This window comes from Moschus berezovskii, chromosome 16, assembly GCF_049115385.1.
Source record: "Moschus berezovskii isolate FMDL1 chromosome 16, NW_MosBer_1.0, whole genome shotgun sequence".
Lineage (NCBI taxonomy): Eukaryota > Metazoa > Chordata > Mammalia > Artiodactyla > Moschidae > Moschus > Moschus berezovskii.
The window spans coordinates 67,151,546-67,223,634 of NC_142475.1; the positions used below are offsets into that span (position 1 = coordinate 67,151,546).

The 72,089-nt window shown below is 42.4% G+C and overlaps 1 protein-coding gene, 1 long non-coding RNA gene and 1 pseudogene across 4 annotated transcripts in view; 1 reads left to right on the forward strand and 2 right to left on the reverse strand.

Annotated features, from left to right (window-relative positions):
* Window positions 1–7,267: 7,267 nt before the first annotated feature.
* LOC129557858 (cryptic protein-like) lies at window positions 7,268–21,073 on the reverse strand (annotated as a pseudogene). Its single transcript, XR_016039394.1, has 6 exons — window positions 21,042–21,073; window positions 20,703–20,752; window positions 20,409–20,615; window positions 19,296–19,410; window positions 19,034–19,143; window positions 7,268–9,234 (listed from the first exon to the last, which is right to left on the reverse strand). The product of XR_016039394.1 is annotated as a cryptic protein-like (transcript).
* Window positions 19,140–56,844, forward strand: LOC129536243 (uncharacterized). 2 transcript variants are annotated; one of them, XR_016039410.1, is made up of 6 exons: window positions 19,140–19,537; window positions 19,682–20,089; window positions 20,292–31,482; window positions 44,050–44,166; window positions 44,968–46,419; window positions 56,611–56,844. It is a non-coding gene; the product is annotated as an uncharacterized LOC129536243 (long non-coding RNA). The 2 variants fall into 2 exon arrangements; XR_016039411.1 differs by lacking the exons at window positions 44,968–46,419; window positions 56,611–56,844 and having other exon boundaries at window positions 43,988–44,538.
* Window positions 56,845–68,424: 11,580 nt separating this feature from the next.
* Window positions 68,425–72,089, reverse strand: part of LOC129555058 (A-kinase anchor protein 4-like) — a 15,542-nt gene continuing 11,877 nt past the window's right edge. Inside the window, exons 5-6 of the mRNA XM_055424241.2 lie at window positions 69,009–71,150; window positions 68,425–68,780 (exon numbers count right to left, since the gene is read on the reverse strand). Coding sequence (XP_055280216.2) covers window positions 68,625–68,780; window positions 69,009–71,150 — 2,298 coding nt within the window. The 3' untranslated portion in view covers window positions 68,425–68,624. The remainder of the gene's footprint in view (window positions 68,781–69,008; window positions 71,151–72,089) is intronic.

The following is a 72,089-nucleotide window of genomic DNA, read 5'->3' on the forward strand; positions in this document are numbered from 1 at the left end:
CCAGCTTTAGCACGCCCTGTGAGAAGCCCATAGGCCCCAGCATTTATACCAAAGTCTCCTACTACAACCAGTGGATCACTGAGAAGCAGAAAAGCTCACCCAATCCTCACCCTTCAACTGCTCCTGCTGAGGAGAAACCTCCTGCTCTGATCAACTTTAACTCTCTGGGCAATGTCCACAAGCCCAGGAACTTCCTAGTCCTTGTGGCGTCACAAACCCTCCTCCTGTTGCTGATTTTCCTCTGGACAATGGGGCTCTGACAGACACATGCGGCCCCCTGGCTCTCTTCTCAGAAGCCCATCTGCATTTTTGCCAACTGGCTGTACTTAAATGTGTTCAACTCTGAGTCCTCCCTAAATCTGACTCTGCGCTAAGCCGGATAAAATAAAAATAATGGAAGAAGTCTCTGCTCTTGTTTCTGAGTCATCAGGACCACCTCATACCCCCACCCCAAATGTGCTTTGAGCTCCTCCTTGGGCAGAGATGGGAAAAGACAGGGACACTGAATGACTGGCAGGCCATCTGGAGCTGAAGACTCCTTGGGGAGTCTACCAAAAGAGCTGGCAGGGCTCAGGGACAAAGCGTCACGCCCCAGGGCCTGCAGGGCACTGAGCCAGCAGAGCAGTCACTCTAAAGGTTTAAGATCTTCCCTGAGCTGATAGGCCACTGAGGATATGTTTGAAAGGCTTGATGTGAAGTAAGGAGCAAGAGACCTTGGCCACCAGGCTCATGTCAGCAGTCAGAGCTCTCTTCCATGGCTCAGCTCCAGCCTGTTCTCCCTGTACCCACAGCCCTGTCCTCTGATGGTCTCCAGAGGCCCAACCTCCAACCCCGCTGTGGACTTGCAGTTCCCTACAGTGGTTAAGGTTGGGCTGACCCAGGACTTACTGGCCCAGCTCCAAGCCCATAAGCCATGTCCTGAGCTGTGCCTGGTAAGCACATCTGGGTCACAGGATTTTAATCAGTTAACAGAGCTCTCAGAGGAACAACCACAGCCCCCGGCCTGGACCCTCGTTGATCAAGGAAGAACCCTATTCATTGCAAGTCCACTGTGTCCAAAGTGCCATCAGGTGGTTTGTGAAAATTCTTTTCAAACCTGTTGTCACCCAAATAGCCCTGCCCTCTTGCCAGCATGTGACAGCAGGTGAAGTCACACACAGGTGGCCACCAGAATCTTGCTTCCACTCACACAGAGATTTTGTTCCCACTTCAGAAGTGTCTGGAAGTAAGAAAGACCTCCCTGACAGTGGGCTCAGTTGTAGATAGCAGAGCAGGGCTGCTGGGCCTGAGACGCAAGTGAGGTCTTGGTCAGGTGAGATCTGCCGTCTCAATTACTCACAGTCCCACCCACGGTCCTGGGAAATGTCCCTTTCTTTCAATGCACAGAGGCCTCATGCTGGCTGTGCTGGATTTCTCAAACATGGACACTTCTGTTCTGTCCAACAGCATGTTTCTGTTTGGAGCATGGAGAGATGTGCCTGCTTCTCTATGAAGCTCCCTGGGTCCCCAATTCAGGGGATACAAAAACATTATCTGGACACTCTGGAGACCTGAAAAGTCACAGCTCCAATCCCAGCCCACCTCCCTATTACCTGGAATCAGGTTCAATGCTCAGTATTGTCAACTACAAGTGGGCACTTGCCAAGAGCCTTTGTCAACAACTGAACAACAACAACAACAGCATTTGCCATCTGCCTCTGAGGAGATTGAAACCTGTGCTGCTGCTGCTGCTGAACACCTGCTGAGGGGAATTCAGGATGGAGAGTGAGGCACTCTGTGCTCCAGGGAAACTAGTGGAACAGGTCTTCAGATAGTCGGATATTTTCAGGAACTGATTTCATGATCCTTACTCCTTGCATCTCTTCACATCTAGAAGAGCACTAAATCCCTTCATGGTGACATCATCTCCTCTTGACTAGCAGAAAACCTTTTGCAAAATAAGTGCTTGATTGCACTGAATGCCCCCTTCACCAAAACCTTATATATTTAACTTTGTCCATTGCCTCTTTGGAGTAGTCTCTCAGAGCTATCTGAGGTACTGTCTCCCAGGCTGCAGTCCTCATTTAACTTGCACCTCTCATATTGTGCATCTTTTTAGTCAACAGTATTATTTATCTAGGTTTGGTCACTTTGAGAGGGTAACAGGCAGGAAGGCTAGGGGTCTCCAAATGGAGGAAATAGGCTGCAAGTATCAGATTTTTTTTTTTCTCTCTCTATCTCTTAAGCACCAAGAGGAAACAAACTACAAGTCAGACTTTTTTCCCTTCTCTATACAAAATTAAAAGGAGGTTTCTTTTAAAATTCTTTGTTGCCATGAGGACACCTGGTTCCACTTAAACTTAACTTTTCTCAAACCTTGAGCTAACCAATGCATTTTTCTTATGGAAATGTTTTTCTTAAGCTATGTTAATGAACTATGTATTTACCTTAGACTCTGTCTTTCTTCAAGTTGGTTCTGCCTAAGACTCAGAACTGCCTTGACAAACCAGTATGTTTTACTCATGCAAACATTCTCTTAAGCTATGTTAATGAGACTATGTATTTGCTTAGAAACCTGCCTTTCTTCGTCAACATTCATGTCAATCATTTTATGGCCCGGGATGACTCACCTTATGCCAATGTTATCTCCGAATGCATGTTGTGGGTGAGGGGCCTGGTCTCTCTGAGTTTTGAGACATTTCCTTTCTCTAATTAGCAGCCCACTGGTAGGTACATAACTTCCTACTAAAGACTAGCAGGGGGGCACTCTTTCTGCCCCCTTCTGATGTCTATGTCAGAAGCTTTCTCTGTCTCTTTTATACTTTAATAAAACTTTATCACACAAAAGCTCTGCATGATCAAGCCTCATCACTGGCCCCAGATTGAAATCCTCTCCTCTGGAGGCCAAGAATCCTGGCGTCTTTCACGGCTCAGCAACAACCTTTCAACTTTTTATAGTTAAGGACACAAGGCTTAGTCTTGGTAAGTTATGTGTCTGTGGCCCTTGAGTGGTCAATAGTGGAACAGGAAGTCCAGCCCTGACATCTTGAGAGTGCTTGAAAACCTCAGTTCTGCTCTCAATGAAGGCCCCTCACAGACTCTTCAGGCCCTGACTCTCTCAGCACTGACTGTCCCAAATGTGGTTCAGAATTCCCTCTGGTCAGTGGCAAAGAACGATCCCAAATAAAACTGAGGGCAGAGTGGAAGGCAGATCTGTAAGGATAATTGAATCTGGGTCTGGGGCACAGGCCGGGAGAGGCCCCTGAGGTGGATTTCACCAGACCTGCCAGCAGGGGCTTCCCATAGGTTTCTGGCTCTCACCCCAGAATCAACCCTGGATGAACTGGGGAGGTGACAAGACAATGTAGATTTCAGAAACCAAAATCAAGAGAAACACCAGAGAAATTGGAGTGATCTGTAGCTGGCAGGGAGAAAGGAAGGAGGTGAGAGGATTGACTTGAGAGTCCATCTCTTCACATGCTCTGCTCCTACACCCCACACACACATCCTCACGATAAATGCTGCATAATCCTCCTCTGGTGCCACTGTGCTTCAGGGTGGCCATGTCAATAGGTGTGTGGGTCCCACCATCCACCTTCGAGCATTTGCCCGCCATCCCCTTACTTCTACCCCCAAAGACAGAGGCATTGCTGCTAGGGAGACTTGATCCTTCCATAGCGATTTCTTCTAAGACTTTCAGCTGAAGCCCTGACTATAGGACCTGACTAGTAGAGTCAGTACTGAGGAAAGCGTAAGTGTGACCCTTTGGTGCCTGGGGCCCTCTGCTCTGGGGACACCCTCCCTTCTCCTTAAACTCATTAGGACCTCAGTCCTTCTCCGGTGCACTGTTCCAGAGTGACAGAGTAGCTGTTAACCATGGGGAATAGCTCACGTGTTCACACAGCTACACACTGAGGGTGACTGCCACATGAGAAATACAACAGACTGCATGTTATAGGTTGCAGTAAGTCCACTACATACGAACCTTCAAGTCATGAGCTTTCAATGACGTGAATGTGTGCTTACATGTCCAATCACATAAGTTAGTTCATGTGTCTGGTGTGTGCATTCTGTACAAGTGGTTGTGCTTTTGTGTACTTTACCAGAGAAAGGATGGAGAGAGACAAAAAGAAGAGGTAACTGAAGAACTGAAGAGATCCGTGGTCCTGGAAATGGAAAGGGGGTTCTATTTATTTGAGGAGGCACCATTAGTGTGAGAGATGCAGGACCCGAATGTAGAAAGCTGCATGAAGGTTGCAGCAGCTGTTCAGAATGCAACAGAGCTTCTACCTAGATATCACTGGATCATTTTTTTCAAGAGGGTAGACAGAATTGAATCCAGCAAGGAACCAGAACCTGTGCCATCAACGTCAGGCATGAGTGAAATTGCAGCTTGCCCTCTGTTGCTGACAATCCTTCACCTCTACCATCGGCCACCTCTCCCTCCTCAGGTCAGTAACACTGCTTGCCTGTTCACTAGATGCCAACCCGTCTGCCAGCTGTTGCACTGTATATGCCACTGTACTTTTCACAGTACTGTAAGATTAAAAAAATGTTTTAAAAACATTTTGTGATTTTTAATGTACTATTTTTGTGAAAAGTATTATAAACCTGGCTTCCTTGGTGGCTCAGACAGCAAAGAATCTACCTGCAATGCGGGAGACCTTGGTTCTATCCCTGGGCTGGGAAGATCTCTTGGAGGAGGAAATGGCAACCCACTCCAGTGGAGAATTCTTGCCTGGAGAATCCCCATGGACAGAGGAGGCTGGCAGGCTACAGTTCATGGGGTCACAAAGAGTTGGACACAACTGAGCAACTAAGCACATTATAAACTTGCTACAGTTACTATATAGCCAATTGTGTCAGTTGGGTACCTAGGCTTTGTTGTACTTACAAACAAGTTGAACATGCTCTCAGAATGTAACTCATTCATACATAGGGGCATTACTGTATTTGAAATAGACTTGTTGGAAAAGATAGATCAAAAATGTTTAATAGGCATAATGAATATCCTTATGGATATAGGAAAATACTATGAACAATAAGACCCAAGACAAAGGAACCACAGAAAAGAACAAAGTCAGAATAATTTATAGGAATAACTTTTATTGTTGTTCAGTTGCTAAGTCATGTCCGAATCTTTGTGACCCCATGGACTTCTGAACACCAGGCTTCCCTGTCCTTCATTGTCACCCAGAATTTGCTCAAACTCAAGTCCATTGAGTCAGTGATGCCATCCAACCACCTCATTCTCTGTTGCCCCCTTATCCTCCTGCCCTCAATCTTTCCCAGCATCAAGGTCTTTCCAAGTCGACTCTTCCTATCAGGTGACCCAAGTATTGGGGCTTAAGCTTCAGCATCAATCCTTCCAATAAATATTCAGACTTAATTTCCTTAAGGATTTACTGGTTTGATCTCCTCGCTGCCCAAGGGACTCTCACGAGTCTTCTCCAGAACAACTCAAAAGCATCGATTCTTTAACTCTCAACCTTCTTTATGGTCCAACTCTCACATCTGTGCATAACTACTGGAAAAACCATAGCTTTGACTAAAGAGACCTTTCTTGGCAAAATGATGTCTCTGCTTTAATACACTCTTTAGGTTTGTCATTGCTTTTCAATGAGCAAGCAAAAAAACAAGGAATAATATAGTAGTTGAAGTAAAGAGCACACTAGATTGAGGGAATAAAAGGATAAACACAGATGAGAGAAAAATGTGATCATTTCCTTAAATGGACATTGCAAAGTATGGGCTTTGGAGCTGGCACACACTAAGGGAGGGTAAACTGTAGAGTGCTTATTTACAAAAGAACTAATTACCACAGTATGGTTGGGGTACAAGGAAAAGAGAAGGCGCAGTTCAGGAGCTCCCCCTAAGCAGCAGCAATAGAGACTTTGCCACCTCAAGGCCCTATGCGTCTTGATGGGGAGGTCACAGAGAAGCTGCCTTGAGAGAAGGGAAGACCTGCAGCTGAGGGACACAGCAAGCCTAGGAAGCCTCACAAGGGGGGTTTTCATAGAGTAAATGCCCTGACCATTTTATTTCCTTCCTCACATCTTCAGCTAAGGCTCCCAATTAGCTGACCTCAAGTGCAGCCAGAGGAAACAAGAGCCTGTTGACACCTTCCCAGCCCACCCCACAGACAAGAAAGAGGGTATAAGAGTTCAACTGCAGGGACACCCCACCCCAAGATCAGCGGGAGGGGTGAAAGGGCCCCTGGAGAAACAACTGCCACAGATGGTCTGTGGTGTTTGGACTGACTCTTCTGCCAAAAAGCAAAAAGGAAGAAATTAAAAGGTTGAATCAATTTATTTAAAATAAAATCTTCATCAAGAGGTAGAAAGAAAGTTGGGATCATCCAGACCAAATTCTGGAAGAAAGCCTACAATCAGAATATAATCAGAATATGTGAGATCCAAAGTTGTTTTTGCTGCAGGTCAAATCTGGGCCTCAGCAAACATCTGCAACAGGAAGTCAAGGCTCTCCAGAGAACCAGCTGCATGTTTATACATCTATATCTCTATATCTATCTATATACATAGATTAGTTTTAAGGAATTGGTTCATCATAGAGACTGAAAATCCAAAATCTGCAGGATGTGCCAGCAGTCTGGAGACTCAGAAAGAACTGATACAGCAGTTCAGGTCCATATGAATCATATTTAAATGTCCTATATTTCATTATGGTTTGACATGTTGGGAGCCCTTCCTGGCCAGGGTGAAATAATAATCAACTGAGAACATACCTTTTATTTGCAAACAACCAATCCAACCAAAACAGCTAACTTTATCCAACTCTCACACTCCAAGCCAATATATCCCCTACCCTAAACCAGTGCAGAAAACTGGAGACCACCAATATAGCCTAGAGCCCACTAACTTTATTCACATTTGCCACTGCTAAGCTATTTTCCTGCCTGCCTTGCTGTTTCCATGGAAAACACAAAGGCTCTGGCCCATGCTTTCCTTTCCTCTCACCACTGCTTCTGTCTCCTGATCAGACTGGTGCTTCATCATGTGGCCCTCTGTCGGGGTAGAGGGCACCTCCTTTTGGGAAGTGTAAGTAAAGAAAGTCTTCTCTCAGTGGTAATTGGCCTCTGTGCCATCATTTGGTTTTGCTGAAACATGCCATCACCATGCTTTGGTGAAAGTCTTAACTTTTCTTTTAGGTTCGAAGGATCCATTCATAAAAGAAACCACTTGTTATATACAAGTAAACAAGTTCAATATTTAATGAAGAGTTATCCTACTTTCAATATACAAAAAGAAATAGAAACAGTAGAATAAAAGAAAAAGCAAAATTTTTTCTTTTTTTCTTTTTAAATTTTTTTCATTTTCTTTTACAGTTATAGCTACACTTAAATATTTTGACAAAATTTTTTCAAGATCACAGAACAATAATAATTTTCCTCATTCCTTATTAAAATTGCTTTGATTGCGATTTTTATGGTCCTTCCCTAACACCCAGGCAAGACAAGGACTACCTATAGTTGAGAATAGTACCTACTTAAGGAAAAATTAATTTTGATACAACTGAGTAGTTGAATTATTTTGGAAATAATCTACATAAGTAAGTGCTGAAATACATCATTTCTTCTCCGTATTCTTTTTTTAAAAAGTTTTAATACTGTAAAGCACTCATTGCTTAGACTGTGTTTTTGGTGAAAATTTGTTCTTGGTGGCAAAAACTTTATTCTAAGTATAAGGTATGGATATACATAATATGTAAACAAATATACATTATATCTGTACTATTTAATTTAATAGAGTGTTGACTAGGATTAAAAAGACTAAAAACAGCTCCTTGCTGCTGCTGCTGCATCACCTCAGTCGTGTCCGACTCTGTGTGACCCCATAGACAGAAGCCCACCAGGCTCCCCCGTCCCTGGGATTCTCCAGGCAAGAACACTGGAGTGGGTTGCCATTTCCTTCTCCAATGTGTGAAAGGGAAAAGTGAAAGTGAAGTGGCTCAGTCGTGTCCGACCCATAGCGACCCCACGGACTGCAGCCTACCAGGCTCCTCCATCCATGGGATTTTCTAGCAAGAGTACTGAAGTGGCTTGCCATTGCCTTCTCCGATATATGCATAGCGGGCCAATTAACGTGTTTGGTCTACTCTGAATAGGCCCAGCCTCTAGTGTTTACTCCTGCACGTCTAGTCATTGACAGGAAGTCCCCTACACACAAACTTTTGTCAGGTTTCAAAGACATGAATATGTGCTCACATGTCCAGTCGTGTTCGTTAGAGGAGCTGGCATACACTGTCAATCACATGCATCCTCTGCAAGTGGCTGTGCTTTTGTATTCTTCATGCATAACATTGTATGGAGTACAGTTGAAAGTCGCTCAGTTGTGTCCGACTCTTTGCGACCCCGTGGACTATACAGTCCATGGAATTCTCCAGGCCAGAATACTGGAGTGAGTAGCCTTTCCCTTCTCCAGGGCATCTTCCCAACCCAGGGATTGAACCCAGGTCTCCCTCATTGCAGGCGGATTCTTTACCAGCTGAGCCACAAGGAAAGCCCAGGAATACTGCAGTGGGTAGCCTATCCCTTCTCCAGCGGATCTTCCTGACCCAAGAATCAAACCGGGGTCTCCTGCATTGATAGAGTACAGTAATAGAGTATTTATATTTTAAACCCAAGATGTCCAGAAGCAAGCATAAAAGCAGTGGTGATGTAGCAGTGACTATATTGTAAGATTAAAAACATTGTCTCTACTTCTTGTGTTTGTTTTTATGCATTATTTGTGTGAATAGTATTGCAAGACTATTGCAGTAGAGTACTACATAACTGATTGTATTTGCTTGGTACCTAAGCTAACTTTGCTGTGCTTACAAGCAAATTGGATTTATGAACATGCTTTTAGAAGGTTCTAAACTTGTCTGTATGTGGGAGACTTACTGTACCTTGAAATAACTAGGAAAGCAAGAAAGGCTCTCTCATGAAAAAGTTTTTTAAGCATTACAAATATTCATTTAATGTTCTGGTTTATAAGAAAGGAAACCAGTCTATTACATATAACATAGACAATGCAAGAGGACATATAATCCCTGGCTGCCCCATGCAGCACCATCTGGTTCAGCCACACTGGGAGGCCAGCAACAGTTCTGGTTCTGCTGGGTAAACTGTGGTCTGATCAGCAGGCTCCCCCTTCACTGAGGATGGATTTCAGGAGGAAGCATGATAGGAGGAGAACACTCCACGTGAGCTGTTTCTCGGTCCATTAGAGTGTGAGGTGAGAAAGTCTTTCAAGTCTGGAAAAAAAAGTCCCGAGAGAGTTATGAGACATGCTGTGACAGGCCTGCTTTAAGAGAATGAACTGGAAATGTCTGCACCTGCTCAAGGAAAGGCCCTTTTCTGCCTGGGCCTCCTTACTGGGCCTTGCCCTGTGGACTAGGCCACCTGGTGGGCAGCACAGAGCATGGATGGACACCAGCTGTAGAGAACTCAGCACAACTCAAGGGAGATGTGCTTCCCTTTAGCTTGTGCATTCCTTTCACTGCGGCTGGAAACAGAGGGATTTGTATGTAACTTGGAGAGCTGGAAGAGAATCTGCGGCTTTTAAGGCTCACAAAGAAACAGTCCTCCAGCCCTTATCATTTGCACATGAGCTAACCAAGGTGGTGAATCAGAGTACTATACCATCATTTAACAATTGAGGCAAGTGGATCTGATTTAAAATAAAATAAAACAGCTTGCATCCATCTGTTGTCATCTGTTCCCCAGATAGTCCTAACACTATTTCTTTGGCTAGGGACCACTTATTAAAGAGGAGGAAAGCACCCTTTCCTACAGCAAAGGTGGACATTCTCACAAAGGATGTAACAACAAGGCACAGCTGCAGAGCACTGGGCCCCAGTTGGAGTGCTCACCACCCCACTGAGGCAATGTGGCTTCTCCACTGCAGGTCTCACTCTGAGCCCCAAACTCAGTAGGTCTGGCTTTTTCTGTAGCTAGGACCCCACCCCAGAGGTATTGAGTGGGAATCTCTGGGGCAGTGAGACCAGATAAGGGTGTTTGCTAAACTCCCCAGTGGTGAAGGGTTACCATGTGAAACTGACAAGCCCCACAGGTATGGCTATAGGCAGGGGTACCAGCTCCACGAAGTAGTCTCCCAAGCAAATCTGGGGCTGGATGTGGGATCGGCTGGGCAGGGAAACATACAAAGGCCCAACTTACAGGGACTTTTTCCCCAGGGCTGCTTGGCAGAGGCCAACCTGCTCTTCCGTCTGACAAACCTGCCAAGCCCTGTCCTCTAGGATTCTGCCAGAAAGTGCCTCCTGAACGTCAAACCTGTGGTCAGCTTGAACCATCAAAAGCGAATGAGTAGAGATAAAGACAAGCCACTGCAGCAGAGACCTGCCCTGCCTCTTTCTGCAGGTGACTATGGTGAGCGTGGCTAGGAGGCCACACTCAGCACGAGACTGAGCGCAGGCTCACTGCAGACCTGGGCACCGTTCCCCATATCACCCCACATTTGGAGGATCGTTCCAGGGTACTAGAACCCCACAAAACAGAGAAGCCTTGATAGGAAAAATTAAAATAAGCTTTATTCACATTTACTGTTTATTGGAACCTATAAAATCAATGGTTCTGTGGCCTATCATCATTTTTGCTGAGATAAGTCGTTCAGTCATGTTCAACTCTCTTTTTGCAAACCCATGGACTGTAGCTCACCAGACTCCTTTGTCCATGGGACTCTCCAGGCAAGAGTACTGGGGTGGGGTGCCATGCCCTCCTCCAGGGGATCTTCCCAACCCAGGGATCAAACCCACATCTCCTGCATTTCCTGCATTGGTAGGCAGGTTCTTTACCACTAGCACTACCTGGAAGCCCATCATTATTTTATTTCCTACCGAAAAGGAGACTCTGCTACCAATGATGATATACTATAGCATGGGATTTTAATTATATACTTATCAGAAGTTCTCTTTTTAGACTTACACATCACAGAGATTTTTATCATTACTTTAGTCTTAAGCATGTATGAAAAGGAAGATAGAAGTGAAATCAAATTTGTGAATGCTCAGCATGTGGCACTGTTATCACCACTAAGTGCTGATTTAAAAATAGTTTGGAGACCACCTTGGGTGAGGATAAAATCACACTTCAATATGAGGCCCAGAGCTAGCATTTCCCAAATTGTCCAGTTTACAGATAATCCTGAATGCCCTTGGAAAACCAAATGGCTTTCTCTCCTGCCATGACACCCAGAGAAGCTACCCCACTGAAATGACACCTATCATGGGGGAATGTCCCAGAGGGATTTGACAAAGGGTCTGCTCTCTCCCAGTCAGCATGCCCTCGGCTGACAGCCATCTGGGGCCAGGACCTAGGAAGGCCATCCTTCCGTCAGGTCCACAGTCTGGCTCCAGCCTGCAGACATTTGCTTGCTTGTTGTTTGGTTGGTTGTCTGCTATGCAACAGAACTGCACTTTTTAAATTGGGTTTGAAGAATGAGGTGAGGCCTGACCTGACCCCAATCTGACATTTACATGACCTGTTTCTCTCTGAAGAAGTTCTAAATTTCTTCTTCACTGTGCCATTAGTTAGACTGTAAATTTTAGAACATATTGGTTTCTGATGCTAAAAAAAATGCTTAATTCTTTGGGTTATATGTAGGAAGAATCACCCTCTCAGTAAAATGAGATCATGGGTTGATTTAAGGACTGCTAGCTCCAAGGCCGGAGAAGGCAATGTCAAGCCACTCCAGTACTCTTGCCTGGAAAATCCCATGGACGGAGCAGCCTGATAGGCTGCAGTCCATGGGGTCGCTACGAGTCAGACATGACTGAGTGACTTCACTTTCACTTTTCACTTTCACACATTGGAGAAGGAAATGGCAACCCACTCCAGTGTTCTTGCCTGGAGAATCCCAGGGACGGGGGAGCCCGGTGGGCTGCCGTCTATGGGGTCACACAGAGTTGGACACGACTGAAGTGACTTAGCAGCAGCGGCAGCTCCAAGGCTTCATTCTTCTTGATTTTTTTTTTTTTAACTCTAGCAATGCTCACCAATTAATGTGTATAGCGGGTATTTTTCACAACCTAAAAAAACACATTTTGGTAAATTTGCATATAAGTGCTAGATTATGAAGCAATTTTTTCTAACATCATTGTCCTGATGTGAATACTGTTGATGGTGACAATAATGCAGCAATATATTATTTTACATATAATATAAAACAGGTATAGGGCCTTTTCGTCTTTACAAATCTATGGGGTAAATTATTTCTGCTGTGGAGACTGAAGCACAGTTCATAAAGATGGTAAACATAACAAGTCTTTCGGGGGATTTGAACAAGTATTTTGGGCATTTCCCATGCTTTTTCTATTATGCCAAATTTCCTCTTTAAACACAAAATTAACAAATGGAAATGAAGAAAATGGTAGAATGATACTTACCTGTCTAAAACATACTGTATTTATTAACAGAATACTGTAAATAGATTGTTTTAATGTAATATAATAGTAGGCAATGGCCTTGATGGTGTTTCTTCTTTGGCACTATATTTGGAACTAAAACGTCAACAGTCATCCATTTAATATTTACTTAGAATCACTATACACAAGCATTATTTTAGGTCATGGAAGAGAAAAATTACAAAACAGCTCACATCAACAGTAAGGCTGTTTTGCATAAATTTTATTCTTCAATATCTGTGTGAAAGTTCAGGGCAGATTATCCTCATTTTACATGAGGAAACTAGAGAATAAACAGTGTTCCTCTGAAACAGAATGAAAAATATGTCCTTGAAAAGATATTATATTGGGATTAAGAAAGCCTGTTGTACGTGGACCCATAGAGTGTCAAGCAAAGAGGGCACTTGGAGATTCTCTGGCCTTTGGGTGCCTAGAGGAGCCAAAGGACCCTGATTCTGTAGCATACTTTTATCTTTTGGATTGGCTAAAAAGCGTTTGGATTTTTCCATAAGATATTATTAAAAACCGAAAGGAACTTTTTGGCCAACCCAATAGTTGTGATTCCCCTATCCATATGTGTCCTTTCACATTCGAATTATATTGGAAATACAGTTTTCCATTCTATCTTCTATATACTCTTCAAAGTCATCATAAAATTCCATTAAAGGAATTAAAACATTTACTTACCTATTATTCTGCTATTGGATTTACAATGTGGTCAAATTTTCAATATTCTAAATAATACCGTCCTAAATATTCTTCAAGAGGCCCACAGTAAACCCATTAATAAACGATCAGTTAATCTATGACAAAGGAGACAAGGTTATATAGTGGAGAAAAGACAGTCTCTTCAATGAGCAGCGCTGGGAAAATTGGACAACTAAATGTAAAAGAATGAAATTAGAAAACTGCCTAACATCATACCATACACAAAAATAAACTCAAAATGGATTAAAGACTTTTGAAGAAGAATGGATACAATAAAACTCCCAGAGGAAACATATGCAGAACTCTCTTTTACATAAATCGCAGCAGTGTTTTTTGAATTTGTCTTCTAAAGCAAAGCAAGTAAAAGCACAAATAAACAAATGGGATCCAATCAAATATAAAAACTTTTGCACAGCAAAGAAAACCATCGACAAAACAAAAAGGCAACATACTGAATGGGAGAAAAATATTTGCAAATGATATGATATATAAGGGATTAATATCCAATATATATAAACAGCTCACACGACTTAGTATTAAAAAAAAACTCACAATAAACCAGATTTAAGGAATGGACAGAAAACTGAACAGACTTTTTTCCAAAGAGTAAATGTAGATGGCCAACAGGCACATGAAAAGATGCTCAACATGGCTTATCATCAGGCGAATTGCAAATCCAAACCACAATACGATGTTATCTCTAACCTATCAGAATGGGCATCATCAAAAAGAATACAGATAACAAATGCTGTTGAGAATGTGGATAAAAGGGAACCCTTCTACACAGTTGATGGGAATGTAAATTGGTATGCTGCTGCTGCTGCTGCTAAGTCGCTTCAGTCTTGTCCGACTCTGTGCGACCCCACAGACGGCAGCCCACCAGGCTCCGCCATCCCTGGGATTCTCCAGGCAAGAACACTGGAGTGGGTTGCCATTTCTTTCTCCAATGTGTGAAAGTGAAAAGTGAAAGTGAAGTCGCTCAATCGTGTCTGACTAGTAGCGACCCCATGGACTGCAGCCTACCAGGCTCCTCTGTCCATGGGATTTTCTAGGCAAGAGTACTGGAGTGGCTTGCCATTGCCTTTGGAGTGAATAAAATATTAAATAATTTTAACTATTTCTTTTTCCGACTTTTAAGAAAACTCAAGTGTTTTGTTTTAGTATAACTGTAGGTTCACTTATCTTTTTTTTTTCTCATTGTTTGAAATGACTACTAGAGATAAGTGGAACAGTACAGAGAGCATAGAAATGGAGCTCAGTCAGTTCAGTTCAGTTGCTCAGTCCTGTCCGACTCTTTGCGACCCAATGAATCACAGCACGCCAGGCCTCCCTGTCCATCACCGGAGTTCACTCAAACTCATGTCCATTGAGTCGGTGATACCATCCAGCCATCTCATTCTCTGTCGTCCCCCTCTCCTCCTGCCCCCAATCCCTCCCAGAAATGGAGCTACGTGTGTTCAAAAATGAAAGACAAAAACAATGGCATTGTATAACCAACAAGGACCTACTGTTTAACACAAGTAACTCTGCCACTGTCAAAAACATATAGAGGTTTTTTCAAAAAACTAAAATTAGAATTACCATATGACCCAGCAATTCCACTCCTGGGTATACATAGAGAAAACCCCAAAATACTAATTCAAAAAGATACATGCACTCCAATGTTCATAGGCGCATTATTCAAAATTGTCAAAGTATGGAAGCAACCTAAGTGTCTATCAACAGATGAATAAATAAAGAAGATGTGATAAGCACATACACACGAGAGAGAATACTGCTCAGCCACAAAACAAAATTTTGCCATTTCAGCAACATAAATGGATTTGGAGGGTATTATCCTTAGTCAAATGGCAGATAGAGAAAGATAAATACTGAATGGTATAATTTATATGTGGAATCTTAAAAACACAACAAACTATTGAATAAAACAAAAAAGAAGCAGACTCACTGATACAGAAAACAAACTAGTGCTTGCCAGAAGACAGAAGAAAGAGGGAAGGGGCAATATAAACACTCAAAAAATAAAAGGACTATTATGTGAAATCATGTGTGTGAGACTTCAAAAAATTTTAAAAACACTATAGAATTTAAAGAATCTTTCATTCAATTAAAAAAAAGAGACATATTTAGGGCAAATCTACTCAGTGGCTCAGAGAAAATTCAATAAAAAAGGTAGCTTTACCAATAAGAGTCCTAATTATATCCATAATAAAATTTTAGTATAAAAAATATTACTCCAAAGGATATTTCTTTTATCTGAAAATTATAGGACAAGTCTGGAAGGAAACCTTGCCATTTGCAGCGACACTGATGGACCTTGAAGGCATTATGGGAAGCAAAATAAGGGAGACAAAAACGACAAATACCATCTGATTTCACTTTTTTGTAGAATCTAAAAATTTAAAAAGAAAGAAAAGAAACTGATGTAACGTACAAGATGGTGACTACAGTTAATAATACTGCATTGCATATTTGAAAATTACTAAGAGAGTTCAGTTCAGTTCAGTTCAGTCGCTCAGTCGTGTCCGACTCTCCGCGACCCCATGAATCACAGCACGCCAGGCCTCCCTGTCCATCACCAACTCCCGGAGTTCACTCAAACTCATGTCCTAAGGGAGTAGACTGATGCTAAAGCTGCCACCTGATGTGAAGAGCCGACTCACTGGAAAAGACCCTGATGCTGGGAAAGATTGAAGGCAGGAGGAGAAGGGGACAACAGAGGATGAGATGGTTGGATGGCATCACTGTCTCCATGGACATGAGTTTGCTCAAGCTCCAGGAGCTGGCGATGGACAGGGAAGCCTGGCATGCTGCAGTCCATGGGGTCGAAAAGAGTCAGCATGACTGAGTGACTGAACTGAACTGAACTGAACTATCTCACTTTTTTTAAAAGTGTCTGACATAGTTCAGGGATGTGCTTATGTACACTGAATGGTAGAAATTTTATTCCAATTAATATTAATTGTATATTAATTATCATTATGTCAATGTTTATACCAGTATGCTATTATATGTTGATTTACATTTTAAAATAATATAAATGTTATTATAAAATATGATAGTTTATCTCTTAAGAAAAAAAAAAAAAAGAATACCTGAAGAAGTTAACCACTCTAAGCTTCAATTTCCTCAAATATAAAAAGTATAATACTTATTTCAAAGGCTGTTAAGAATGAACTGGGATTAAGTATATAAAGTCCTTGAAATAAACTGAGAGCTAATAAAGATGCTTATCATGATGACTGTCATCCTCACAACATCATAATCATCTATCAGCACTGCTGCTATCATTATCATCGTCATCCTCAGGTCATAACCACAGTCAGCACAGCCACCACCACTGTCATCTGCCCTGATGCAGTCAATGGGTCACAGAGTGCCCCTGACAGATTACTGAGAGATGACCTCACTATTTGGTTCACTTTTGATGAGCACAAGCCACATTTTCAGAGTCACTGTCATTGTCCTTGGCAGACAGCAGTCCCAGCCTTGAATGTTTTCCAGGATGTGAACAGACATCCTAGAACCTAGCTCCTGCTTTGGTGCTTAGAACCCAAGCTGGCCTTGCTTGAAAGTGAAAGTGAAAGTTGCTCAGTCGTGTCCGACCCTTTGCAGCCCCGTGCAGCCCCGTGGACTATACAGTCCATGGAATTCTCTAGGCCAGAATATTGGAGTGGGTAGCCTTTCCCTTCTCCAGGGGAACTTTCCAACCCAGGGATCAAATCCAGGTCTCCCGCATTGCAGGCAGATTTCTTACCAGCTGCGCCAAAAGGAAAGCCCTTGCTTAGAGGACTGAAAATGATCACAGCTAGGCCTCTCCCCACGTCACTGCAAGGAGTGCCAACCACAGTGGGAAAGACTTCACCTATAGGACTACACAGGTACCGTCCGCAAGTCTGAAGCTTATGCTATCATGTGTCCTCTTTTCTCTGGGTCATTCAAAGACCAGCTACTGAATCAGTGGCACAGGCCTAGCAAATGAGTCACCAGCACCCACCCACCCCTTCCCCACAGCCCCCCCACACACTGCTGGCAGCATGCAGAGCTGGCTGAGGATGGGGAGCAGAAGTGGGGCTGAAGGACTGCACCTTCACTAAGAATATCAGGTTGCAGAGGAGGAAGGAAGGAGGAAGAGGGGTCTGAGGCTGAACACTCATTATGTGTGCTCCTCCACCAGGCACCCCACCCAGGGAACCCCACCAAGAGGGTGGTTTGAAGGGCTCCACCCCCAAGAGTGCTGCTCCTCTACAGCAATCTAACAGTGGGCAAGGGGGTGTGAAGTGGGACATTAAGCACTGTAAGGGCATTAAGCACGCCCTCACACTGTGGGATTGGCCCAGGGTCAACTATAGTGCAGGAAGGAAAAAGAGAGCAGGCCTAGGGCCTTCACATGGAGCCCACCCAGAGCTAACAAAGAGGGCTGAAGAGCTCTGCCTGCATTAACCAAGTCCCTTACTGCTATCCCAGCCAGAGCTTACTGTAAAGGGGAGAATGCCATGGAAATGCTGTGCCTGCTATACCTGTGTCTCTGGTCCCTGCCTGAGATGTTGACTCCGCAGCTGAGTATTTGTCTGTTTTCTGACCTCAGAAGATTCACATTCCTTAGTTTTACAAGTAAAACATTTGCACTGAGTTGGAAACTGCTCAGAGTCATCACAGACAAGTGTTCACCCTGCATGTTGTCCACACCCCACTGACTTTAATTTATGTGGCAGGCCTGAGCTGTGGTTACCAGGCACCTTGCTTCCTGGAACATTGCCAGGTTGGCCTTGAAGGGCAGCACCTGGCCATTCAGGCCTGCTCCTGTCCTGCTCCAGGGCGCTCTCTACATTTCACAGCTGAGAAGGTGAGTATTGGCCCAGTGTAGAGAAGTCCCTAGAGATTTAGTTTGGGTACCCTGTCAAAGCTGTGGTTTTTCCAGTAGTCATGTATGGATGTGAAAGTTGGACTATAAAGAAAGCTGAGCAATGAAGAATTGACACTTTTGAACTGTGGTGTTGCAGAAGACTCTTCAGAGTCCCTTGGACTGCAAGGAGATCAACCAGTCCATCCTAAAGGAAATCAGTCCTGAATGTTCATTGGAAGGACTGATGTTGAAGCTAAAGTTCCAATACTTTGGCCACCTGATGCGAAGAACTGACTTATTTGAAAAGACCCTGATGCTGGGAAAAGTTGAAGGCAGGAGGAAAAGGGGACAACAGAGGTTGAGATGGTTGGATGGCATCACCAACTCAATGGACATGAGTTTGAGTCAACTCCGGGAGTTGGCGATGGACAGGGAGGCCTGGCATGCTGCAGTCCATGGGATTGCAAAGAGTCGGACACGACTGAGCGGCTGAACTGAACTGACCCTGTCTGCCAGGTGCGGCTCTAATTACCAGCTTTTGTGCTTCCAAAGTTCTGCTCTCTGTAAAGAACATTTAAGGACACCTTTTGGAAACCACGTTTAAATTCCGCAAGTAGTACTATTGCCTAGAAAATTCCATGGATGGAGGAGCCTGGTAGGCTGCAGTCCGTGGGGTCGCTAAGGGTCGGACACGACTGAGCCACTTCACTTTCCACTTTCCACTTTCACACATTGGAGAAGGAAATGGCAACCCACTCCAGTGTTCTTGCCTGGAGAATCCCAGGGACGGGGGAGCCTGGTGGGCTTCCGTCTATGGGGTCACACAGAGTCGGACACGACTGAAGTGACTTAGCAGCAGCAGCAGCAGGATATGGGGAACCTAGGAATAAATTTGACTATAATGATAATACGCTATGTGATTCACCACGAATATGACTTTCCCGAGTGATGAAGCCATGCAGATCGCTCATTCCTGTGTCGTCTGGCACAGGTAGATCTCTGTGGGTCGGTACGTAGAAAGGAGCAACTGCCTGGGTGTGGGCTGTGAGCACAGGACGCGGGGCGGGTTCTTCTTACCACAGCGGCCAGGTGTCTGCAGGGGGAGGCAGTGCAGTGCCGCGAAGACGCACCTGCAGAGGTGGCAGCCGCGGAAGGTCCAGGCTCCGTGCACCAGGGCGCCGCACTTGCTGAGGAAGCCGGGCCTGGCGTTAGTGCAGGGCGCGCGCACCCCCGGCCCTCGCCGCCACGTCCCGCCGCCCCCGCCGCCCCCACCCCGGCTCCCAGTCTCCTCTCCCCGCAGGCCCCGTTGTGCCCCCAGCGCGCACCGCCCCGCGCCTACCTGCGCCTCTGGTCGTGCTCACAGTAGCGGCCGGTGAAGTGAGCCGGGCACACGCAGAAGCTGCTCAGCACGCAGGTGCCGCCGTTCTTGCAGCAGCTCGGCCGCGGAGGTGCGCCTGTGGGGGCGTCGCCTGGGGTCAGCTCCGCGCGGGACCCTCTATGTCTGATCATCCCGAGACGGGCCCAGAGAGATCCCCTCCGGGAGGCAATAAAATTGGCTTCCTGCTAATAGTGTTTGCTCAGGTAAACTCTGCTTGTTAGTTTAAGGATTAAAAACAAACTACCAGGGGTGCGGGCGTGTCAGGAAGGCTCCTTAAGACATATGGGAAACCCTGCCCTCTGCAAGTAGCATTTTCTTTCTTCCTTCCTTTTATATGTTAAAATTAGGCTGTGATTTCGCAAGACAGTGATTACAGACTGGCCTCTCCGGAGAGCGGCGAGCGAGCAGGGACCACCCACGGGTGCAAAGACAGCGAAACAGTTAAAAAAAAAAATCTACCACTGGAGCCTGAGAGACTGCGATAAGCCTAGCAAAGGTCCGCTATTATCTGGGATTGGGATAGCTCTGGACCTGCAGAAAAATAACCAGTTAAAAGCCAAAGCCACGTTTTACCAATAAAATATTAAAACTTTTTTCAGAGTAAAAGAACACCTCACTAGGAAATATTTTTTACTTTATCAGTCAGTTCAGTCGCTCGTTCGTGTCCGACTCTTTGCGACCCCATGGACTGCAGCACGCCAGGCCTCCCTGTCCATCACCAACTCCCGAAGCTTGATCAAACTCCTGTCCGTCAAGTAGGTGATGCCATCCAACCATCTCATCCTCTGTCTTTATATTTTTACTTTATAGTATAAAATATATACTTCATAGTGTCTTTATCCTTTTACTTTATAGTATATATTTAAAGATAGTAAAAATGTTGTTCATTGGGTTTCTTGTTTGATTGTTAACTTATCCTAGTTTTTCTTGTTTTTTTTTTTCCGATTCTAAACTCAGGGTTCTGGCTTCCTAGTGGTAAAGAATCTGCCTGCCAAGGAAGGAGACAAAGGAGAAAGTCTGGAAGATCCCCTCTAGGTGCACACACACACACACACAAACTCAGAGTTCACTGACCGAGATGACCTTTGTCTGCAGCATTGCCACTTAGCGCTTGGAAAGTCGACGAGGAGGGGAATGAACCCTGAGGCTTCCAGCCCTCCGTGCTGTCATTCTCCTCCCTTAAATTATTCAAGGTCCAGTTGAGTGTTTTCTGCTGGAACTTCTGAGCTTTACCACTGCTGCTTTCTTCTCTACTACTTTTATATTTCCCTGTTTGATAGCCTTAAAAATTAATTGAAAATATGAGACTGATAATGATTGACAAATATGCAATAAAAATTAAGAGAATATAAACAAAATGCTTCTTACTGTTTCCCATGGGGATGATCTGTAATATCAAACTGACCACAAACAGAAGCCTAGACTATTTAAAGAAATTTAATCAGAAATTTACATATGTATAAAATATATTGCATTCATATACAAATATATGTATAAAATATATATTTAATGTACAATAGATAATTATGCAATCATTTTGTAACTCGTAGATTTTTATTAATGTTGTCATTCCTTAGAAAGATTTCAGACCAAGCATGTACCCGTCCCTTTAAGAGAAGTAACATGAAGCATGCATTGCAATTTATTCCAGGCTCTTAAACACCCCTCTTGGCTCTAAGACTTAGATGATTTTTGTTCTTACCTAACAGATGGCTCCAGGTCATTTTCCCACTGACACGTCTGGTATAAAAAAGTCTTCTCTCATGGAGACGTTGAAGATCAATTCCACGGGACTGAGTCTGAACAGTTTTTGTATTTGAAGGTGTCTTTACTGCAGGTACTGGAAGAATTGCCTCAGGACCCAAGGTGGCTAAGTACAGAAGACACAGGTGTTTCCTTCTGTCTACCTTGGCCACTAAATAACTGTGAGAAACAGCAATGAGGTCTCCTCTAGGTTCTGCTGTGCAGTTGCTTTGACAAAGGCTGTGCTGTGACGGCAGGGTCCAGCACAGAGCCTCGGGGACCGTCCCTTCACTGATGCCCTGCTAGGGCCGGGGGCGGGGCCTGTGTAGGCAGGCTGGTCCTCTTCCCTACAGTGTCTACAGTATTGATAGTAGCAGGAGGAGTCAACCCCTAATGTGAAACACTGGTGACTAGAAGGCAATAGCCTTTTCCCTTCCTGAAAAAAGAAAAGAAAAACAAAAAATTATCAATGAAACCACAACATGAACGAAAAAGTTTTCATGTGGAAATAGAGATTTTATATTGCACACTCCTTGCACTGAGGAGATGGTGAGGGGCCCAGCTAGAGAAGAGAGCTGTTGTGTGGAGAAGAACCAGCTGGCTTGATTCCAAGCCTCGGATGCGGAGCATGAATATGAAAGAGAGACATTTCCACACCTCCTTTCTGAGGACACATCAGTGTTTTTATAAACGAGGCCTTTCCTCTGTGCCTAGCATAATGATCACTGTATCATATTCATTACCCACTTAATACAAGACCCCTCGGGGAGGCACTGTTTTTACCCTCCGTATTTTGCTAAAGCATCTGAGACTTTAAGTCCCAAACCTTTGGCACTTAGATATTTGAAAAATGTGAAATGCACAGATATTATAAGAAGGCTGCAGTGTGCTGGGTGATACAGCCCACAGTGAGGCAAGCCTTCCACTGGGTATCTGAAGACCACAGAGCACAGGGGTAAGTGCCACCTGCTAGTAGAACTGTTCACCTCACTGAGACTTGAACTCATGTGCGGAAACACAAACCCAGCCAAAACCCACAGTCTTCCAGCTGAGTTCACAGACCTGGTTTCAGAACCTAATGACACTCAGATTTTTTTCTTTTTTGAATTGGTAGATAATTGCTTTACAGAATTTTGTTGTTTTCTGTCAAACATCAACATGAATCAGCCATAGGTGGACATACGTCCCCTCCCTGGAGGTTCAAGAAGCTCATGTTCTTAATATCTCATCATAGAGAGAATTCAGTGAGAGATGAAGTGATAGGTAAGAAGCAGATTTATTTAAAAAGAAACACACACCACTGACAGAGTGTGAGCTATCTCAGAAGGAGAGAGGCTGGGTAATTTCATAGGCTAGTGAGTGGGAGGATTATGCCAACTATTTTGGGGAAGGGGTGGAGAGTTCCAGAAACTGGATCACCACCCACATTTTGATCTTTGATGGTGGGCCTTCAACTGTCATGGCATCTCTGAGTGTGTCATTTACCTTGCTGATGTGTTACACTGAGCCTATACTGAGGATCAAGGCCTAGTCCAGGTTGACTAGACTTGGACCCATTGGACTCTGTTTTATGTTGGGCCCTTATTCTTTCAAAGGTTGTGCCCAGCCCTCTCTCTCATGTTTCACTAGTGTCTGATGAGGAGCCGGCTTGAACCAAGAGGGGAGTGGTTCAGGGGCTGCTTCTGGGACTTGCTAATTTTCAGTTTTTCTAATTGCCAAAATAGGGACTGGGACCCTTGCCTCACAGTACAGAGGATGCCTTGCAACTCTGATACAAACTGTCCTATGATTTTCGTATAAAAACTATTTTCTGAAACTGATATGTATCCTCCAAAGATGAGATATTCTTTGACTCTTATTTAACATTTTAAACCTTTAAATGGGAAGTTAATTAAAGATGCTGTTAAATGAACTAGTAGAAAATTGGTGAGCTTGGCTGCCATGAGTTCTCCCAAAAGCTGGGTCCATGAGCTGCCAGGACCAGAACCCACAGATCTAAGCAGGCAAAACATACAGAGGAGGTTGTCTCATGCCTTCATGAAACATCCGTTAACGAGAGTCAAGACAAATATATTTTTAGATGTAATGGTTACTTCTTATTAATTGCATAATTTAGTTATATACAGAAGTTAGATACATAATTACATTTATGACTTTAAGTCAATAGTAACTTCTTTATGAGCAACATGGATTGAACATTAAAAACCATGGATAAGCTAAAGAATATTTATTTAAATAAGTTTTAAAACTGTTCAGTTTATAGGATGAATTGAATCTAAATCTTTCTGATAATATTAAAGTTTTGTAAGTATTTTCTAACATCTACAGTTTCTTTTATTAAATTTTGTGTTCTCAAGTATACAGAAAAGCTGAGACATTGAGTCAATAAAAGTGGGTTCAGCAGCCAACCATTGCCAATCTTTCCTCCTTGTTTTTCCTCCACATTTTTTTCCCTTGGAGTTTTTTAAGGCAGATCGCAGACATCATGGTATTTCCTATGTCAAATAAGGTTTTGAAAATGTGTGTCTTACAAATGGAAACTTTAGAGAAAGGAAGGGAAATGTCTTACCAGCAATATAGGGCTGAGGCTAGATATAGGACTAATGCCCCTCTCTGGGTGTTTGCTTAAGAGTTGAAATCAGCTTTGAGAAGGGAAAGGGCTGAAAGCTGAGGGGTGATAAAAACTCTGACACTTGCTCCCATTTACTTAAGGTCTTATAAAGACTTTTGCATTTCAGTAGGAGGAGCCCAGGTTTGCTTAGTTAATAAGGCCCTGCTGAAAAGGGTTGTCTGGAAACAGCTGGAGGCCCAGTGGTTGGCAGGCAGATCCCACCACCCCCTACCAACTCCCCTAAATTGGGGAAGGTCCACTTTCTTGTTATCAGTTGTAAACAGATGAGACTGGAGCCAGCACTCCCATCAGACTTCTGATTCCTTTTGAGCTGACATAAAGTGTGTGGGAATTGGAAAACCCTGTCTGAAGACTGGAGACCACCCCACCGCTTTGTCTTCAGTACATCAAACAATCACTGAGGAAAATGTTCTATGCCAATTAGGTGTGAAAGAATTTTTGGGAGTCACTTTCCAGAGAGTCTTTGATGTGTACTACTAGGGGTTTCCTGAAAACTCTTAAAATGTGCTTAGACCACATCTCAGGCCCCTTGCTCAGAACCCCCAGGGCATCAGGATTTTTTAAACCTGCCCAGTTCAGTTCAGTCACTCAGTCGTGTTTGACTCTTTTTGACCCCATGGACTGCAGCATGCCAGGCTTCCCTGTCCATCACCAGCTCCCGGAGCTCACTCAAACTCATGTCCATAGAGTCGGTGATGCCATCCAAACATCTCATGCTCTGTCATCCCCTTCTCCTCCTACCGTCAATCCTTCCCAGCATCAGGGTCTTTTCAAATGAGTCAGCTCTTTGCATCAGGTGGCCAAAGTATTGGAGTTTCAGCTTCAACATCAGTCCTTCCAATGAATATTCAGGACTGATTTTCTTTAGGATGGACTGGTTGGATCTCCTTGCAGTCCAAGGGACTCTCAAGAGTCTTCTCCAACACCACAGCTCAAAAGCATCAGTTCTTCAGTGCTTATCTTTCCTTATAGTCCAGCTCTCATATCCATACATGACAACTGGAAAAACCATAGCCTTGACTAGATGAACCTTTGTTTGCAAAGTAATGTTTCTGCTTTTTAATATGCTATCTAGGTTGGTCATAACTTTTCTACCAAGGAGCAAGTGTTTTTTAATTTCATGGCTGCGGTCACCATCTGCAGTGATTTTGGAGTCCAATAAAGTCTCTCACTGTTTCCATTGTTTCCCCATCTATTTGCCATGAAGTGATGGGACCTGATGCCATGCATGATCTTAGTTTTCTGAATGTTGAGTTTTAAGCCAACTGATTCACTCTCCTCTTTCACTTTCGTCAAGAGCCTCTTTTGTTCCTCTGTACTTTCTGCCATAAGGGTGGTGTCATCTGCATATCTGAGGTTATTGATATTTCTCCTGGCAATCTTGATTCCAGCTTGTGCTTCATCCAGTCCAGCATTTCTCATGATGTACTCTGCATATAAGTTAAATAAGCAGGATGATAAAATATAGCCTTGATGTATTCCTTTGCCAATTTGGAACCAGTTTGTTGTTCCATGACCAGTTCTAACTGCAGCTTATTTGCCTGCATATAGATTTCTCAGGAGGCAGGGCAGGTGGTCTGGGATTCCCATCTCTTTAAGAATTTTCCACAGTTTTTTGTGATTCACACAGTCAAAGGCTTTGGCATAGTCAATAAAGCAGAAATAGATGTTTTCCTAGAACTCTCTTGCTTTTTCGATGATCCAGCAGATGTTGGCAATTTGACCTCTGCTTCCTCTCCCTTTTCTAAATCCAGCTTGGACATCTGGAAATTCATGGTTCACGTACTGTTGAAGCCTTGCTTGGAGAATTTTGAGCATTACTTTGTAGTGTGTGAGATGAGTGCAACTGACCGGTAGTTTGAGCATTCTATGGCATTGCCTTTCTTTGGGATTGGAATGAACCTGCCCAGATGGGTCCCATTTCTTTGCATTGTTCACTGAAAAAGGCTTTCTTATCCCTCCTGTCTATACTCTGGAACTCTGCATTCAGTTTATCTTTTCCTTTCTCCTTTGCCCTTCACTTCTTTTCTCAGCTATTTGTAAGGCCTCCTCAGACAACCATTTTGCCTTCTTGAGTTTCTTTTTCTTTGGGATGGTTTTGGTCACTGCCTGCTCTACAATATTATGAACCTCGGTCCATAGTTCTTCAGGCATTCTATCAGAAATAATCCTTTAAATCTCTTTGTCACATCACAAGCTGGAATCAAGATTGACAGGAGAAATATCAACAGCGTCAGTTATGCAGGTGATACCACCCTAAAGGCAGAAATCTAGGAGAAACGAGCCTCTTGATGAAGGTGAAAGAGGAGAGTAAAAAAGCTGGCTTAAAACTCAACATTCAAAAAACGAAGATCATGGCATCCAGTGCCATCACTTCATGGCAAATACAAGGGGAAAAAATGGAAATGGTGGCAGATTTTATTTTCTTGAGTTCCAAAATTACTGCGGACTGTGACTGCAGCCACAAAATTAAAAGATGCTTGCTCCTTGGAAGAATAGCTATGACAAACCTAGACAGCATATTAAGAAGCAGAGACATCACTCCGTTGACAAAGCTATGGTTTTTCCAGCAGTCATGTGTGGATTGGAGAGCTGGACCATAAAGAAGGCTGAAGGCCAAAGAATTGATGCTTTGATACTGTGGTGCTAGTGAAGACTCTTGAGAGTCCCTTGGACAGCAAGGAGATCCAACCAGTCAATCCTAAAGGGAATCAACCTTGAATATTCATTGGAAGTACTGATGCTAAAGTCTAAGCTCCAATACTTTGGCCACCCGATGCAAAGAGCTGACACATTGGAAAATACCCTGATGCTGGGAAGATTGAGGGCAAGAGGAGAAGGGGTTGACAGAGGACAAGATGGTTGAATGGAATCACCGAACTCAAACTCCAGGAGACAGCAAAGGACAGGGAAGCCTGGCATGCTGCAGTCCATGGTGTCACAAAGAGTCAGACATGACTTAGTGGCTGAACAACAACAAGGTGGGTCCCTCCTGAAGCCAAGACTGGGACGTATCCAAGTTCTACTTGGCTGTGTGCTTCCTGGAATGGGAATGCGCCCCTACCTTTTAGCACAGTGCTTGGCGCATGGCACCACACAACCATCAATGCACTGGCACACATATCCACTTTTCAGGGAGGAAAATAAGGTTTTAAAAGCTACCATCTTGGGGATAAATGACTAACAAACAGCCATGTTTGGCCTTGAACCCAAGTTCATCTGATCTAAAATCTGTGTTTGATTCAAGTTGCTTTAGAATTATTGAGTGTTTAATGTAGGTATTGGTGACTCAGATGGTAAAGAATCTGCCTGTAATGCAGAGACCAGGATTCGATCCCTAGGTCGGGAAGATCCCCTGGATAAATGAAGGGCTTACCCACTCCAGTATTCTTGCCTGGAGATTTCCATAGACAGAGGAGCCTCTTGGGCTACAGTCCATGGGGTCGCAAAGAGTTGGACATGACTGAGCAACTCACACACACACAGGTATAATATACTCACTAGTTACATAGATTGTTTTGTTCTACGGTCATCACATCCTTAATGATATAGGAAGAGGGCAGGACACACTCTTTAGACAAATGACAGTTATTGAGGTCATGACATAAACTAGTTAGAACCAAGTAGGCCCAAGATGGGGGACGATTGACTCCCATATGACCTTGAGCCTCAGCTCATTGTGATACATCAGCTAAATGACATACTCTCACAGGCCATAAAAGTTCCAAAACCAACCATAAAAGGCCAAAAAATGGGTGGTACCCCAATTCCTGGGAATCCCTGTCTCTTCCTCAAAATAGTTGAAATAATTCTCCTGCTCTTTAGCCTATGAAATTACCCTCCCCTATAGAAACTGACAATGCCGTACCCTGCCACCTCTTGCCTTCTGAGATGGTGCACACTCTGTCTATGGAATGTGTTTCTTCTTGAATAAACCTTCTTTCACTTTACTATGGCTGGCTTGTGAATTCTTTTCTGTGCAAAGCCAAGAACTCACACTCAGTGGCTGTCCCAAGGACTTACCTGAGACATGGCACGTGACCATCTTCTTGTGCCCCACTTTCTTTCCTGCAACATTATGACACATAATTTCTCCATTTCGCAGGTGAGAAAAATGAGATTTCAAGTGTTGAGGACTTGTACAGCGCTTCAGAGCAGTGACCAGCAGTCAGAGCCAAACTACTGCTCCTGATCCTTCCTGTGTGCCCAGCTGAACTGGGCTGAGGGCTTCCATGGGACACAGCGGAGAAGAGTGGATGGAGAGACACTGCCCCCTCCTCAGTAAGGGAGGGTTTTAGAGGACAGAAAGCACAGACAGAACTGGCTACAGGAAGAGGGAAGGCCCTGACTGCTGGAGGGAAGAGGACCTCAGAGGACTGACAGCAGACACAAGGGTGGAAGGGCAGGAGGAGAGGAGAGGGTATGGGTGGAGACATTTGATGCAGGTCAGATGACAGGAACCTGGATGCTTTTCCCAGAATTCATGCATACCTAAATAGGGATTAAGAGGCAGCTAAGAGAAAAGAGTAAATTGTAAACATATATTTAACAACCAGTGTCCTTTTCCTCTGATTATGAAAAATGTAATATAGTCTGATGTTAGCCAATTTGGGAAGTACAGAAAAATACAACAGAGAAGATAAAAATCACTCATATTGTCATTGGTCAGAAATGACTATTAAGGGACTTCCCTGATGATCCAGAGATTGAGAATGCACCTTGCAGTGCAGGTGATGCAGGTTCTGTCCCTGGTCAAGAAACTAAGATCCCACAAGCCTCAGGGCAACTAGGCCTGCATGTCATAACTAAGATTTGATGTATCCAAATAAATGTATAAATGTATTTTTTTTTAAATAAGAAAGAAAATGAAATGATGATTAGGTTTTTTTCAACCAAGTCATTATCATCCTGCATATAAAAATTGAGGCAAGCAAGACAGCGTTTAAGACAGATTTTTGGAAAACATGAACTGTACACATTAGGAGAAGCAGCCTGCATAGTGTGTGTGCGGTATCTGAAGACCACTGAACACAGGAGCCCCTGCCACCTGTCAATCTGTCATATTTTTAGATTAATCCGAGGTGATTTTTATATTTTTATTTCACTGTAAATGGTAGGTTTTTGTTATTTAACTTTTTGTTGCTTGTATTCAGGAATACAGGTAAGCTTTTTTTATTAATTATTTTTTTGTTTGGAGGAAAATTGCTTTGCAGTGTTGTGTTGGCTTCTGCTGTACAACAGTGTGAATCAGTCATAATTATCCATGTATCTCCTCCATCTGTCCCACCCCTCCAGGTCATCACAGAGAGCCAGGTCAGGCTCCCTGTGTTATAGAGCAGCTTCCCACTAGCTATCTATTTAACACACGATGGTGTATATATGTCAGTGCTACTCTCTCAATTCGTCCCATCCTCTCCTTCCCGCACTGTGTCCACAAGTCTGCTCTCTACATCTGTGTCTCCATTCCTTCCTTGCAAATAGGTTCGTTCATCAGTACCATTGTTCTAGATTCCATTTATATGCATTAATATACAATATGTGTTTTTCTGTTTCAGAGTGACTTACTTCACTCTGTGTAACAGTCTCTAGGTTCATCCACCTCACCTTAACTGACTCAAATTTGTTCCTTTTTATGGCTGAGTAAAATTCCATTGGATATACATACCATAACTTCTTTATCCATTTCTCTGTCAATGGACATCTAGTCTGCTTTCATGTCCTGTCTATTGTAAACAGTGCTGCAGTGAACACTGGGGTACATGTGTCTTTTAGAATTCTGGTTTTCTCAAGATATATGATCAGTATTGGGACTGCTAACTGTGGTAAAACATATATAAACACAAAAAGTCTTAGCTCAGGCTGCTGTAACAAAACAACAGACATGTATTTCTTACAGTTCTAGAGGTCGGGAAATCCAAGATCAAGGTGCTGACAGAACTGGTTCCTGGTGATAACTCTCCTCCTGGCTTGCACACAGCTGTCTTCCCACTGTGACCTCATGTGGCACAAGGGAGGGCAGAAAGTAAGCTCTCTGGTCTCTTCATATAAGCGGTCTAATCCCACCTTGAGGGTCCCTCCCTCAGTACACGATCTGAACCTCCCAAAGGCCCCATTTCCAAGTACCATTACATTGGGATTTACCACTACAAAGTATAAATTTAGGTGAGACCATAGAGTAATTTGAACTTCCCTGGTAGCTCAGCTGGTAAAGAATCCGCCTGCAATGCGGGACACCCTGATTTGATTCCTGAGTCAGGAAGATCCCCTGGAGAAGGGATAGGCTACCCACTCCAGTATTCTTGGGCTTCCCTGGTGGCTCAGATGGTAAAGAATCTGCCTGCAATTTGGGAGACCTGGGTTTGACTCCTGGAGGAGGGCATGGCAACCCACTCCAGTATTCTTGCCTGGAGAATCCCTATGGACAGAGAAGCCTGGCGAGCTACAGTCCATGGGGTCACAAAGAGTTGGACAAGTGACTAAGCACACACACGTAGTATAATTCAGTCCATAGAAAAATTTGCCATTTTACCATATATATTGCAATCATAATATTGTGCAGCCATCCCCCATAAGTATAAACATTTTCATTACCCCAAGAGAAATTGTACCTATGTAGCAATAAATCACCATTGCCTGCCTACCTGGCCACAGGTAACCTCTAATCTACTTTCTGTCTCTATGAACAATGCTAATTCTAGATATTTCACGTGAGTAGAATCATTCATTATTTGTCCTTATTCTTCTGGCTCATTTCACTCAGCATAATATAGTCAGATTCATCCATGCTGTAGCATGTATCGGCACTTTATTCCTTTTAATGGCTATTATTTCACTGTATACATATATGTGTATCAGTTCAGTTCAGTTCAGTCGCTCAGTCGTGTCTGACTCTTTGCGACCCCAGGCCTCCCTGTCCATCACCAACTCCCGGAGTTCACTCAGACTCACGTCCATCAAGTCAGTGATGCCATCCAGCCATCTCATTTTCTGTCGTCCCCGTCTCCTCCCACCCTCAATCCCTCCCAGCATCAGAGTCTTTTCCAGTGAGTCAACTTGTCGCATGAGGTGGCCAAATATATATATATATATATATACACATTTATACACACACACATACCACATTTTATTTATCCATTGTTCTGCGTTTTTGTTGTTGTTGTTGTTATTGTTGCTGGTTTTGGCTGCTTCCTGTGGCTTGCAGAATCTTAGTTCCCTAACCAAGAATGGAACCCAAGGCTCTGGCAGTGAAAGCACTGAGTCCTGACCACTGGACTGCCAGGGAATTTCCTATCCAGTCTTCTGTTGTTGAACACTTGGTTTGGTTCCACCTTTTGACTACTGGGAATAATTCTTTAATGAGCCCACATCTCTTATGTCTCCTGCATTGACAGGTGGGTTCTTTACCACTAGCACCACCTGGGAAGTCCACTTAACTGAACATTGGTGTAAAAGACCTGTTTGAGACCTTGTTTTTAATTTTTTTAATATATTCCTAGGAGTAGAATTGTTGAGACATAGGGTAATTCTATATTTAACTTTTTGAGGAACTGCCAAGCTATTTTCCACAGTAGCTGCACTATTTTACATACCGACCAGCAATGTTCTAATTTCTCTACATCTTTGCCAACATTTGTTATTTTCTTTTTTCTGATAATAACCATTCTAATGGATTTGAAGTGATTAATCATTATGGTTTTGATTTGCAGTTCCTTAATAGCTAGTGAAGTTGACCATCTTTTCAAGTACTTATTGGCATTTATATACATTCTTCAGGTAAATGTCTATTAAAGTTTTCCCTATTTTTAAATTTGAGTTGTTTTTCTTTTTGTTGTTGACTTACAGGAGTTCTTTCCAAATTCTGGCTATAAGCCTCTTATACAAAATATGATTTGGAAATATTTTCTCCTATCTTATAGATTGTCTTTTCATTTTCTTGTTAATGTACATTGATGAACAAATGTTTTAAATTTTGAAGTCTAATTTATCTAATTTTTTTAAAAATTGTGTTGCCTTTTCTTTGGGGGTCATACTTAAAAAGCCATTGTCAAATCCAAGGCCATGAAGATTTACTATGCTTTCTTCTAAAGATTTCTAGATTTAGCTCTTAACTTTGTATATTTGAATCACTTGGTTAATATTGTATCTGGTATAAGGTAAGGGCCCAAATGTTTTTCTTTTGCATGTGGATATCCAGTTTTCTTAGGGCCATTTGTTGAAGAGACTATTCTCTTGGAATGGTTTTGGCATCCTCATTAAAAATCAATTGACCATAGATTAGAGGGTTTATTTATGGGGTTTCAATTCTTTACCACTGGTCTATCTAGTCTTAGGCCAGTACCATGTGTCTTGAACACTAGCGTAGTATTGAGATGAAATTGAAAAGTGTGAGTCTTCCAATTTTGTCCTTATTTTTTTTTAAGATTGTTTTGGCTATTTGATCCCCTTTAATATTAAAATGGGTTTTACTATGTCTGCAAGAAACACTGTTAGAATTTTGATATGAATTGCTTTGAATCTGAATATCCCTTCGGGTAATATTGTCATCTTAACGATATTTAGTCTTTCAATCCATAAACATTAATGTCTTTCCATTTATTTAAGTTTTTAAAAATTTCTTTCAGCAATGTTTTATAGTTTTCAGTAGACAAGACTTACTTTCTTGGATAAACTTACTTCTTTTTTACACGACTGTCAATGGGAAGGCTTTCTTAATTTTCTTTTCGGATCATTCATTGCTAGAGTATAGAAACAAACTAATTTTTTTATTTTTTATTTTGGAGGATAATTACTCTACAATATTGTGGTGGTTTTTGCCATACATTGACATGAATCAGCCACAGGTGTACATGTGTCCCACATCTTGAAACCCCCTCCCACCTCCCTCCCCATCCCATCCCTCTGGGTTGTCCCAGTGCACCGGCTTTAAGTGCCCCATTTCATGCATTGAACTTGGACTGGTCATCTACTTCACATATGGTAATATACATCTTTCAGCGTTATTCTCTCAAGTCATCCCACCCTCGCCTTCTCCCACAAAGTCCAAAAGTCTGTCCTTTATATCTGTGTCTCTTTTGCTGTCTCACATATGGGGGCTTTGTTACCATCTTTCTGAATTCCATATATATGTGTTAGTATACAGTATTGGTGTTTTTCTTTCTGGCTTACTTCACTCTGTATAATAGGCTCCAGTTTCATCCACCTCATTAGAACTGATTCAAATATGTTCTTTTCAATGGCTGAGTAATATTCCATTGTGTATATGTATCACAGCTTTCTTATCCATTCATCTGCTGATGGGCATCTAGGTTACTTCCATGTCCCAGCTACTATAAACAGTGCTGCGATGAACATTGGGGTACACATGTCTCTTTCAATTCTGGTTTCCTCGGTGTGTATGCCCAGCAGTGGGATTCCTGGGTCATATGGCAGTTCTATTTCCAATTTTTCAAGGAGATTCCACACTGTTCTCCATAGTGGCTGTACTAGTTTGCATACCCACCAACAGTATTAGAGGGTTCCCTTTTCTCCACACCCTCTCCAGCATTTATTTGTTTTAGACTTTTGGATAGAAGCCATTCTGATTGATGTGAGATGGTACCTCACTGTGGTTTTGATTTGCATTTCTCTGAGAATGAGTGATGTTGAGCATCTTTTCATGTGTTTGTTAGCCATCTGTACATCTTCTTTGGAGAAACATCTGTTTAGTTCTTTGGCCCAATTTTTATTGGACTGTTTATTTTTCTGGTATTGAGTTGCACGAGTTGCTTGCATATTTTTGAGATTAATTCTTTGTCAGTTGCTTCATTTGCTATTATTTTCTCCCATTCTGAAGGCTGTCTTTTCACCTTGCTTATAGTTTCCTTTGCTGTGAGGAAGCTTTTCATTGTAATTAGGTCCCATTTGTTTATTTTTGCTTTTATTTCCATTACTCTGGGAGATGGGTCATAGAGGATCTTGCTGTGATTTATGTCAGAGAGTGTTTTGTCTATGTATTCCTCTATCAGTTTTATAGTTTCTGGTCTTACATTTAGATCTTTAATCCATTTTGAGTTTATTTTTGTGTATGGTGTTCTTTTTCAGGTGGTTGACCAGTTTTCCCAACACCACTTGTTAAAGAGATTGTCTTTTCTCCATTGTGTACTCTTGCCTCCTGTGTCAAAGATAAGGTGTCCATAGGTGCGTGGATTTATCTCTGGGCTTTCTGTTTTGTTCCATTGACCTATATTTCTATCTTTGTGCCAGTACCATACTGTCTTGATGACTGTAGCTTTGTAGTATAGTCTAAGTGAGGCAGGTTGCTTCCTCTAGTCCCCTTCTTCTTTCTCAAGATTGCTTTGGCTATTTGAGGTTTTTTGTATTTCCATAAAAATTGTGAAATTATTTGTTCTAGTTCTGTGAAAAATGCCATTGGCAGCTTGATAGGGATTGCATTGAATCTGTAGATTGCATTGGGTAGTACATGCATTTTCACTGTATTGATTCTTTTGATCCATGAACATAGTATATTTCTCCATCTATTTGTGTCATCTTTGATTTCTTTCATCAGTAGAAACAAACTAATTTTTTGAGTGTTGATTTTTGTATCTTGCAACTTTGTTGAATTTATCATTTGCTATAAATGCTTTTTTGTTGTTGAATCTTTTGGGTTTTCTATGTTATAAGGTCATGCAACAAACAAAAATAGTCTTATTTCTTCCTCTTCAATTAATTTCTTTTTCTTATGAGACTGCTCTGATGAGAATTTCTAGCACTATGTTGAATAGAAGTGGTAAAAGTGGGCATCCTTGTTTTGCTCCTGATCTTAAGAGAAAATCTTTTTTCTCACCATTGGTTATGATGTTAACTGTGAGTTTTTCATGTTTAGACCTTATATATTGAGATAGTTTCTTTCTATTCCTATTTTGGTGAGTTGTGTTTGTTTGTTTTAATATGAAAGTGTGTTGAATTTTGTCGAATGCTTTTTGTGCATCAGTTGAGATGATCATGTGGTTTGTTTCCTTTCGTTCTGTTAAGAGGGCATACTACATTGATTGATCTTTTGTTCACTGGAAGGACTGATGCTAAAGCTGAAACTGCAATACTTTGGCTACCTCATGCGACGAGTTGACTCACTGGAAAAGACTCTGATGCTAGGAAAGGTTGGGGGCGGGAGGAGAAGGGGACGACAGAGAATGAGATGGCTGGATGGCATCACCGACTCTGTGGACATGAGTTTGAGTGTACTCCGGGAGTTGGTGATAGACAAGGAGGCCTGGCGTGCTGTGATTCATGGGGTCGTGGAGAGTCTGACACGACTGAGCGACTGAACTGAACTGAACACTAAAGTATCCTTTCATTATAGGAATAACTCCCATGTGGTTATGGTACACTATTCTTTTATTATATTAAACAAGATGCTAGCTGTTGAATTCAGTTTGCAAGTATTTTATTGAAGATTCTGCATTAAAATTCATAAGGGATATTGGTCTATAGTTTATCCCTTTTTTAGTGTTTTTTCTGGCCTTGTATTAGGGTAACAGTTAATCTATAGGATGAATTAAGATATATTCCTTCTCTTAAATCTTTAGGGAGAGTTTGAGAAAGATTAATGATTTCTTCTTTATCAAAGTAAATATTTTCACCTATAAATTTCACTCTTAGTACTGTTTTTGATACATTCCGTGTTTTGGTACAGTTGTTTCTATTTTTGTCTCAAGATATTTTCAAAATTCCTTTGTGACTTCTTTCATCCATTAGTTGTTTTAAGAGTTTGTTGTTTACTTCCCACATATTTGTGAGTTTCTCAGTTTTCCCTTTATTGGTGATTTTTAGTTTCATTCCATTGTGATTGGAAAGGCAATTTGTACGATTTCAGTCTTTAAAATGCAGTAAGAATATTTGTGGACTAATGTATGGTCTACCTTGCAGAATGGCCCATGGTCACTTGAAAAAAATGTATCTTCTGCTGCTGTTGAATAGAGTGTTCTGTATATATCTTTTAGGTCTAATTAGTTAGTAGTTGTTCAAGTCTTCTATTTCTTCACTTGACATTTGCCTGGTGCTTCTATCCATTATTGAAAATAGGATATCACATTCTCCAACTATTATTGTAGAATTGTCTATTTCGCCCTTCAGTTCTGTCAATTTCACTTCATGGAACTTGTTCATATGTTTATGAATTGTACTATCTTCTTCATGAATTTTAACTTTGATCAATATATAATATCCTTCTTGTCTCTTGCACCTTTGTACTTAAAATATATATTGTCTGATAATACAGTCACTCCTGCTCTCTTTGGTTACTATCTGTGTGGAATATCTTTTTCCATCCTTTAAATTTCAACTTATTTTGTCTTTGTATCTATAGCGAGTGTTTCACAGGTAGACAATGTTTTTTAAATTTTAATAAATTCTTCCAGTATCTTCCTTTTTATATGTCATGTTAGTTTCAAGTACAATGCAAGGTGAATCATACACACACACACACATATTTTTCAGATTCCTTTCCATTATAGGATATTGCAAGATATTGAGTTTCCTGTGTTATACAGTAGGTTTTTGTTATTTATCTATTTTATATATAGTAGTGTGTGTATGTTAATGCCAAACTCTTAATTTATATCTCTCCCTCATCCCCTCTATCACCTTTGGTAACCAGAAAGTTTGCTTTCTGTCTCTATGAGCCTATTTCTGTTTTGAAAAATGTTCATTTTTATCACATTTTTTTACATGCCACATATAAGTAATATATTTGTCTTTCTCTGTCTGACCTAATATGATAATCTCTGCATCCATCCACATGGCTGCAAGTGACATTGTTTCATTCTTTTTCATAGCTAAGTAATATTCCATTGCATGTATTTACAACAATTTCTTTATCCATTCATCTATAATGAACATTTAGGTTACTTTTGTGTCTTGGCTATTGTAAATAGTGTTTCTATGAATATTAGTGTAAATATATCTTTTCAAATTGGAGTTTTCTCCAGATATGTGCCCAGAGGTGGGATTGTTGGATCATATGGTAACTCTATTTTTTTTTTCTGCTTTTTCTTAATTGAGATAGAGTTGGTTTACAATGTTGTGTTAATTACTTCTGTAAAACAAAGTGATTCACTGTAAACATTCTTCTTTTTCTATATTCTTTTCCATTATGGTCTATCATGCATGCATGCATGCTCAGTCACTCAGTGATGTCTGATTCTTTGAAACCCATGGACTGTAGACCACCAGGCTCCTCTCTCCACGGGATTTTCCTGGCAAGAATACTGGAGTGAGTTTCTATTTCTTCCTCCAGGAGATCTTCCTGATCCAGGGACTGAACCTGCATCTCCTGAGTCTCCTACATTGGCAGGTGGATTTGTTACCACTGAGCTTTTTTTTTCTTTTAAGGAACCTCCATACTGTTTTCCATAGTGGCTGCACTAACATTACCACCAACAGTGAACAAAGGTCCCTGTTTCTCCACATCCTCACCAGTATTTGCTACTTGTAGACTTTTTTCATGGTAGCCATTCTGACAAGTGTGAAGTGATTTCTCAGTATTTTGATTTGCATTTCCATGATGATTTTTGATGTTAAGCATATTTTCATGTGCCTATTAACCATCTGTATGTCTTCTTTGGGAAACCATTCAGGTCTTATGCTCATTTCTTAATTAGATTGTTTGGGTTTTTTATTTGAGTTATATGTTTATATCCATATATATAGAGAGAGACTATTAACCCCTTATCAGGCATATCATTGGCAAATATCGTCTCCTATTCTTAAATAATAAGAAATTAAGCAACTGACAAAGAATTAATCTCAAAAATATGCAAGCAACTCCTGCAGCTCAATTCCAGAAAAAGAAACTACTCAATCAAAAAATGGGCCAAAGAACTAAACAGATGTTTCTCCAAAGAGGACATACAGATGGCTAACAAAGACATGAAAAGATGCTCAACATCACTCATTATCAAAGAAATGCAAATCAAAACCACAATGAGGTACCATCTCATGTCAGTCAGAATGGCTGCTATCCAAAAGTCTACATGCAATAAATGCTGGAGAGGGTGTGGAGAAAAGGGAACCCTCTTATACTGTTGGTGGGTATGCAAACTAGTACAGCCACTATGGAGAACAGTGTGGAGACTCCTTAAAAAACTGGAAATAGAACTGCCATATGACCCAGCAATCCTACTGCTGGGCATACACACCAAGGAAACCAGAATTGAAAGAGACACGTGTACCCAAATGTTCATAGCAGCACTGTTTATAATAGCCAGGACATGGAAGCAACCTAGATGTCCATCAGTAGTCGAATGGATAAGAAAATTGTGGTACATAATACACAAGAGAATATTACTCAGCCATTAAAAAAAACATATTTGAATCAGTTCTAATGAGGTGGATGAAACTGGAGCCTATTATACAGAGTGAAATAAGCCAGAAAGAAAAACATCAATACAGTATACTAATGCATATATATATGGAATTTAGAAAGATGGTAATGATAACCCTGTATACGAGACAGCAAAAGAGACACAGATGTATAGAACAGTCTTTTGGACTCTGTTGAAGAGGGCGAGGGTGGGATGATTTGGGAGAATGTCATTGAAACATGTATATTATCATATGTGAAATGAATTGCCAGTCCAGGTTTGATGCACGAGACCGTGTGCTCGGGGCTGGTACACTGGGATGACCCAGAGGGATGCAATGGGAAGGGAGGTGGGAGGTGTGTTCAGTATGGGGAACACATGTACACCTGTGGCGGATTCATGTCAATGTATGGCAAAACCACTACAATATTGTAAAGTAATTAGCCTCAAATTAAATAAATTTATATTTTTTAAAAAATCAAATATCTTCTCCCATTCTGTATGCTGACCTTTGAGATTTTTTTTTTTTTTTCTTGAGGGTTTCCATAGTTGTGCAAAAGCTTTTCAGTTTAATTAGGTCACACTTGCTTATTTTGGCTTTTCTTTCCCTTGCCTGAGGAGATAGATCCAAAAAAGTTTACTAAGACTTATTTCAAAGGACATATGTTTTCTTTAGGAGTTACAGGGTGTCCAGTTATACAATCGGGTCTTTAATTCATTTTGAGTTTATTTGTATACATGGTGTGAGACGCTGTTCAAGTTTCTTTCTTTTACATGGAACTTTCCAGTTTTCACAGTATTTCCGAGAATTTCCCACATATCGAAGAGATTGTCTTTACTCCATTGTATATTCTTGCCTCATTTGTCATCAATTAATTGACCAAATGCACATGGGTTTATTTCTGGGCTTTCTATCCTGTTTCATTGATCTATATTTCTGCTTTTTCTTTTTTGGGCCAGAACAATGCTGTTTTGATTTCTGGAGATGTGTAGTATAGTCCAAGTCTGGGAGACAGTTCCCTCCAACACTGTTTTTCTTTTCAGATTGCTTTGCCTATTCAAAGTCTTTGTATTTCATACAATTTTTTTTCCTTTTAGTTCTGTGAAAAATGCCATTGGTAATTTGATAGGGATTGAATTGAATCCGCAGATTTTCTTAGGTAGTATGGTCATCTTAACATACTGTTTCTTCCAATCTAAGAACACAGAACATCTTTCCATCTGTTTGTGTTCTCTTCCATTTCTTTCATCAGTGTCTGACAGTTTTCTGAGTATAGCTCTTTTGCCTCCTTAGCTAGATTTATTCCTAGGCATTTTATTCCTTTGAGTGAGATGGTAAATGGGATTTTTTCCTTTTTTTCTGAATTTTTTTGTTAGTGTATAGAAATGCAAGAGATTTCTGTGTACTAATTTTGCATCTAGCAACTTTACCAAATTCATTGATTAGTTCTAGTAGTTTTCTGGTGGCATCTTTAGAATCTTCTGTGTATAGTACCAAGTAATCTGCAAACAGTGAAATTTTATTTCTTCTTTTCCAATTTCTATTCCTTTTCTTTCTTTTTCTACTCTTACTCCATGGCTGGGATTTCCAAACCATCCTGAATGAAAGTGGAGAGGGTCAACATCCTCTTCTAATTCCTGATCTCAGAGGAAATGTTTTCAGTTTCTCACCTTTGAGAATGAGGTTTACTGTGCATCTGTTGTATACGGCCTTTACTATGTTGAGGTGGATTCCCTCTATGCCTACTTTCTGGAGAGGTTTATTTTTTAATCATAAATTTTTGTTGAATTTTGTCAGAGGCTTTTTCTGCATCTATTGAGATGGTCATATGGTTTTTATTATTTACTTTGTTAGTATGGTGTATCACATTGATTGCTTTGCATCCCTGCTGTAACTCCCACTTGATCGTGGTGTATGATCCTTTTAACGTGCTTTTGGATTCAGTTTGCTAGTATTTTGTTGAGGCTTTTTGCATCTATGTTCATCAGTGATATTGGCTTGTTATTTTCTTTTTGTGTGTGATATCTTCATCTGGTTTTGATATCAGGGTAATAATGATGGCCTCATAGAATGAGTTTGGGAATGTTCCTTCCTCTGCAATTTTGGGGAAGAGTTTGAGAAGGGTAGGTGTTAATTCTCTAAATGTTTGACAGAATTCACCTGTGAAGCCATCTGGTCCTGGGCTTTTATTTGTTGAAAGATTTTAGATCACAGTTTCAATTTCACTACTTGTGATTGGTCTGTTCATATTTTCAACTTCTTCCTGGTTTAGTCTCAGAAGGTTGAACCTTTCTAAGAATGTGTCCTTTTCTTCTCAGTTGTCCATTTTATCGGCATATATGTGCTTGTAGGAGTCTATGATCCTTTGTATTTCCAAGGTGTCAAATGTGACTTCTCCTTTTTCGTTTCTAATTTTTTTGATTTGATTCCTCTCCCACTCTTTTTTTCTTGCTGAATCTGGCTAAAGATTTATCTTCTCAAAGAACTAGCTTTTAGCTTCACTGATCTTTGCTATTGTTTCCTTTGTCTCCATTTTATTTTCTCTGCTCTGAGCTTTAGGATTCATTTCCTTCCACTAACTTTGGATTTTGATTGTTCTTCAGTCTCTAGGCAGATTCTTTACCACTAAGCCACCAGAAGGTGAAGTGTTACAGTCCCCCATTATTACTGTATTACTGTCAGTTTCCCCTTTTAGAGCTGTTCAGCTCAGTTCAATTCAGTCGCTCAGTCGTGTCCGACTCTTTGCGACCCCATGGACTCCAGTATGCCAGGCTTCCCTGTCCATCACCAACTCCGGAGTTTACCCAAACTCGTGTCCATTAAGTCAGTGATGCCATCCAACCATCTCATCCTCTGTCGTCCCCTTCTCCTCCTGCCTTCAATCTTGCCCAGCATCCGGGTCCTTTCAAATGGGTCAGTTCTTCACATGAGCTGTTAGCATTTGCTTTATATATTGAGGGGCTCCTATTTTGGGTGCATATATATTTATAATTGGTATGTCTTGTTGGATTCATTCCTTGATGATTATGTAGTGCCTTTGAATGGTCTTTACTTTGAAGTCTGTTTTTTGTTTATTTTTTAACTTATTTTTTAATTGAAAGATAATTCCTTTACAGAATTTTGTCAGACCTCAACATGAATCAGCTATAGGTATATATATATATATATATATATATATATATATATATCCTCTCCCTTTTGAACTTCCCTCCGATCTCCCACCCCATCCCACCCCTCCTTTGTCTGATATGAGTATTGCAGTTGGTGCAATGGTGAAGAATCTGCCCACCAATGCAGGAGACACAGGAAATGTGGGTTCAGTCCCTGAGTTGGGAAGATCTCCTGGAGAAAGAAATGACAACCTACTCCAGTATTCTTGCCTGGAGAATCCCATGGACAGATGAGCCTGGCAGGCTAGAGTCCATGGGTTGCAATAAATTGGTCATGACTGAGCACGCATGCAAGCACTCCAACTTTGTTTTGATTTCCATTTCTATGGAATATCTCTCTCCATTCCCTCATTTTCAGTCTGTATATGTCCCTAGATATGAAGTGGATCTCTTGTAGACAGCATATATATGGTTGCTGTTTATAGATCCATTCAGCCAGCCTACATCTTTTGGTTGGAGGATTTAATCCATTTGCATATAAGGCAGTTATCAATCAGTGTATTCCTGTTGCCATTTTGTTCATTGCTGTGGGTTTGCTTTGTAGGCCTTGTTTCTTCCCTTCCTCTTTAGTTCCCTTCTCTTGTGTTTCCCACCTGGAGAAGTTCCTTTAGCATTTGTTGCAAACCTGGCTTGGTGGTGCTGAATTCTCTCAGTTTTTGATGGTCTGAAAAACTTTTGATTTCTCTGTTGAATCTGAATGAGAGCCTTGCTGGTAGAGTATTCTTGGTTGTAGGTTTTCCCTTCATCACTTTAAATATATCCTGCAACTCACTTTTGAAGTACAGAATTTCTACTGAAAAATCAGCTGATAACCTTATGAGTCATATTCTTGAGTTGTTTTGCAGATACTAAAACCTCCATCAGATAGAAAGAGTTAGCTGTATGCTGAATACAAGCACATAGACCCCAGATGGCTTGGAATCAGAAAGCTGATTATGTTAACTCCCAAAATACCTCCTTGTTACACCACCAACCCATCAGAAGAAGTCCACAATCCACATATCCCTTGACTTCTCCCTTACCTTACCTTTAGAAACCTTTCCCTGAAAGATTTTGAGGATCTTGGGTCTTTTGTGGGTGAGCTGCCCATTCTCCTTACTTGGCCCCATTTTGGGTGCCTTGCAATAATTGCTATTCTTTCCTTTACCACAAGCCGTATTTGTAGATTAGCTTGATTATACACATGCAAGCAGACCCAAGTTTCATCTGCTAACAAGCTCAAGCCAATGATGAAGCCTCCTGTAACTGCCTGTTCCCAAGTTCCTTGTAATGAGAAATATCACGTGCCCTTACTGTTTAAGCTACTTCAAGTGGAGTGTTCTACTGTTTAGTACTTTTTCCCATTTAAATTTATCTCAGTGGGATAGACATTGAGCTAGAGTTCTTTTTCTCTGATTTGATGAAAATTAGAGAAAACTGTGTAGTTCAAACTTAGTTCTCTCGATTAGGAATAAAGGCTAATGCATCAAATGAGTACAGAAAGTAACAAGGTCCACAGTATCATATACAAAGTAAAAATAACAAAACGGTCACTACTGCTCACTTGTTGACTTACTTGTGGCATGCTTCTTTTCTGTTAAGCATTTTGTATTAATCAGAGAGTGAGTGAGAGTTAGAGACAGACATATACAAAGTGATGTGTGTGTGTGCGCATGTGTGTCTTCAGTGCTGGGCCCTGCTCTTGTGAACTATGCACCAACCAGCTCTTATCATCAACCAGCACTTTGGAAACACCCAAACCTTGGATTCCTCCCAGATTCTTCTCTTTCTTGTTACCCTCACATCCAGGCTGGTGGCGCATACTATGGAATCTACCCCCTTTTCAGTGCCTCCTCCACTGCTCCCTTGGCCAGATGGTTCACTTCAGGATATAAGAGGCATTATATTTCTCTTCAACTCAAAGCTTTCCTCTGGCTCCCAACTCGGTAGGAATAGAGGCCAAGGCCTTCAAGTGGCTTTCATGCCCACCACCATGTGCCTGGGCTTCCTCTTAGAATTCTCCTTCACCAGGCCTGTCCTTTTGCGTCCCTTAAATGCAGAGAACTTTCCCACCAGAGCTTCTGCACTTGTGTTTTCCACCTGAGACACTTCTCCCCAGATGTCTGTGGAATTGTTGCCCCAACCCTCTCGGTCTTTGCTCAAACATCACTGCAAGAGAGGCCCTCCCTGAAGAAGCTCCCCATGTGCTGCCACTGCCCAGACCATCTCACCCTGTCTCATTCACCCAGGTTTATTTCTGCCCCGAGTGCTTTCACCAGCTGAAATATATGCGTGTAGCTGTTTGTTTGCTTATGTGTCTCTCTGCTAGAAGGTACTGTACACAATGTTCTCTGTGTATCTCTGTCACATAGCACACAGCCTGTAATTAATTCATTCTAATTGGATGAAAGAGCACTATGTTCCCCAAGGTCTTTCTGACACTATCCAGAGGGAGTGGAGGGGTCACTGTGCATGCTAAATAGCTTCAGTTGTATCCGACTCTTTGCAACCCTATGGACTGTAGCATGCCAGGTGCCTCTGTCCATGGGGGTCCTCGAGGCAAGAATACTGGAGTGGGTTACCATGCCTTCCTCTAGGGGATCTTCCCCCAGGGAAGATTCTCCCTGCATTGGCAGGCAGATTCTTTTAGCACTAACACTATGTGGGAAGCCTGGAGGGGTCACTAGATCTCCCCAATTTATCTTTCACATGTTGAGTGGTCAACTTAAATTTTTCTTTGATAAAAATGGCTATCCTGCTAAAAGATTTTAAGATGTTTATTTTAGACTAAAGTGAGTGACAGTCACTCAGTCATGTCTGACTCTTTAAAACCCCCTGGACTATACAGCACACGGAATTCTCCAGGCCCGAATACTGGAGTGGGTATCCTTTCCCTTCTCCAGGGATCTTCCCAACCCAGGGATCAAACCCAGGTCTCCCGCGTTGCCAGCAGATTCTTTACCAGGTGAGCCACAGGGGAAGCCTTATTTTAGACTATTCCATGGGTAAAGGGGGGACAATGGATTGTGTGCTTGAGAAGCAAAATTTCACTACTTTACACACTTTCCTTTAGCTGGAGGATAATTGATACACAATGTTACATTGGTTTCTGCCATACAACAATGTAGATCAGTCGTGATATATATCCCCTCCCTCTCCTCTCCCATCCCACCCTCTAGGTCATCTCAGAGTCCCAGGCTGGGCTCCCCAACTTTACTCAGTTCTATTGTGTAAATGTAAGAAATGAACATATAGCATTTTAACTTAAAAATAAAAGACTTATAAATAGTGCAGTGATGTGGAGGAGTGTAATGCACTGTCTGCTACCCAGGCCTGTCAGTTACCAATGGGACCAGCATACCTCAGATCAGGCCTCATCATCTCCTCTCTCTTACTTTCTGTGAGACCTGAGCATTTCTTTACACAAACTACACACTGTGTGTGGATTTTAAATGCACAGATTATTGTATCTTTCTCATTTTAAAAATATCCATGCACCTTACAACACAGTTGGAGGAGAATAGTCAAAGGACAGATATGCCTTCCTACAAAGACTTGCACTGGTAACACTGTTAAGTACTTTTTATGTTTTGGTTTACAATGCAAGTTTTGTGTTTGTTTTATGCAGTTGGATATACTTGCATCTAGGTCCAAGTTTATGTCCTTTCACAAATTTCTACCATGTTGAAGTCCTAACTTTCATGTCTCTTGAAAGAATTAAAATTAAAATCAGTTCTTCTTTCTCTCTCCTGTTGCTTTGGAACAGGTCCTTTGCTTCAGAAAGATGACTGTGACTCATCCCAAGGCCAGTGTGCCCCGCCTGTCTACAGTGGGTCCAGTGTGGTTCCTGGCAGCACAATTAGTTCTCTGAAATTTCCACAAAGCTTGGAAAGACTTCTGATAAATCCACTGTGAAAGCCTGGAATAACTCCGGTACAACTAGCCTATTACTCTTGAAAACTGTATTATTTCCTTTGATCAATTTTCAGAAATTAAAGAAATAACGGTGAACGTGAATTTCATTTGGGTCTTGACATTGGCAGGTCAGTGGGAACACAGACTTCACACATCCTGCCTCATCACCTGGCACTAAGGAGGTGGCACTACTGGCGTGGTGTCAGGAGGCCAATTAAAATGCAAAGATGCCAAAAGACAGTCTCAGCCTTCCCTGGTGGTCCAGTGGTTAAGAGTCGTCCTTGCTTGCAGGGGATGCTGGTTCGACCCAGGAAGATCTCACATCCTGCACAGCAACTAAGCCCAAGCACCAGAACTACTGAGCCCACACTCTAGAGCCTGAGAACTGAAACTGCTGAGCCCATGTGCTCTAGAACCTGTGTTCCACACCTAGAAAGTAACCCTGCTCACTGCAACTAGAGAAAACTTCTGAGCAGCAATGAGAACCCAGAGTAGCCAAAAATTACTAAATAAATAAAAATTCTTTAAAAGACTCAGTCTCATAACATAATACCCAGAATGTCCCGATTTCAGTTGAAAATCACTCCTCTTTCCAAAAAATGGGAAAATCTCAACCTGAATTAGAAAAGACAAACAGATGCCAACACCAAGATGACAAGGATATTCTCTGACAAGGAGATTAAAGGAGTCATCCTAAAAATATTTCAAGGACCAGTCATCAACATGATCAACATACATTTTTAAAAAAAGGAAAATCTCCAGCAAAGAAATAGAAGATAAAGAAGCACTAAAGGAAAATTTTAAAAGTGAAAAATATGCAGAGTTGGATAACTGAGATGGAGACAGAATGTCTCATTTACCCACTTTGGAAAGCTGCCTCGTGCACTCAAAATGTAACCAACTCAGTTGCAACTAGACATTTGTCCCAGTGCCATGTACTGTGACATTATATTTGCTTTTATTATTGGTACATACCCATCACATTAAAAGAAAGAAGAGTGGACTTCATATTTTATTTTTAAAGCACATTAAAGTGTCAATTATTTTGTTATCCAATTAGATGGCAAAGCATTGTGTTTATTATACAACAGCAACTGGGCTAAAAAGAATCAAGTGTTGATTTTATGAGACTAAGCACTCACCACAGCATTCCCAACTTACAGGAAGACAAGTCAGAAAAAAAATAGAAATTTTAAAATGGAATAGCTCATCAGAGCACAATTTCTTCACAAAAATAAAAATGAGGCTGCAACTAAAGTAAGTCTCCAAGTGTTGGACAAACATGAAGAGTCATTTACTAACGGTGAGTTAATTAGATTGACTCACTGCACTACCTGAAAATAAACTAGTTTAAGACTATTGGTCATATAACTATAACTTTCTTGAAGAGCTGAGGACATTGTGAGCAACATGAACAGCTAAGTAAAATAGGGCCAATGTTTTCAAGTGATATTCTTTGGCCTTTGATAAGCCTAATGGGGTTGCTTTATAGGTGTTGCTTATTTGAGAAACCAATCCTGAGTTTGAAGCACCTGAGTTACACTGTACCTAGTGTGTGTGTGGAGCAGGGACATTTTCAAAGAGGTTCAGAAAACAAATTCAGTACAATCTGAACGCAAATTGTTAAGCTGCTTTACAGTAGATGATGGTAAAAACACTTGTGGAGCAAAACAAGGCTTAGTTGGACAAATTTGCAAAACTTCTGAAAATACAAACCCTTTAATGTGAATTATTTGTCATTTTGTTATTCAACAGCAGGGACTTTGCAAAAAATATTGGAATCTATCATGTGTTATTGAACCGGTAAGTCAGCAGTGACCCTCATTTGGACTTATCCCTTATTACTTTCATGAGTTTTTGTCAGAATAAAAACTGAATATCCTAACTTTCTCAACTGCATAGCAATTCAATAGGTTAGCAATAGTAAAGTGTTAATGTTCTTTTATTATTTTTTTTAGCTCAGGGCTGAATTGAATTTTTTTCTATGATAATCACTATTATTAACCATGGGTTGAATTTGAAAATTAGTTTTGGTTACAGATTTAATAATGCTTCTTAGTGAAATCGACCTAAAACTCTAAGGAAATATAGAGCTTGTGTGTAAAATTTACACTGTAGTAAAGCAAATTAGACAACAGCTAATGTTTAAATCACAAGTAAAGAAAAGTTGCCTTATGTACCTCCTGTGCTGTCAAAAATTATGGACACAGTCGAGGTTGGGGGGGGAGAAGGAGAGGGTGAGATGTATAGAGAGACAGCAGCAGCAGCAACATAGAAACTTGCATTACCATAAGTAAAATAACAACCAATGCAAATTTGCTGTATGTCTCAGGAAACTCAAACAGGGGCTCTGTAACAACCTGGAGGGGAAGGGTGGGAAGGGGAGGGATGCAGGAGGGAGGTTCCAGAGGGAGGGGACATATATATACCTATGGCTGATTCATGCTGATGTTTAGCAGAAACCAACACAATTCTGTCAAGCAATTATCCTTCAATTAAAGATAAATAAATTTTAAAAACAAAAAAAGAAAAAGAGGTGCAAACTCTATTCCCAGACAAATTTGTGTGAGTATACATTCTGAGCTGAAACTACAGTTGTAACAATATTTTTTTGGACTGCAATGAAAGTGCAAAGGAAATGTCCTTATTGCAAAATCCATTTACCTGAGAAATCGATGGGCTTCCACCTAACTTTTGATTGGAAGTGATAATCTGCATTGTAATGACATGCTCCAAAATCACTGCAGATGCTGATTGCAGCCATGAAATTAAAAGACGCTTGCTCCTTGGAAGGAAAGTTATGACCAACCTTGATAGTATATTAAAAAGCAGAGACATTACTTTGACAACCAAGGTCCGTCTAGTCAAGACTATGGTTTTTCCCGTGGTCATGTATGGATGTGAGAGGTGGACTGTGAAGAAGGCTGATCGCCGAAGAATTGATGCTTTTGAACTGTGGTGTTGGAGAAGACTCTTGAGAGTCCCTTATACTGCAAGGAGATCCAACCAGTCCATTCTAAAGGAGATCAATCCTGGATGTTCATTGGAGGGACTGATGCTAAAGCTGAAACTGCAATACTTTGGCCACCTCATGCGACGAGTTGACTCACTGGAAAAGACTCTGATGCTGGGAAGGGTTGGGGGCGGGAGGAGAAGGGGACGGCAGAGAATGAGATGGCGGGATGGCATCACCGTCTCTGTGGACATGAGTTTGAGTGTACTCCGGGAGTTGGTGATGGACAGGGAGGCCTGGCGTGCTGTGATTCATGTGGTCGTGGAGAGTCGGACACGACTGAGCGACTGAACTGAACTGAAAAGGCAGATATCAAGAGGAGAATCTAGCAGAATTCGATAAAAGTCTCCCAAGTGGTAAACACTCTCAATTAATACCACAACTTCAGGGGTCAGTATTTGCTAGTATTCACCTGCGTGACAAAAAAATTTTCAGAGGTAAAATATGTAAAATCTTATTACAGGTCGGCAGTAATAGATGAACACTTGCAATCAATTTTGATGACAGGAAATAGTAACTTTGAACCCCAACTAAGCAAATGTAATCCCCCAAATACTACCATTCTTTCCATTAGTGTTCCTGTATTGCAAAATATCATGCTTAGTTTTTGTTTATGAAATCTTATGGAAATTTGTTTCTCTCTTGTCATCTGGATATATACTTAATACATTCAATTTTGCAACTTGGCCTGTAAAACCTAAAGGAGATTTACCATCTAGCTCTTTATAAAAAGTGTTTGCAGACTCCTAGAGAGGAGATTTGGTCTGTGTCTATTTATTTATTTATTTTGAGACAGCAAGACAAACGCCCATGAAATCACAAACAAACCTAGTCTCTTCCTTTTCTTTTTCCTAAATTTAAAATATTCTTCTGAAGTACAGAAAAGCTAAGGAATCTTGACCACCCACCTTTCTGCACACACAGTCCCTTTCCAGAGGTCACCCAGGGGTCATCCTGCTTCCTCCCTTTCTCCCCTACTGTTTAGTCTCACTGGACAGCCAGAGTGATCCTGTTAACAAGCAGGGCAGTTCTGACCCGTTTGCCTTCAGCCCTGCAGCAGCTGCCCATTTGATCCCTTTTAAAGCCATGACCTCACAGTGGCACTGTCAGCTCATGTACCCACCCCATCCCCACCCACATGGAACTGGCCACACAGGCCTTGGATTTTCCTTGGCATACTCCTTTCTTAGAGCCTTTGCATGGAATATTCTCCTTGCCTGGAATCATGATGCCTGACTTAGCAAATAAAAATACAAGATGCCCAGTTAAATTTTCATTTCAGATAAACATATAATTTATTTGACTATGTCCCAAATATTGCATGGGACATACTGACATGAAAAAATTACTCTGTACTTATTTGAAACTCAACTGTGACTGGGTATCCTATATTTTGCCTGCCAGCACTTGGTGGAGAGCTCCTAACTTCTATCAAGTCTTTTCTCAGAAAAATCTCCTCAGTGAGGTCCACCCTTCAGTTCAGTTCAGTTCAGTTCAGTCGCTCAGTCATGTCCAACTCTTTGTGACCCCATGAATCACAGCACACCAGGCCTCCCTGTTCCTCACCATCTCCCGGAGTTCGTTCAAACCCATGTCCATCGAGTCAGTGATGCCATCCAGCCATCTCATTCTCTACCGTCCCCTTCTCCTCCTGCCCCCAATCTCTCCCAGCATCAGAGTCTTTTCCAGTGAGTTAACTCTTCACATGAGGTGGCCAAAGTATTGGAGTTTCAATTCTAACATCAGTCCTTCCAATGAACACCCAGGACTGATCTCCTTTAGAATGGACTGGTTGGATCTCCGTGCAGTCCAAGGGACTCTCAAGAGTCTTCTCCAGCACCACAGTTCAAAAGCATCATTTTTTGGCGATCAGCTTTCTTCACAGTCCAACTCTCACATCCATACATGACCACGGGAAAAACCATAGCCTTGACTAGACAGACCTTTGTTGACAAAGTAATGTCTCTGCTTTTTAATATGCTCTCTAGGTTGGTCATAACTTTCCTTCCAAGGAGTAAGTGTCTTTTAATTTCATGGATGCAATCACCATCCGCAGTGACTTTGGAGCCCCAAAAAATAAAGTCTGACACTGATTCCACTGTTTCCCCATCTATTTCCCATGAAGTGATGGGACCAGATGCCACGATCTTCGTTTTCTGAATGTTGAGCTTCAAGCCAACCTTTTCACTCTCCTCTTTCACTTTCATCAAGAGGCTTTTGAGGTCCTCTTCACTTTCTGCCATAAGGGTGGTGTCATCTGCATATCTGAGGTTATTGATATTTCTCCCAGCAATCTTGATTCCAGCCTGTGCTTCTTCCAGCCCAGCGTTCCTCATGATGTACTCTGCATATAAGTTAAATAAGCAGGGTGACAATATACAGTCTTGACGTACTCCTTTTCCTATTTGGAACCAGTCCGTTGTTCCATGTCCATTTCTAACTGTTGCTTCCTGACCTGCATACAGGTTTCTCAAGAGGCAGGTCAGGCGGTCTGGTATTCCCATCTCTTGAAGAATTTTCCACAGTTTGTTGTGATCCACACAGTCAAAGGCTTTGGCATAGTCAATGAAGCAGAAATAGATGTTTTTCTGGAACTCTCTTGCTTTTTCCATGATGCAGCAGATGTTGGCCATTTGATCTCTGGTTCCTCTGCCTTTTCTAAAACCAGCTTGAACATCTGGAAGTTCACGGTTCACATTATTGCTGAAGCCTGGCTTGGAGGATTTTGAGCATGACTTTACTAGCGTGTGAGATGAGTGCAATTAGTACCCATTTAAAATTACCACCCAGGTCTTTCCCTACCACACCAAAATTCCTTTACCTTTCTTACTCTCTTCCTTACAACATTCGTCACCTTCTAACATGCCAGATAATTCACTGGTTGTGTTCACTGTTCATTTTTATCTCCTCTTGTTCAAGTATAAGCTACACATGGACAGAGATCTGGGTGTTTTGCAGCAGACAAAGCACTAATCTATCCCAGTAACTAGAAGTTAACCAGGCACATGAGAGTTCTCAAGAAATGACTGTTGGAAAATGAGTGAGTGTCCTCCGAGCAGCACCTAGATGTCCACAGGCAACAATTCCACCTTGAACTTATTTATATTTTTCCAAGTTTTTTTTCCCTCCCCATCCATCGAAGCTGGCAGGCTGGTATCACTCCCAAATTATCCCTCTCTCTTATCCTGCCCTCTTCCTCTCCCCCAGATTATTTGGTTTCCACAACTTGCTACAGTTCCTCTGTATTACTCCTCACCCATCACCTGCTCACTGCTCCATGGTTCCACCTTGTCCTTTAGGTGTTGTGTGTTACTCTATAATCTCAAAGTCTCCTTGCCTCTTATCTATCCCCGTATGATCCCTTCCTCATACTTCTTGATGATCTTTTTAAAATGCAAAATAATGAGAAATGAAACAGAAAACACAATTTATAAAACCGACAGTGTGAATCTCAAAACTGATAAACTGTCTTAAACTATGACATGACATGAAAAACTACCTCAAGTTCAAATTGCCTTAACAGAAGCTATTTCAGGTCTGCATATTCCAAGATAAACCCTTAGTTCAGGGTTTCCACAAAGACTCAAGGATTCCAAAAATGAGACTGTGCCAGCAACTCCCTTGGTTTACAAATTCTGGCAGGTCCTCGCTGTCCAAACCCACCCCAGAACCATCTGAAGTCTTTCAACACCCTGCCCTCACTCTCCCTTTGAGATGTTATCAAGACTTCCTGGGGGTGATGCTCACTTTTGCTCAGAAAGTTGAATAAACTCAGCTTCATGTGATCAGTCTCTGATGGTCTTGGTAGGACCTTTGTAGCCCTCTTTCAGTTTTCTGCTTCAGTTCCTTTTATTACTCTCTATGGCCTGCAGAGAAGTCTGCTAGTCCCATCATGGTGCACAAGCTGTCCCCAAGAAGCCACCTGCCCTCTGCTCCCAACATGGTTGTAGCTTTATTCTTTCATCTTTTGCTGACTTTGCAGATGTCCCACCTACCTGTCTTTTTCTGCTCCCTAGTCCTTTCTTTCAGGTACAGTTCAAGTTCCATCTCCCAAGCTACACATCTTTCTTACCCATTCTCAGTAGCCTTTTAGACATACATTGGCCCAAGTATTGAATAGTTGGCTTACTCAGCTCGTTGGAGAGACATGATTTGCCCCATCTCAGGCTCAGCATCAGATCCAGTGCCTGGTATATGGCCATCATTTGTAAACTTTTCTCCAGCTGAGGAAAATTAAATTAAATTAAAGGTAACAGCTGAGGAAAGTGCTACTATTTTTCTTGTTCCTCTTTCTTTAAGATGTGTCTCATGGGCTTTGAAATTCTTTCATTCTGTCACTAAGGCAGGTCCAACTCTTTGTGACCCCATGGGCTGCATCATGCCAGGTTTTCCTGTCCTTCATTGTTTCCTGGAATTTGCTCAAAGTCATGTCCACTGAGTCAAAGACGCCATCAACCATCTCATCCTCTGTCACCCTCTTCTCCACCTGCCCTCAATCTTTCCCAGCATCGGGGTCTAAAAGACTCATTAAAATGAGTTGGTTCTTCACATAAGGTATTCAAAGTATTGAAGCTTCAGCAACAGTCCTTCCAATTAATATTCAGGGTAGATTTCCTGTATTATTAACCGATTTGATCTCCTTGCGTCCAAGCAACTCTCAAGAGTCTTTTCCAGCACGACAGTTTTAAAGCATCAGACTTCTTTACAGTTCAGTTCTCACATCTACACATGACTACTGGAAAAACCATAAGACCTTTGTCAGCAAAGCGATGTCTCTGCTTTTTAGTACACTGTCTAGGTTAGTCAAAGCTTTTCTTCCAAGGAGCAAGCATCTTTTAATTTCATGGCTGCAGACACTGTCCACAGGGATTTTGGAGCCCAAGAAATCACTTTTTCCACTTTTCCCCATCTATTTCCCACAAAGTGACGTCACAAGAGGCCACAATCTCGGTTTGTTGAATGTTGAATTTTGAGCCAGCTTTTTCACTCTCCTCTTTCCCCCTCATCAAGAGGCTTTTTAGTTTCTCTTTGCTTTCTGCCACTAGGGTAGTGTCATCTGTGTATCTGAGGTTGTTGATATTTCTCCTGGCAATCTTGATTTCAGCTTGTGATTCCTCCAGCCTGGCGTTTTGAGTGATGTACTCTGCAAAGAAGTTAAATAAGCAGGGTGACAAGATACAGCCTTGTCATACTCCTTTCCCAGTTTTGAACCAGTCCATTGTTCCATGTCTGGTTCTAACTGTTGCTTCTTGACCTGCATACAGGTTTCTCAGGAGGCAGGGCAGGTGATCTACTATTCCCATCTCTTGAAGAATTTTCCACAGTTTGCGTGATCCACACAGTCGAAGGCTTTGGCGTAGTCAGTGAAGCAGAAGTAGATGTTTTTCTGGAATTCTCTTTTTTGTGATCCGACAGGTGTTGGCAATTTGATCTCTGCTTCCTCTCCCTTTTCTAAATCCATCTTGAACATCTGGAAGTTCATGGTTCATGTACTGCTGAAGCCTCGCTTGGGGAATTTTGAGCATTACTTTGCTAGTGTGTGAAATGAGTGCAGTTGTGAGGTACTTTGAACATTCTTTGGCATTGCCTTTCTTTGGGATTGGAATGAAAACTGACCTTTTCCAGGCCTATGGACTCTGCTGAATCTTCTAAATTTGCTGGCATATTGAATGCAGCACTGTCACAGTGTCATCTTTTAGCACTTGAAATAGCTCAACTGAATTCCATCACCTCCACTAGCTTTGTTCATAATGATGCTTCCTAAGGCCCACCCAACTTTGGACTCCAGGCTGTCTGGCTCTAAGTGAGTGATCACGCCATCATGGTTATCTGGGTCATGAAGATCTTTTTTGTATAGTTCCTCTGTGTATTCTTCCCACCTGTTCTTCATATCTTCTGCTTCTGCTAGATCCATACCTTTTCTGTCCTTTATTGTGCCCCATCTCTGTGTGAAACGTTCTTACACAGGACTGGGGAAACAGAGGGCACAGACAAAACCTTGTGTGCCCCAGGACCCAGGAGAAAAGAGCAGTGACCCCACAAGAGACTGCCACAGACTTGCCTGTGCTGTGAGTGTCCAGGAGTCCCCAGCAGAGGCGTAGGTTGGCCGTGGCCTGCTGCAGGGTTGGGAGCACTTAGCATGACAGTGCGTGCACTAGACCTTTTGAAGGAGGTTGCCATTATCTTCGTTCAGTTCAGTCGCTCAGTCGTGTCCGACTCTTTGCGACCCCATGAATCACAGCACACCAGGCCTCCCTGTCCCTCACCAACTCCCGGAGTTCACTCAAACTCATGTGCATCGAGTCGGTGATACCATCCAGCCATCTCATTGTCTGCCGTCCCCTTCTCCTCCCACCCCCAATCCTTCCCAGCATCAGAGTCTTTTCCAATGGGTCAGCTCTTTGCATGAGGTGGCCAAAGTACTGGAGTTTCAGCTTTCGCATCAGTCCTTCCAATGAACACCCAGGACTGATCTCCTTTAGAATGGACTGGTGGGATCTCCTTGCAGTCCAAGGGACTCTCAAGAGTCTTCTCCAACACCACAGTTCAAAAGCATCAATTCTTTGGCGATCAGCTTTCTTCACACTCCAACTCTCACATCCTTACATGACCACTGGAATTATCTTCATTAATTCCATCCTACTTTGTTCTCAGGGCAAACAACAGGGAGGGAACATAGATCCATCCAAAAACAGAAAATTGGATTAAAGATTTACTGAGCATGGCTCCACTCATCAGAACAAGACCCAATTTCCCCCACAGTCAGTCTCTCCTATCAGGAAACTTCCATAGACCTCTTATCTTTATCCATCAGAGGGCAGACAGAATGAAACCACAGTCACAGAAAATTAATCAAACTGATCACATGGACCACAGCCTTGTGTAACTCAATGAAACTGAGCCACGCTGTGTAGGGCCGCCCAAGACAGACGGGTCATGGTGGAGAATTCTGACAAAATGTGGTCCACTGGAGAAGGGAATGGCAATCAACTTCAATATTCTTGCCTTGAGAACCCAATGAACAGCATGAACAGCAACAAGGGATTTTGAAGAACATTATACCTGAATTCAGAAAACACACAAGCATAAATGGAGAAGTGGCTCAGGTAAGCAGCAGTTACAGAATGTTGCCTTGGTGGTGGTGCTTTAGTCACTAAGTCGTGTCCGACTCTTGTAGCCTGCCAGCCTCCTCTGTCCATGGGATTCTCCAGGCAAGAATCCTGGATTGGGTTGCCATTTCTTTCTCCATTAACACAAGGTAAACCAGCTTTGATTAGCCAAGTTTCCATTACAATCATTTTCTTAATTGCCCATTTTGAGATTAATCATGTAGGGCCCACTTGCTACTAGTTCATCTATGGCAGAAAAGAAGTGAAAAGAGTATAGAAAAGAAACTCAGATCATGTTAGTTTTCTATTACTGTAAACAAATGACCACAAACTTAGAGACTTAAGACAACATCCACTGACTGTCTCACAGTATGTGTAGGTCAGAAGTCCAGGCCCAATGCAGATGGGATCTCTGCTGGGGTCTAACACGGATGTAACCAAGATTTTGGCCTAGGCTGTGTTCCCATCTGGGGCTCAGAGTCCTCTTCCAAGCTCATTCAAGTTGTTGGCAGAAGTTTGTCTCTTGCAGCTGTAGGACTGGGGTTCCCAGGGACTGATCTCAGATTCTAGAGACAACCCTCAGATCCTAGCCACCTTGGCCCTGTCACAATATGGCAGCTTCTTTAAAGTCAGCAGGAAAATGTACCTCCACACAGAGCAATCTAATCAAGGGAATAATAACCCTCATATTCATAGGTCTTCTCCATTCTCCAGATTGTGCAGGTCTTGTGCATTAACAGGAGGGAATTAGGGGGCCATCTCAGAATCTGCCTACCACGCGATGATCATAGGGAGATTTTTAATACAGTGTCAAAAGCAAGACCTATTGTGTATCAGAGGAATGCACAGAAGTTTCTGATCTGAAGACTAGGAATTGAGTACTTAATGAAAATAGACATGAAACAACTCAGGAATGATAAACAAAGGCATCAAGCAGTTTCAAGTAGAATTTAGCTAAAATGTAATAGGATAGATTTTCTTTTTCTTAAAATGGGAGTTAGCGTTTAAACAGTTTTATTATTTTTGAAGCAAAATTGCATTGTTATTGATTACAAATATACTGCTCAATGATACAATAAACGTCAATGTGGAATGCTTTGTGATACACCAGATGGGTGATTCAATTCAGACCATTTCCCATCTTCGGTTTCCTGTTCTCCACAAAGACCTAAAACTGGTTGAAATGACCTGAAAGACCATAGTTTTGACCTATGCTGCAAAGTGCAATGTTAACACTTAACCAGTAAGAAATCAACTCAGTAATCAGTAAATATCTTGAGTGAAACAACTCAGTGTATCCAGTTAAATAATTTTAAATGATTGTTTTATAAGTCTAATTTATTCCCTCTATCTGCATTTTTTTATTTTAAAGTGAATCGAGAGATTGGGATTGACATTTATTAATATATACTACTATATATAAAATGGGCTTTCCTGGTGGCTCAGTGGTAGAGAATTCACCTGCGAACTCAAGAGATATGGGTTTGATCCCTGAGGTTGAGAAGATGCCCTGGAGAAGGAAATAGCAACTGACTCCAATATTCTTGCTGGAAATCCCATGGACGGAGGAGCCTGGCGGGCTACAGGCCATGGGGTTACAACAGAGTCAGACATGACTTAAGGAATAAACAACAATAACAATACATAAAACAGGTAACTAATAAGAACTTGCTGTATAGCACAGGGAACTGCACTTAATGCTCTGTGGTGACCTAAATGGGAAGGAAATCTAAAAAAGAGTGGATGTATCTATAGGTATAATTGATTCACTTTGCTGTTCAGCAGAAACTAACACAACATATTAAAGCATCTATACTCCAATAAAATATCAAAGAAATCAATACCTGATTCCTATACTACCATAAAGTATTTTAGATACAATACTTTTACTTATGAAGGGTAAAGATCATTTTATCTCTTAAACAACAGCACAATCCATTTTTGAATAGCATAATCTTCTTAATAATCCAAATATTTTCTAGATAATTATTTATTTCAATATTTACAGTTTTCTAATTTCTAGATATGAGAAAGTGTATTCTAAAGCATAATTTGCTTTAGCTGTCTTTTCCCATATACTCTATTTTCTAAAATCATACAGCAAAAATAATTTAGTTTTAAAGGCTGAAAGAAATTCCCTATGTATGACAGTGTAGTATCAGCATATCAAATAACTTCTACGTTTATTGAAATGAAAATTAAAACACTGAAACACAGAGTAATATAAAACTGAACATATGCAGAAAATTTCCACCAGAAAGGATATGAAACAAAATGTTAAATCTGCATGTATAATATGGTATGTTATGCTTCAGTTTCCATAGCAACTTCTTTGACAGCTGTTAACAGGGATATTGCTGTGAAATATAAAATAGCATAAAACAAAGGTAAACATAGTTTCAATCAGTGACTGGCTTACTACACACAGAAGACAGAAACTAAACCACATGATATTACTGAACTAAACAAAGATGGTAACAAGTCTGAGAGGTTTACAGTAGAGCATTAACAAACTCCATATTGGAGATACGGGCTTCTCTGGTGGCTCAGATGGTAAAGCGTCTGCCTGCAGTATGGGAGACCCAGGTTCAATTCCTGGATCAGGAAGATCCCCTGGAGAAGGAAATGGAAACCTACTGCAGTATTCTTGCCTGGAAAATCCCATGGATGGAGGAGCCTGGCAGGCTACAGTCCACGGGGTCCCCAAAAGTTGGACACTTTGCCTCATACAACCTGACTTTTTGCATCACTGTGGCCTGACACTTTGCCACACTGTGGCCTGACTCTTTGCCACAAGGGGGCCTGACTGTTTGGCTCACTGGTCTCAGACTCTGGTCCTCACTAAGGCCTGACTCTCGTACACACTAGGGCCTCACTCTGGTCCTCACTGCATGTCCTCTCCAGTACCTGACACTGTCTCTCACTGGGCCCTGACTCTTGTCCTCACTGGGCCCTGAGTCTACTCCTCACTGGGCCCAGACGCTGGTCCTCTCTATGGCATGACTCTCTCTCAACAGCCTGACTCCTCTTCTATGGCTGACTCTGGTCTTCACTATGACTTGATTCTTGTCCTAGCTACGGCCGGGCTCTGGTTCGCACAGAAGCCTCAGTCTGGAATTCCCTGTGGCTTGACTCTCTGCCTCACTCCAGACTGATTCTCTGCCTTACTTGGCCTGAATCTGCATCACATTGCTTCTCACTATGCCCCGACCCTGTTGATCACTAGGCCCCAATTCTGGCCTTCACTGGGCCCTCAGTCTGGTCCTCTTCACAGCCTGAATCTGGTCCTCTTTATGGCCCACTCTGCTCCTCGTTATGGCCTGACTTTGATCCTCACTGTGTCCTGACTCTGGTCCTCTCTACGGCCTGACTCTTTGCCTCACTGGGGCCTGACTTTGGTCATCATATGCCCTGACTGTTGTCTTCACTGGGCCCTGACTCTGGTACCACCTACAGCCTAACTCTGGTCCTACTTGTCCCTGAGTCTGGTCCTGAATGGGGCCTGAATCTGGTGCTCACTAGGCTCTGACTCCAGGCATCTCTACCGCCTGACTCTTGCTTCCCAACTGCCTGACTCTCTGCCTCACTTAGGCCTGACTCTTGTCCTCACTGGGGCCTGACTCTTGTCCTCACTAGGGCCTGAGTCCCGTGCTGTCAAGGCCTGACCCTCGTCCTCACCGTGGCCTCACTCATTGTCACTACAGCATGACTCTGGTCCTCACTGTGGCCTGACTCTGGTGCTCCCTAGGCCCTTTATCTGGCCCTCACTGGGCCTTGATGCTGGTCTCCACTACAGCCTGCCTCTGTCCTCACTAAGGCCTGACTCTCGTTTTGCAAAGGTCTGAGTTTGGACTCACTGAGCACTAAATCTGGTCCTCCCTGCAAACTGACTGTATTTGGTGAGAACCAGCCTGATTCTGGTTCTCACTAAAGCCTGACTCTCCTCCTTACCCTGCCATGACTCTCCTCCTCACCATGGCCTGACTCTCGTCCTCACTATGACCTGACTCTTTCCTCTATCCTGACTCTTTGCCTCACTGGGACCGGTTTCTTGTCCTCATTGGAGCCTCACACTGTTTCTCCTTGGGCCGTGAGTCTGGTCCTCCCTGTGGCCTGACTCTAGTTCTAAGTGTGGCATGACTCAAATCCTCACTAGGGCCTGTCTCCGGTCCTCACCGGGCCCTGATTTTGTTCTTCCCTGGGCCCTGTCACTGGTCCACTCTCCAGCCTGCCTCTTGCCCTCCCTCCTGCCTGACTCTGGTCCTCTCTATGGCCTGACTCTGCCTCACTACGGCCTGATGCTTTGTCTCACTGGGCCCGACTCTGGTCCTCATCAGGCCCTGACTCAGGTCCTCACTGGGCCCTGACTCTAGTACTTTCTACAGCCTGTTTGGTCCTCACTGCGGCCAGACTTTGGTCCTCTATGGCTTCACACTGTCCTCTAAACTGCCTGACTCTTTGTCTCACTTGAGTCTGACTTTTTGACTCACTGGGGCCTGACTCTTGTCCTCACTGGAGCCTAAGATGATTCTTCACCTGGCCCTGATTTTGGTCCTCACTATCCCTGACTCTGCACCACTACGGCATGAATCTCATCCTCTCAAGGCACTGACCCTTATGCTGCTGCTGCTAAGTTGCTTCAGTCTTGTCTGACTCTGTGCGACCCCATAGATGGAAGCCCACCAGGTTCCCCTGTCCCTGGGATTCTCCAGGCAAGAACACTGGAGTGGGTTGCCATTTCCTGCTCCAATGCATGAAAGTGAAAAGTGAAAGTGAAGTCGCTCAGTCCTGTCCAGCTCTTAGCGACCCCATGGACTACAGCCTACCAGGCTCCTCCATCCATGGGATTTTCCAGGCAATTTTACTGGAGTGGCTTGCCATTGTCTTCTCCGACTCTTATGCTACTAGGGCCTGATTCCTGGCCTCACTAGGGCCTGACATCCTCAGAGTACATCCCAGAGTCAGCATCAGTGAAATGCTGGGCTGGATGAAACACAAGTTAGAATCAAGATTACTGGGAGAAATATCAATAACCTCAGATATGCAGATGACACCACCCTTATGGCAGAAAGTACAGAGGAACTAAAGATCCTCTTGATGAAGGTGAATGAGGAGAGTGAAAATGAAAATACTGTCTTAAACTCAAAACTCAAAAAATTAAGATCATGATGACTGGTTCCATCACTTCTTGGCAAATAGATGGGGAACAATGGAAACAGTGAAAGATTCTATTTTCTTGGGCTCCAAAATCACCTCAGATGGTGACTGCAGCCACAAAATTAAAAGATATTTGTTCCATGGAAAAAAAGCTATGGCAAACGTAGACAGCTATTGGAAAGCAAAGACATTACTCTGCCAAGAAAGCTCTGTCTACTCAAAACTATGGTTTTTCCATAGTCATGTATGGATGTGAGACTTGGACCATAAAGAAGGATGGCCCGCGGAAGAATTGATACTTTTGAACTGTGGTGTGTTGGAGAAGACTCTTGAGAGTCACTTGGAGGGTAAGGTGGTCAAACCAGTCAATCCTAAAGGAAATAAATCCTACATATTCATTAGAAAGACTGATGCTAAAGCTGAAGCTCCAATATTTAACCACTGATATGAAGAGACAACTCACTGGAAAAGACCCTGATGCTAGGAAAGATTCATGGCAGGAGGAGAAGGGGATGACAGAGGACAAGATGGTTGGATGGAATCTCTGATTCAAGGGACATGAGTTTGAGCAAGCTCCGGGAAATGGTGAAGGACTGTGAAGCCTGGCATGCTGCAGTCCATAGGATCGCAAAGAGTTGGACATGACTGAGTGACTGAACAACAAGTACAGAAGCAAGCCCTGAGCAGAGAAGCAACAGCATGTGGTTTCTTGTAGAGGGCAGAGTGCTGGCAGGGCAATGGCATGGCGACACGGGAGGAGGAAGGCAACGAGGCCTTTGGTACATATTCAGAAACCACAGAGAACAACCAGAATATCATTCCTCCAGAAACACATAGGAAGTTCTGTACAAAGTCTGCCCCAGAAATATTCCAGCCAAGCCCTGAGGAGGTTGGGCTACTTACACCCAACACCCAGTACTTATTGGTTAGACCCTCCACTGTCAATTGTTTAGTCATGTCTGCCTCTATGTGCCCGCATGGACTGTAGCCGGCCAGGCTATCAGAATACTGGGGTGGGTTGCCATTTCCTTCTCCTGGGCATCTTTATTTTAATATCTGTGTATTAAAGTCAAGAACAGTAAGTGATATGAGTTTAAAAGATACATTAAAGTAATGAACCAACTATTGTATCCCAATTGATTCATTATACTACAGCAAGAAACAAAAAGAATATTAAGTAGTCTGTTGTAGCATTATATACAATACCACAAACTGAAGGTTCTAAGTAGCTTACAAATTGTAGTAGACTATATAGTTTAAGGAAAATAGTCATGAAGACCACGAAACCGTCAAGAAATGTTTGCAACACAATGTTAAAATAGCAAACCAAGGCTATGGTTTTTCCTGTGGTCATGTATGGATGTGAGAGTTGGACTGTGAAGAAAGCTGATCGCCAAAGGGCCCCCGCACTGGACTGAAACTATGGAGAGGAAATGACTCTCAAACAAAGGAGAAACTATCCTCACACCAGGAAAAGAAGAAGACAATATCAGAAATAGACAGCTTGCCCAAGATCCTCAACTTGTGACTTGTATGATCATTTATGTTTACTTGACTTCTTGGACATTTGCCTATGAATCAAATGGTTTTCTATCATAGGCGTGATCCTAAACAATGTTTAGAAATCAATCCAACTGTTGGGTTTGTGGCCAATTAACCTGTGTCTAGTCCTTCTGGGTTATCTTGGTTAATTCCTGTACTCCAAGGCTCTAATTGGTTGGCCCTGAGAAAATTTATCTTAAAAGAAAACTATAGTTATGTTCAGATCACTGTTGATATTCAGTTCAGTCAGTTCAGTTCAGGCGCTCAGTCGTGTCCGACTCTTTGCAACTCCATGAATCACAGCACGCCAGGCCTCCCTGTCCATCACCAACTCCCAGAGTTCACTCAAACTCACGTCCATCGAGTCGCTGATGCCATCCAGCCACCTCATTCTCTGTCGTCCCCTTCTCCTCCTGCCCCCAATCCCTCCCAGCATCAGAGTCTTTTCCAGTGAGTCAACTCTTCGCATGAGGTGGCCAAAATATTGGACTTTCAGCTTTAGCATCACTCCTTCCAATGAACATCCAGGATTGATCTCAGTAGGATGGACTGGTTGGATCTCCTTGCAGTCCAAGGGACTCTCAAGTGTCTTCTCCAACACCACAGTTCAAAAACATCAATTCTTCGGCGATCAGCTTTCTTCACAGTCCAACTCTCGCATCCATACATGACCACTGGAAAAACCATAGCCTTGACTAGAGGGACCTTGGTTGGCAAAGTAATGTCTCTGCTTTTTAATATGCTGTCTAGGTTGGTCATAACGTTCCTTCCAAGGAGTAAGCGTCTTTTAATTTCATGGCTGCAATCAGCATCCACAGTGATTTTGGAGCCCAAAAAAATAAAGTCTGACACTGTTTCCACTGTTTCCCCATCTATTTCCCATGAAGTGATGGGACCAGATGCCATGATCTTTGTTTTCTGAATGTTGAACTTCAAGCCAACTTTTTCACTCTCCTCTTTCACTTTCATCAAGAGGGTTTTGAGTTCCTTTTCACTTTCTGCCATAAGGGTGGTGTCATCTGCATATCTGAGGTTATTGATATTTCTCCCGGCAATCTTGATTCCAGCTTGTGCCTCTTACAGCCCAGCGTTCCTTATGATGTACTCTGCATAGAAGTTAAATAAGCAGGGTGACAATATACAACCTTGACGTACTCCTTTTCCTATTTGGAACCAGTCCATTGTTCCATGTCCAGTTCTAACTGTTGCTTCCAATATCACCAGATGGAATTCCCTCACCTGGCCAATTAATGCCTGCTCTGACTCAATCAAAGCAACAAGCAAAGTTTCAGCCAAGGAATAAAATCTCCCACAATTACGGGATGGATTTATGTAGATAACACCAAGCCATGGTAATTTAAGTTTAAAATCTCTGTATTTGGAGCAATTAAATAATACTGAGCGTAACCAGTCTGGTGCTTAGTTTCAGTCATGTCCAACTCTTTGCGACCCCATGGACTGTAGCCTGCCAGGACCCTCTGTCCATGGGGATTCTACAGCCAAGAATATTGGAATGTGTTGCCATGCCCTTCTCCAGGGCATCTTCCCAACCCAGGGATCGAACCCAGGTCTCCCACATTGCAGGCAGATTCTTTACCATCTGAGCCACCAGAGAAGCCCAATCAGTCTAGTAACACTAAGAAACTGGGCTATGTGCATTGTGAACAATGCCAATATATAATTTCTCTGGAAGATCAAGATTGGAACAGAATAGACCAAGTCAGATGATGTGGGATATTACTGGGATGGACCTAATGGAAGCTCTTGACTTAATTATTGCTTATAATTTTACTAATACTGCTAGCTATATTATTTATATTTCACCTGTTTTATAAAATTGATCTTTCCTACATTACCAAATGGGTTACTGAGCCTCTGATACAATAATATATAGTTCCATAGGAGATCAGTGATTTTAACAGTGTAACTCTAGATTTGGGAACAATAAGAGGAAATATTCTCCTAGGCCAGAGGAGGCTTATATGGGCAGGTGGTCCAGAGAATTTTGGATGTTGTTTTATGGCCTAGTCCACTAATAGTACATTAAGTTACCCTTGCTACACCTGGGAAAGAACATTCCCAGCACTGTGGGATGAAATGGCCATGAAATGTGCCCCCTCCCATCTCCCCACAAACCATGGTCAAATGTATTGCCATGAAGAGGCCCTCGCCATCTGCCTCTGCAAAGATTAAATCCTGGCCACTGTAGCTGCTGATCTTCAGGACCCCCTGAAAAGAGTGCAGGGTGGAGATCAAGAATGAGGCACTCTTCGGAGAGTTAGACATTTTCAGGAGAAGATTTCATGAGTCCCGATTCTTACAACTTCTCATACCTAGAGAAATACTCACACGGTTAACAGTGACATCTGCTTTGGCTATTGAGAATATCACAACTAAAAGTCAAAATTGTGTAGTTATGGTTCAGACATCCAAGGAAATAACGAGGTAACACTATGCGAGTAATTTCAGGCAAGTCCTTGTATTGCTAACAACTTGAATTTTCTGAGCTGTGTTCTATTTGAATGCCACTGGATGCCACCAACATTCTCAAAACAATGTCTGCTGGAAGCTAGTCATTGCAACCTTACTTTTTAAAGGCTTCCTCTTCTAACTATTACATTTCTAGACAAGGAAATTGCCTTAGATCATATATTAACAGAGGGAAGAGAGGTGTATGATGACCAATAGACCCTGTTTTTGGTGGTGGTTTCATCCTAAGCCTTGTCTGACTCTTTGTGACCCCATAGCACCTATAGTCTATATGTTAATACTCCACTAAAAGTTAAAACCTACTCATAAGACTAGAAAACTGGCTACCTGGCTACAAGTCTCCCCAAAGCGCCAGGTCCAGACTGGGTTTCAGGCTTATTCTCCTGAAACAAAATGAAATTTGTCTATTAAAATTCCACTTGTCATTCTTCCAACTATTTGTAATTTGGTCTGTTCCACCACAATCGCAGTCATGGGATTGAGATTTTAATCATACAAGACTCAGATCCAGCACTTGGAAATCAGAAATACTTTCAATTCAATGTCTGTTCTCCAAATTGAGCCAGCACTATGCTCCATCTTGACAGGAAGTTGCCAGAGCCATAGCTGCCCAGTTCCCTGAATTAAAACTGAGCAAGACTCTGGGGCTCTGGACTACAAATACTTTCTGTGTCCCCAGTTTTTTTTTTTTTTTTTTGTAGGATATAGGCTTCATTCACCCTCTTGACCTTCCCTGAGTTCCAAAGGGCAGATTCAAACAGTTGCTAATCAGAGAAGGGAGGGGATACAGAAACAGGGGAGGAACAGTCAAGCGGTGGCGTTACAGCCTTGGGGCAGGATCCTAGTTCTTAATCAAGGAATATGCATAACAATATCTTTGAGTTATGAACTGGGACCCTTCCCAGGTGGAGGATGGAAACTTCAAGCTGAATGCTAGATTCCCAGAACACACTATAAGATCCACTGGAGAAGGAAATGGCAAACCACTCCAGTATTCGTTCCTGGAAAATCCCATGGATAGAGGAGCCTGGTGGGCTATAGTCCATGGGATGGCAAGAGTCAGACACAACTTAGCGACTAAACCACCACCCCCCTATTACTTCACCACCAACCATTCAGAAGAAAGTCACACCCTGCAGCCCTCATGCCAAATTTTGCCTTCCTTTTCTGGGGCCCGGTGATGACCATTCTGTTAGGCCTCCTGTTTAGCCCCTATCTGTTTCATCTCTGACAGGGTCCAACAGTTTCAGGCTAAATTGTTCTTACTATGAGGTGAATGTTGGTTTCAGGCACATAAGTGAAGTGAAGTCGCTCAGTCGTGTCCGACTCTTTGCGACCCCGTGGACTGTAGCCTACCAGGCTCCTCCGTCCATGGGATTCTCCAGGCAAGAGTACTGGAGTGGGTTACCATTTCCTCTGTTTAAGTCAGGTGGAGAGAGACTTCTGCTCTACTAGGCAGGACTACGGATGCCCACTAGCAGCTGAATGTAATTACAGGAGAACCAGTCCTCTGCCCCAGTTCCAAAGAAGTATCCTGAGTATAGATAGGGCTTCCCTTATGGCTCAGCTGGTAAAGAATCGCCCACAATGTGGGAGACCTGGATTTGATCCCTGGGCTGGGAAGATTCCCTGGAGAAGGGAAAGGCTACCCACTCTGTTAGGAGAAGCACACTGACTCAAACCGTCCACCCTGGCCAGACACCAGAGGAACCATTTGCATGAGTTGTTTTACATGACAGGAGGTCCTGGTAAGGAACAGGGAAATAAGCCACCATCAACCGGAAGAGTTCTGGAAAGTTCAAAAGGAGGTACCACATGTCTGACCACCTCCCGGCCTTCTCGCTGGCATCCATCTTGGCTGAGCAAGTCCTGCATCACCAGGAAGGACTCTGAGTCAGAATGATTGGTTAAAGACAACCCAGAAACTAATTCTATCGCCATAAAACTTGAGACTGTGAGCCATGTGGCAGAGCAGTTCTCCTGGGTTCCCTTACCCTACTGCTCTCCACCCAGGCACCCTTTCCCAATAAAATCTCTTGCTTTGTCAGCATATGTGTCTCCTCAGACAATTCATTTCCGAGTGTTAGACAAGAGCCCAGTTTCAGGCCTTGGGAGGGGTCCCCCTTCCTACAACAACTCCAGTATTCTGGTCTGGAGAATTCCATGGACTGTATAATCCATGGGGTCACAAAGAGTTGGACATGACTGAGTGACTTTCACTTATCTTGAGTATAAAGTCTCTCAGGGGGACTGTGAGGGGAAACTGACTCAAATCATCTGCCCTGGCCAGGTACCATAGTAACCATTTGCATGAGTTATTTTCAACAGGAAGTCTTGGTAAGGAACACTGAACTAAGCAGCCACCATCAACTGGAAGAATTTGGGAAAGGTCAAAAGGAGATGCCACATGTCCTACTGACCTCCCAGAATTCTTGCTGGCATCCATCTTGGCTGAGCAATGCATGTGCTATCAGGAAAGACCCTGAGTCAGAATGATGTGTCAGAGACAACCCAGAAACTAATCCCATCACTGTAAAACTGGAGCCTGTGAGCCATGTGGCAGAGCGGTTTTCCTAGGTTCCCTTACCCTCCTGCTCTCTGCCCAGGCACCCCTTCTCCATAGTCTCTTGCTTCGTCAGAAAAAAAAAAAAAAGATTCTTACAGAGCATCATCACATCTATTCCTCTAGTTTAATCTCTAAACAGGGAAGGTAACTTTGTCTACGTTTTGTGTGTGTGTGTGCATGTGTGTGTTAGTCTCTCAGTCGTGTCCAACTCTTTGCAACCCTATGGACTAGCCTGCCAGGCTTCTCTGTCCATGGGATTCTCCAGGCAAGAATACTGGAGTGGGTTTCCATTTCCTTCTCCATGGGATCTTCCCGGCCCAGGGATTGAACCCCAGTCTTCTGCACTGCAGGCAGATTCTTTACTGTCTGAGCCATCTGGGAAGCCCTGTCTACATTTCACAGGTAAATAAAAAGGCTCAGAGTCTACCTAGATGATTAAAGCCATGAAACTAGTAAGAGTCCAAAGCTTTAACTTTTGAGTCCAGAATGATGCAAACTATCCAACAGAGGACCACAGGGCTGGAAACACTGTCTTGATCTGATTTGTAATGAATTACAGCGTTGCGACTCTTGCCTGGAAAATCCCATGGACGGGACTGCAGTCCATGAGGTCGCTAAGAGTTGGACATGACTGAGCGACTTTACTTTCACTTTTCACTTTCATGCATTGGAGAAGGAAACGGCAACCCACTCCAGTGTTCTTGCCTGGAGAATCCCAGGGATGGGGAGCCCGGTAGGAGGCCGTCTATGGGGTGGCACAGAGTTGGACACGACTGAAGCGACTTAGCAGCAGCAGCAGCGGCATAGCATTGTGATGGACTTCTGAGAAATATATAAGAAATCTAGGAATTTAGTGCTAGTCTCAAAGGAGATATTGGGATTCACATAGGGTGGTTGTGAAGAATTTATCATTCTATAGCTTTGTTCTCTGCAAATTTTTCTCAAACTGCTGGGAAATCTCATCCGTTGAAGGAAATGACTTATAAGGAAGCTTTGTGTGTGGGGAAGGATTGGATCCTGATGTAGTTCTGGGTGGTGTTTAGCCATGTGTAGTGGACCCTGGGAGTGTATGTGTGTGCATGAGTAATATACTTTCTGAAGTTTGTTTTTCATCTAGGTTCCCATCTTCAAACTCTTAAAAGTGACCAAGAAATCTGCATTCTTGGGATTATAAGGGGGATTATCAAGTTATGTGCATAATTCTGGAAAAACAGGGAGGCCACGGTGGCAAACCTCTAAATAACTTGTGGACTGAGATTTGGATAAGCCAAATGACTTAGGAACTTGGACATGGGTTATACCCCTGTGTCTTGGTTGCTTAGAAAATAAACCAGGGTGAGATATGGACACAAGTCCAACACTGTATCACCATTCCTTGAAACTGGACTTAATAGCCTTAGATATATCTGACCAAGAAAACACTGGCACCACTTACTTTTTTTTTTTTTTTTATTCACTTTCTTGCCCAGCTTGTTGGGACACCCTACATTTGCGCAGTCCAACTGCTGGGAAAGACAATCAAGTAGAGTGTAGTTCACTGGCTTGATGGTAGGGGGTGTTTCAGCTGGGATGGAATGCTGCTAGGGACAGGGAGTAAACGGAGAGGGAGAGGAGGCAAAGGAGCTGTTGGCTCACAGGTTAGCGAGCAGCCAGTCTAGAAGTTGGTTTCTTGCCATGTTTCCCATGGCTTCATCCAGTTGCCGTTCCTTGGCAAACTTCATGACCTCTTGAAGAAGATCTCCTACACTGTACCCCTTCTCTGCTGCCTTAGCTGAAACTTCAGGAAGCTGCGAGAGAGCAGAGATAGCTTGAATCATGTGATGTTTTCAGAGCCAGGACCCAGAGGGAGAAGGTCACCTACACCCCACCTACCTTTCTGCCTATGATTCTTGGATTAAAGGCTGAAAAGAGAGACTGAAGAGAGAATGGACTGCTCTGAGTACAATACTACCTCCCTGTCCCTACCCATTCCAGCCCCCTTTCTTCTTGTTCCTTGTTCTGTCGCTATCGCTTACCTTCTCCAGTTGTCCATCGTTGTCTCCCATGAAGGAGAGCATGGGTAGGTTAAGTTGTGAGGCTACAATCCACTGCAGGACAGCCTGGAGCTGCTTTTGAAAGCTGCTTGTTGAGCACAGATTATTTACTAAGACTTTATATCTGTGACAGTCTTGGCAGCTCTGACACATCCCAGCTTCGTGACTATATCTGGGGCCAATGGCCTGGGAAAAATTAGAGTTGTTGGATGAGGATGCTTGCTCTTCCAAATCAGTGAGGGCTGCCTCGTTGTTGCCATGCTTCGCCATGAGAAGGCACAGCTTCATCACAGATTCTAAAATTTTATTTGTAATTTGTTGGCTCACTTGCTTCATTCCACTGATAAAGTCAACTTCTCGATTGTCCTGGCCTTGTTCTTCCTCTCTGTCCATCTTCTTGAACACGGAGGTTGATTTGTTTGTCCTGATCTCGGAATGTTTGTTCTCACCTTCACATAGATCTTCACACCTGAAGGAGCTCTCATTAAGCAGTTTTTGAATAAATGATAAAACCATGTGTGATATATCCAGCTTCTGGGAATCCAGATGTTGATTGTCCTTCCGAGAGGCGGGCGGTCCAGGTGCTCCACGAGTTTCAGGATGTTTTGTTGAAAGCGCCTTGGCACTTTGGCTACCTCCGCACTTTTCATATTGGGCACTCTGGGTCATATAGCTCATGGTACCAGGTGGACAGTCATCTTCACATTGCTCTTTGCCCTTGGCCTGCTGGGTCAGATGGTACTGGATCAGCATAAGGGCAGAGACAATCAAGTCCTTTGCCAGTGAATCTGTGGAAGGGCTGATCTCTCTCTTTTCCTCCTTATGGGGACAGGTTTTGCTAGGCATCTTGCCTTGATCACACTGGTTTTGGGTCCACGTAATCAGGCTCTCCTTGAGGATATGTTCACTGACTTTATCAGCACTGGTCAAAGACTCGCATTCCTCTTGTTTGCCCTTACACTTGTCCTTTCCCTTCATCTCAGCCTTCATAGCTGAAAATTCAAGACTTTGGTTCTTGCATTTGGCATCATGGGACCTGGCTTTCAAGGATATAAATAACAAGTACTCAGACTTAGTTTCCTTTTTCTCACCACGAAAAGCACTGACCAAATGTTTCAGCATAGCCTGCATGATATCAGCAGCGTTTTGTTTCCCATGTTGGAACAGATTCCTCTTGACAGCTGAGACAAAGTCTGAGTCGGTCATCAGGACCCCAGTGATGTTATGTAGGTTCTTCATACAGGAGTCGATCAAATCTGACACAATTTCTTTAGTATGATTCAGTAGCACCCTCTTCAGGACCACACAAGCTGGAATTGGTTTCCCAGAGCTATGAACTTTCAAGGTTTTCCTAATAACAGAAACCATCATATCAGATGCCATTTGATTGGCATAAACCACGAGTCTTTTGCTGATGGAATCCACAAATTCATTGCTGTCTTTTTGGCACATCTGTTTGTCTCCACCTTTGTTCTTGTTTGATAATTCATTATACAGAAAGGTTTTTCGACCACCATCCCTACACTCCTCCCCAGTGCCCCGCATTTCTGCAGAGGTCACTTCTACAGCATCATGGGCCATTTCAGAGGCAATCTTGCTCACAGCATTGTGAGGGCTGTTTTTCCCTTTGTCCCCATTGGGTGGATAGATCAAATGATGAAGACATTTGCTCCCACCTTCTGATTTATCCTTGATTTTCTTACAGGCCATCTGGATTACCAGAGAAGATAATTGATTGACATAGAAGGAGAGATCATCCATAGAACATTCTCCATCAGGGGAGATAACTGCCCTCTGATTACTAGCAGATTTGCCTGGAGGAGAAGGACGATTCTGGTTATTGGTGGTGTTTGTGGCTGCTGTCGTTACCAGATGTCGTCTCTGAGGTTCGTTGTTCACATAATCCATGTTCAGGTGATCGACATAGACGCTGTAGCAGTTCCCAGAAGGCAATTTTTGACAGCTTCCCTCTGTCTCTCGTAATTTATGTTCACAACTGGAGGCTGAGGGGCTCAGTGCGTGTTGGAAACCCAGGGCGTACTTTTGAAGCTCATTAAGAAGACTGTTGACTCCACTTAAAGGATCAGTAGGAGCTTGTTTGAAAAGGCACACTGACCCCTTCGTCTAAAAAAAGAACGACACCCATCCATAAGAGTTTGGATAGGTACTTCTTTCCCCTATTTAGAAAATATATCTCTGAAGTTGCACAGATTAAGGATTTGGCCTTTAAATTTTCATGGACACATAACACACAATTATATCCATTAGTACACATTCAAGCACAAGTGGCAGTGACAAAAGCTTCGGGTATATACATTTGTACATTTAACTACATATAAGTGTTATCACTATATTTGTCAATTTCATTTGCGTATGTGAACTCATCACAATATATGTCAAAAATGTGTCAGTGTCTCTGTTGTATGTGTGTATGCGCATTAATATATCAAGTCATGAGTGTGAATGTGTCAGTCGATATTGTGTGTGAAAATGTGCCTGTGTGTATGTGTGTGCATATGTGTGTCAGTACACATGTGTGATGTCACTGTGTGTAAGCATGTGTCATAATGTGCTGACATCATACCCCTTGTATTATGTCATCTGTATAGGCTAGCATGGGCATGGTAGTATGAATATTCAGTACATATATGTGAATGTAAAAATATGCGTGTATATCAGTGTGTCTCTTAATATGCTTGTCACTGCCACATGTAGCTTAAGTTACAATCAAGGAGACCTACATTGTGTTTTGTAAATATGGGCTCCTCTTTTAAAAACAAACACCAGGTGGATCCTTCTATGAAGACCCCAAAGTGAAGTTGGCCACCCCTAACTGAACCCAAAACCCTTTGGAGGATATTTTATAACTGGTTTTCCCTTCCTTAGAGTCCCCTTTCATCATAATACATGTAAAAAAAAAAAATGCTTCAAAGGCATCTGGGGTCAGAAATGATGTTTCTGATCATAATAAGAGCCTAGGAACACAGAACAAGGAATATACAACTCTTTTGTACTGAAACCAAATATCTTGCTCCAATTATCAGCTACTCCAGGCTTCTAGGA